The sequence below is a fragment of the Triticum urartu genome, chromosome 7A (assembly GCF_056163025.1).
Source record: "Triticum urartu cultivar PI428250 chromosome 7A, HENAU_Tu73, whole genome shotgun sequence".
NCBI lineage: Eukaryota > Viridiplantae > Streptophyta > Magnoliopsida > Poales > Poaceae > Triticum > Triticum urartu.
The window spans coordinates 370,548,432-370,620,520 of NC_141879.1; the positions used below are offsets into that span (position 1 = coordinate 370,548,432).

The 72,089-nt window shown below is 43.6% G+C and overlaps 1 pseudogene; it reads left to right on the top strand.

Moving 5' to 3' along the window:
• Positions 1–15,108: 15,108 nt before the first annotated feature.
• LOC147959634 (uncharacterized) lies at positions 15,109–16,023 on the top strand (annotated as a pseudogene).
• The last annotated feature ends 56,066 nt before the right edge of the window (positions 16,024–72,089 follow it).

A 72,089-nucleotide genomic window follows, 5' to 3' on the forward strand; every position in this document is an offset into this window, starting at 1 on the left:
CCTATGGGTTCGAGAACTATGTAGACATGACCGAGACTCATCTCCGATCAATAACCAATAGCGGAACCTGGATGCTCATATTGGTTCCTACATATTCTATGAAGATCTTTATCGGTCAAACCGCACAACAACATACATTGTTCCCTTTGTCATCGGTATGTTACTTGCCCGAGATTCGATCGTCGATATCATCATACCTAGTTCAATCTCGTTACCGACAAGTCTCTTTAGTCGTTCCGTAATGCAACATCCCGCAACTAACTCATTAGTCACATTGCTTGCAAGGCTTATAGTGATGTGCACTACCGAGAGGGCCCAGAGATACCTCTCCGACAATCGGAGTGACAAATCCTAATCTCGATCTATGCCAACTCAACAAACACCATCAGAGGCACCTGTAGAGCATCTTTATAATCACCCAGTTACTTTGTGATGTTTGATAGCACACTAAGTGTTCCTCCGGTATTCGGGAGTTACATAATGTCATAGTCATAGGAACCTGTATAAGTTATGAAGAAAGCAATAGCAATAAACTAAACGATCATAGTGCTAAGCTAACGGATGGATCATGTCAATCACATCATTTTCTAATGATTTGATCCCGTTCATCAAATGACAACTCATATCTATGGCTAGGAAACTTAACCATCTTTGATTAACGAGCTAGTCAAGTAGAGGCATACTAGTGACACTCTGTTTGTCTATGTATTCACACATGTACTAAGTTTCCAGTTAATACAATTCTAGCATGAATAATAAACATTCATCATGATATAAGGAAATATAAATAACAACTTTATTATTGCCTCTAGGGAATATTTCCTTCAGTCTCCCACTTGCACTAGAGTCAATAATCTAGATTATGTAGTAATGATTCTAACACCCATGGAGTCTTGGTGCTGATCATGTTTTGCTTGTGAGAGCGACTTAGTCAACAGGTCCGCAACATTCAGATCCTATGTCTCTTGCAAATCTCTATGTCTCCTTCCTTGACTTGATCATGGATGGAATTGAAGCGTCTCTTGATGTGCTTGGTTCTCTTGTGAAATCTGGATTCCTTTGCCAAGGCAATTGCACCAGTATTGTCACAAAAGATTTTCATTAGACCCGATGCACTAGGTATGACACCTAGATCGGATATGAACTCCTTCATCCAGATTCCTTCATTTGCTGCTTCTGAAGTAGCTATGTATTCCGCTTCGCACGTAGATCCCGCCATGACGCTTTGCTTAGAACTGCACCAACTGACAGCTCCACCATTCAATAAAAATACGTATCCGGTTTGTGACTTAGAGTCATCCGGATCTGTGCCAAAGCTTGCATAGACGCAACCGTTTACGACGAGCTCTTTGTCACCTCCATAAACGAGAAACATATCCTTTATCCTTTTTCAGATATTTCAGGATGTTCTTGACCGCTGTCTACTGATCCACTCCTGGATTACTTTGGTACCTCCCTGCTAAACTAATAGCAAGGCACACATCAGGTCTGGTACACAGCATTGCATACATGATAGAACCTATGGCCGAAGCATAGGGAATGACTTTCATTTTCTCTCTATCTTCTGTAGTGGTCGGGCATTGAGTCTGACTCAACTTCACACCTTGTAACACAGGCAAGAACCCTTACTTTGCTTGATCCATTTTGAACTTCTTCAAAACTTTATCAAGGTATGTGCTTTGTGAAAGTCCAATTAAGGGTCTTGAAATCCAGTATCATTTCCGATCAACAATATGTCATCCACATATAATGTCAGAAATGCTATAGAGCTCCCACTCACTTGTAAATACAGGCTTTTCCAAAAGTTTGTATAAAACCATATGCTTTGATCACACTATCAAAGCGTATATTCCAACTCCGAGATGCTTGCACCAGTCCATAAATGGATCGCTGGAGCTTACACACTTTATATCCATTAAGGAATGCAGTTTTGACATCCATTTGCCAAATTTGATAATCATAAAATGCGGCAATTGCTAACATGATTCGGACAGACTTAAGCATCACTACGGGTGAGAAGGTCTCATCGTAGTCAACTCCTTGAACTTGTCGAAAACCTTTTGCAACAAGTCGAGCTTTGTAGACAGTAACATTACCGTTAGCGTCAATCTTCTTCTTGAAGATCCATTTATTCTCTATGCCTTGCCGATCATCGGGCAAGTCAACCAAAGTCCATACTTTGTTCTCATATATGGATCCCATCTCAAATTTCATGGCCTTAAGCCATTTCGCGGAATATGGGCTCATCATCGCTTCCTCATAGTTCGTAGGTTCATCATGGTCAAGTAACATGACCTCCAGAACAGGATTACCATACCACTCTGGTGCGGATCTTACTCTGGTTGACCTACGAGGTTTGGTAGTAACTTGATCAGAAGTTTCATGATCATCATCATTAGCTTCCTCACTAATTGGTGTAGGGATCACAGGAACTGATTTCTGTGATGAACTACTTTCCAATAAGGGAGCAGATACAATTACCTTATCAAGTTCTACTTTCCTCCCACTCACTTCTTTCGAGAGAAACTCCTTCTCTAGAAAGGATCCACTATTAGAAATGAATATCTTGCCTTCGGATCTGTGATAGAAGGTGTACCCAACAGTCTCCTTTGGGTATCCTATTTAGAAACATTTCTCTGATTTGGGTTCGAGCTTATCAGGTTGAAGCTTTTTCACATAAGCATCATGATGGAGGGTGGAACCCTAGATGGCCGATCTTTCATGAAAGGAGCGGATCCCGTGAAGAACACGAAGAACGCGAGGGGAACCACGAGGAGAAACACGAGGGAACATGAGAGAATCACTCAAACCAATAAGAACGATCACACATATGCTAGATCCAAGTACACATAGAGATCACACGATCCAAAGTCAACAAGGGATGATACAAGGGGTAACCGGTTCTTCTCCAAAGGAGGTCTTGGTGGTCTTCTCCACGAGGAGGTCTTGAATCCAACGTGGATCTTCTCCGAAGAGGGGCCGCGGTCTCTCTCAAGGAATAGATCCGTATGGATGAGCAAAGCTCTATCTCTAATGAGCTAAACCAATGATGACCATAGAAAGTGGCAGGAGGAGGAGTATATATAGTCTAGGTGGGCGAAGGGGTACATGGGCCTCGGCCCTTTACTATGCGCAAATAGACGGGGCCGAATGTCCGGGCTTCGGGCCGGATGTCCGGGCTGGAGGGGCTGGCCTTGTCGCTCTTTGGTTGGAGGGTGCCAGATTTCCGGGGGTGAGGCCAGATGTCCGGGGTTGACGCCGGATGTCCGGGGCCTGTAGCACTTGGCGGCTAGGCAGCTGCTGCTGTAGTGAATGTCTCCAGCGGCCGGATGTTCGGGGCTGAGGCCGGATGTCCGGGTCCTGGAGCTGCCTTCTTTTCCTTTCGGCGTTCCTCTTGATCCGTGAATGTGGCGGCTTGTTCGTCTTCACAAGCATCTTCGGGGGAGTCCTCTTGAGACCTAATCATGCACAACATCTCGAACTTAGGTAGTTGCCATGTCTCGAATGGATCATATGTGATATCACTAAGGAAGGAGAAGTCACCTCGTTCTCGAGAGCTCTAGCTCATGTCATGGGTCCTCTTGGCACTTAGTGAGACGATGGTGGGTTCATGGGGGTGACCGTAGGATGCTCCGCATCATCTCCCCTCCCTTGGGAAAGATCCGACCTCGGATCGAAATCTTCATCAGCATGGTAGGGAGAGAGATCTTTGACGTTGAAGATGTTGCTCACAGAGTACTTGCCACGTGGAATGTCGATCTTGTCGGTGTTGTTGTTGTAGCGTGCAAGCACCCTGAAGGGTCCATCTGCTCATGGTCGAAGTTTGGACTTGCGTTCGTGGGGAAGCGGTCCTTGCGAAGGTGTAGCCACACAAGATCTCCAATGTTGAACACCATGGGGTGCTTGTTGAGGTTGAGCTTGGTCGTGAGTCGTTGTACTTGGCGCTCAATGGTGTGCCTTGTATCTTCATGCATCTTCTTGAGATAGTTGACTCAGGCACTTGCGTCCATATTTGTGTGCTCTTGTAGTGGTAGAGGGATAATGTCCAATGGGGACAATGGGTTCAAACCGTAGACGACCTCGAAGGGGGACTTGCCAGTAGTTGAGTGTCTTGCTCGGTTGTAGGCGTACTCGGCGATAGGTAGACACTCCTCCCACTCCTTGATGTTCTTCTTGATTAGCACGCGAAGTAGAGCGGAGAGTGTGCGGTTGGTCACCTCCGTTTGTCCGTTGGTTTGTGGATGGTATGCCGTGGAGAAGAGTAGCTTGATTCCGAGCTTGGCACATAAGGTTTTCCAAAAGTAGCTTAGGAACTTGACGTCGCGCTCTGAGACTATCGTCTTTGGTTCTCCATGGAGGTGTAATATTTCTCTACAAAAGAGATTGGCAACATGTGAAGCATCGTCTATCTTGTTGCAAGGAATGAAATGAGCCATCTTAGAGAATCGGTCCACAACAACAAATACAGAATCCTTTCCATTTCTAGTTCTAGGCAAACCAAGCACAAAATCCATGCTAATATCTTCCCATGGTTGATACGGAATTGGAAGAGGCATATAGAGACCATGGGATTGAGCTTTAGACTTAGCTTTGCGACATGTAGAGCATCGGTTGGTGAAGCGGTTGACGTCGCGGAACATCTTGGGCCAATAATAGTTCTTGGAGAGCGTAGCGAATGTCTTGTTGCGTCCAAAGTGTCCCATTAGTCCTCCGCCATGAGATTCTTGCAAAAGTAGCAAACGAAGAGAAGACTCGGGGATGCAAAGTTTGTTAGCTCTCATAAGATAATCATCTTTGATGTAATAGCGTTCCCAAGATGTATGCGTCAAACATTTGGCATAAGGAGTAGCAAAAGTAGGATCATGCACATACAAGTCTTTTATGTGCTCAAATCCAATGGCATCCAATTCAAGTTTAGTAACAAGCATGCATATGCGAGAAAGTGCATTCGCCACAACATTTTCCTTACCTTTATTGTACTTGATGACATAAGGAAAAGACTCAATGGACTCACTCCATTTAGCATGACGCTTGTTCAACTTAGTTTGACCCTTAAGGTATTTAAGTGTTTCATGGTCGGTATGGATGATAAATTCATGTGGGCGAAGATAATGTTCCCATTCATGCAAAACTCACACTAAAGCATATAACTCTTTGTCATAGATGGGGTAATTGAGTTGCGCTCCAGAAAGTTTCTCACTAAAGTAAGCTATGGGGCGCTTCTCTTGCGTTAACACACCTCCTATGCCATTACCACTAGCATCACAATGAATCTCAAAAGGTTTGTCAAAGTTGGGTAAAGCAAGCATGGGAGCATGAGTAAGCAAATTCTTAAGCTCATTGAAGGTGGTATCTTGGGATGGTCCCCAAACAAGAGGCACATTCTTCTTACTCAAAGCATGCAAAGGTGAAGCAATGGTGCTAAACTCCTTCACAAATCTATGACAGAAATCGGCTAAACCAAGGAAGCTACGCACTTGTTGCAAGTTGGTTGGCTGTGGCCAAGTTTTAATAGCATTGATCTTAGATTCATCAACATGAATACCCTTAGAATATAGAACAAAACCCAAGAAAACAAGCTTGTCAACACCAAAAAGGCATTTGTCCATATTAGCAAAAAGGTGCTCTTTTCTAAGAGTTTGAAGCACGGTCCTAAGGTGTGTGACATGATCTTTGAGAGATTTGCTAAACACAAGGATATCATCAAAGTAGACCACAACAAATACACCAATATAGGGTCGAAAAACAAAATGCATGAGGCGCATGAAGGTACCGGGTGCTTCGGATAAACCCATTGGCATAACAAGCCATTCATATAAGCCAAACTTGGTCTTAAATGCGGTTTTCCATTCATCACCTTCTTGGATGCGTATTTGATAGTAGCCACTTTTAAGGTCAATTTCAGAGAAAACTGTGGCTCCGCTAAACTCATCAAGCATATCATCTACGCGTGGAAGAGGGTACCGATAACGAACGGTAATAGAATTGATGAGGACATGAATACCTTGGATACGACCAAAAATATTGCATACATGCATATTTGTCAGGTGATTTCTAATGCAAACTATTCAATAATCTATTTATGTTATCCAGAACAAAAATACTTCACACACTTTTGTGTTTTGTCTAATTGCAGGTTTATGGGACATTTGTACAATCCACATATGAAGATAAGGGAAAAGGAGAAGTTTAGGTTGTGTTCAAAAAGTCCTCTCACGTCACTTTTGGGGCAAGAGAAGATAGAGTCCAAGTCTCTCACGTTCTGGATTCAGATTCGGACTGCACAGACATACCTGACTCAAAACGCCAACAACTTTTTCATACGGACTCCGAATTGGGTGATTCTTTTTTTGTTGGAAACTAGATTTCGTGCTCTTTCCAACCCAATTGGACTCACATTCAAATTCGTCCGGAGCGTTGAGTTACGGACGAAACAATCTGACGTTGCAGCAGAATCCGAGTCAAACTACAAGCCCAAAGGTGTTGCGTCACCTCCACTTGGGCCCATGAGCCTTGTACGACCTAGGGTTAGTTTTAGGCTGCCTTGGGACGTCCTCCCACCTCCTTGGCCGCCACCCCTTGCTCCTATATAAGTAGATCCATCTAGTAGCTTTTTGCTTGGGATTTGTTTAGTTAAAAGTTAGCCATTGCAACTTCATGTACTTCGTTTGTGTCCAACGACCAGACCAAGACCGCTTCCGGATCCCCACCATTATCAATACTTCATATTTATTTGCAATATTCAGATTGCTTTATCATATTCTTGCTCGTTCTTCGATTGCTTGCAGGAATAGACCTTCGTGGTCAGGCTGACCGTGCTTCCAGCATCGTCAGTAACCTCAGGAGATTGGTTTAGCGATTGCTAAGGCGCAACGTCGTGCACGTTTGTAGTCGGATCGTCAAAGTCGTCTCCACCAAATCGATAGTTATCATCTCATCGAAAGATCGGGACCCTCGCCTTTATCAAGTGGTATCAGTTTTCAGGTTGCTTGGTGAGAATTTCCAGTTTTCCTAGATTAGATTTATTTTCTTACCTATTGTCCAAGAAAAAGCCACAAAAAAGAGTTAGATCTATTCATCCTTGGTCCAAGCCAGTCTGAGCCTTTGCAATGTTCTTTTCATTGCTTGCATAGTTGAATTATCGGTTGGATCGTCGTGTCGAGTTGCTGGTCTTAGTTTCTAGGTCGTTTAGAGTTTCGAGTTCTGTTCACATTAGTCACGTCGCCGCTGCATCGTTATCCCTTCCGCTGTCCACCACCCATCCATCAATTTCCTCCACGTGCTACCCACCGTTCATTGTCATAATCATAGTTGAGATCGTTCCCATCTTCGCTTGATCCAATCTACATCTTATCTAGTTTGTTTTGGAAAGAGGGAGAGAGAAAAAAAGACAGAAAAAAAAACGAGAGAAAAAAAGGAGAAAAAAAAGTCATAGAAAAAAAAAGGAGAGAAAGAAAAAAAAGTGTGAGGAAAAAAAGAGAGAAGAAAAAAAACAAAAAAATCGGCACAAACTTTTTCAGAGGAAAGTTGGAGACAAAGTTGTTGATATATCCTGCTTGGCTGTTGTTTCACTTCATTATCTTTACTGCCGTTGTGATCTTCACTTATATCTTGCTGTCCAGAGCTACTTAGTATCCTTCATTGATGCTAGTTGTGCTACGACGTGACCTCATTAGTGTTCTAGGCTCGCGTCTCTAGTTTGGTCTAGCCTAGGACTAGCACAGTACCGTCGTTGAGCGTTTATTCAACATCGCCTCTCTGAATTGATTATTGCTAATCTTTTGCTACCATATATAGCCAACCCAGCTCCACATATTTCTACACCGTGTATACGTACGTTCCCCTGGCAATCGCTTTACACAATCTTCAGAGTTATTTGACACCGCTGGTTGCCTGTCACCACCTGCTGCTTGGTAAGAACTTGTAAGATATTGATATTTGCTTTACTGTGAGCGCTTTACCACCACACCCTAGTAGTTCATAGGAACATTATTCTTGAATTTTGTTTCTTGTTTCTACTAATCATGACAGGTTCCGAAGATAGAAGTTCTTGGACGACGGACACATCTTCACCATCACGAGAGTTGGGACAACACACACAAGCACATGGTCAGGTTATCTTTTTACCGTCATTTGAGGGTAGATTTAATCCTACTACTTATCTAGCTTGGGAGCTTGAAGTAGAACAAGTTTTTAGTCACCATGACTTTTCTGAACTTGAGCGAGTGCGAGCAGCCACTAGAGCATTTACTGATTTTGCTTCTGTTTGGTGGAGTGTACATTGTAAGAAAAACATTGATAACCAACCCACAACTTGGAAAGTTTTGAAAGCTATAATGAGACAACAATTTTTCCCTCCTTATTATCGTCGTGAATTGCTTCGCAAATTTGAACAATTTAAACAAGGCAACAAAACTGTTCATGCTTACTACCAAGAGTTCAAATCTTATATGCATCATTGTGACATAGAAGAATCTGAGAATGATACAATGAATAGATTTTTTGGTGGTTTGAACCATGATATTCAGGCAAGATTTCAGTATATTCCTCGTTGCATTACTGGTATGTATGTCCGTGCTTGTACCTTTGAAAGACAGATACAGGAGGATGCATTGGGTGACTACAACAACTACTATTCCAGTTCATGCTCACCACCGCCGGTGGGTTCCTCCATCATTGCACCTCGGATTATGAGCGCGGCATCATCTCAAGGGTATGGTACATTGTCAACGTCCGTACCTACATCAGCTATATCTTTGCCACAAGGTAACAGTAAAGATATTGATGATATAACTTCACATGAGAAAGATGCATGCCTAGTTAACTTGAATGCGTCATGTATTGAGTTACCTGTTGATTTGAGCACACCACCTATTTTAGAGAGTGATCAAACAACTGAAATATCAACAATTTTGAGTGCACCCATTGAATTAACTGTTGATGCAAAAGAACTAATGTTTAATCATTTTGATATGGCCTCCAATCTTGGTGATGATTCTGTGTCCAATGACTTATTGCATGTTTGCTTATTTAAGCATGTTGTAGCATGTAAATTTGATGCAAGTAAGGTTTATTCACCAAAGTTGGGATGGTTTAAGGATGAACATTGCGAATCTTTTGAAATGAATAAGAGCTTCACTTATATGTGCAAACTGAGTTCTAATATTTTCATGCCTTCTACTTCTTGTGATAATTTTTTGGCTTTAGTTTTTATGAACTATGAAAGTTACTCATGTATACATGTGTCATACGTGCAAAAATCAAGGGAAGTTAAACTGGATGACATATACATATACAACATGTACACCTTGTCTCTTTTGTTAGCCACATTTCAGATTAAGCAACGCCGAGGACGGCTTTGTTTTCAAAAAGGGGAGGATGATGAGGACACGAATACCTTGGATACGACCAAAAATATTGCATACATGCATATTTGTCAGGTGATTTCTAATGCAAACTATTCAATAATCTATTTATGTTATCCAGAACAAAAATACTTCACACACTTTTGTGTTTTGTCTAATTGCAGGTGTATGGGACATTTGTACAATCCACATATGAAGATAAGGGAAAAGGAGAAGTTTATGTTGTGTTCAAAAAGTCCTCTCACGTCACTTTTGCGCCAAGAGAAGATAGAGTCCAAGTCTCTCACGTTCTGGATTCAGATTCGGACTGCACAGACATACCTGACTCAAAACGCCAACAACTTTTTCATACGGACTCCGAATTGGGTGATTCTTTTTTTGTTGGAAACTAGATTTCGTGCTATTTCCAACCCAATTGGATTCACCTTCAAATTCGTCCAGAGCGTTGAGTTACGGACGAAACAATCTGACGTTGCAGCAGAATCCGAGTCAAACTACAAGCCCAAAGGTGTTGCATCACCTCCACTTGGGCCCATGAGCCTTGTACGACCTAGGGTTAGTTTTAGGCTGCCTTGGGACGTCCTCCCACCTCCTTGGCCGCCACCCCTTGCTCCTATATAAGTAGATCCATCTAGTAGCTTTTTCCTGGGGATTTGTTTAGTTAAAAGTTAGCCATTGCAACTTCGTGTACTTCGTTTGTGTCCAACGACCAGACCAAGACCGCTTCCGGATCCCCACCATTATCAATACTTCATATTTATTTGCAATATTCAGATTGCTTTATCATATTCTTGCTCGTTCTTCGATTGCTTGCAGGAATAGACCTTCGTGGTCAGGCTGACCGTGCTTCCAGCATCGTCAGTAACCTCAGGAGATTGGTTTAGCGATTGCTAAGGCGCAACGTCGTGCACGTTTGTAGTCGGATCGTCAAAGTCGTCTCCACCAAATCGATAGTTATCATCTCATAGAAAGATCGGGACACCCTCGCCTCTATCAAGAATTGATAGGGCGGCAATCGGAACACATTCGAATTGTACCATCTTTCTTGGGAACAAGGATTACCGGGATGACACAAGGGCTCAAACTTTCTCGTATGTGGCCGTTGTCGATGAGTTGTTGTACTTGTCGTTGGATCTCCTTAGTTTCCTCGGGGTAGATGCGGTAGGGAGCCTTGTGAGGAAGAGGTGCTCCAGGGATGAGGTCGATTCGATGCTCGATGCCTTGTAGAGGAGGTAGACCCAGAGGTAGCTCGTCGGGGAAAACATCTTGGAATTCCTGCAATAGAGAAGATAGCACTAAAGGTAGATTGTGAGAAGTGTTAGCTTTTGGTGCCTCATCCTTGCACAAAAGGACATAGTGCATGACACTAGATGGGTTCTCACACACTTCTGTTATCTCACTTTTGGTGGCAAATAGAACAAAGTTCTTCTTGTCGCTCATCGTGGAGGCACTCATTTTGGGCTTGTGGCGCTCACTCTCTTTTGGGTGGTTCGCTCTCTCACTATTCTCTCCATGATGGGTGGTTTGCTTGTCGACGATCACTTGGCTTGGAGACATAGGACGAAGGACGTACTCCTTTCCTTTCATCTTGAAGTTATAGTGATTCGTTCGGCCGTTGTGGATGACACCTCGATCAAATTGCCATGGTCTTCCGAGAAGAAGGTGGCAAATGGCCATTGGAACGACATCACACTCCAAAGTGTCTTCGTAAGCTCCGATTTTGAAGGAGACTCGCACTCTATGCCCGACTTGGATAGTGATGGAGTCGCTAAGCCATTGAACTTTGTAGGGATGTGGGTGCTTCATCTTGACCAATTGGATCTTGGAGCATAGTTCTTCACTTGCTAAGTTATGGCAACTCCCTCCATCGATGATGACCTTGACGGACCTTCCATTGATGCCGGGCTTGGTATGAAAGATATGGCATCTTTGGTCTTCTTCTTGTTGATGTTGAAGAGTCAAGACCTTGGAGACAACGAGAGCGGGGATTGAATCTTCATCACAAAAGACTAGATCCGCTTCATCTTTGTTCACTTGCCGGTGCATTGCCACGTGCTCAAGTGCTTCCATTTATCCTTCACTCATGGAGTCGTATGTACCATCGTTGTTGAGGATCATGGTCCGCTTGTTGGTACATTCAAATGACTTATGGCCTCGGCCTCCGCATGTGAAGCATTTTAATGAACTTGTCTTGATGGTCTCATCGGTTGGGGTAGATGATGAAGCTCTCGGCTTGAAGTTGCTAGTTGTAGGAGGATGACTTGAGGTTGTCGAAGCTTTCTCGTAACTCGACTTGTCGACATTGCTTGTAGAAGGATTGGTTGAGGTAGACGGTGTTGGAGTCGTTGAAGCTTGGGTGTTGGAGAAGCCATAGGACTTGGATGAGAACTTGTCATAACTGAAGTCATCTTGCACTTGACATTCCGCTTTCGTAGCTTGATGCACTAGCTCGATGAGGTTCGAGTATGGTTGGAAATCGGCAATCTTCTTGATAGGATGATTGAGTCCATTCAAGAAACGTGCCATAGTTTGCTCATCATCTTCCGTGACATTGGCTCGTATCATTGCAATCTCCATTTCCTTGTAGTATTCTACAACGCTCTTGGTTCCTTGCTTGAGGAGTTGGAGTTTCTTGAAGAGGTCGCGGTTGTAGTAGGTAGGTACGAAGTGTGCTGTCATGACATCCTTCATTTGCGCCCAAGTAGTGATGGGTGGTTCACCTCTTGCCCCTCGACGCTCAATGACTTGTTCCCACCAAATGAGGACGTAATCTTGGAACTCAAGGGATGCCATCACGATCTTCTTCTCTTCTTCATAGTTGTGCAAGCGGAAGATTTTGTCGACCTTCAATACCCATGAAAGGTACTCTTCTGGATCATTGCTTCCATTGAACTTGGGCATGGTGAACTTAAGCTTGCCTTATTGTTGCTCTTCATTGTGTTGGGGTCGAGGATGATGACGTCCTTGACGAGGAGGATCGTCTCTCGCAACTTGCTCTTGTCATGGAGGATTTCCAATGTCTTCTTGCTCTTGTTGAACTTGAGGTTCTTGGCGTGGTTGTGGACGAGCTTGAGGAACTTGACGATGCACACGTGATTGGTAAATCCGTTCTTGAACTTCATCGCGAAGTGCTTCTTCTTGTTCGCGCCTATGGCGGTTGCGTTGGGCAACGACGTGATTCATGTCGTAGAGTGCACGTTGCGCCTCAAGTGCTCTATCTTCTCGCAATTGTTGTTCTTGGCGTTGTGCCTCGGCATCTTGTGCATCTTGGTGTAGACGCGCTTGCTCTTCCTCTTCTCGTTGGCGTTGTCGTCGTCGTTCTTGTGCTTTCTAGAGAGTAGCTTGGTTTTGACGATGTCAATGTTCTTGCACACGAGCTTGCTCTTGAGAGTCGATGTCATGTAGAGGGTTGCGGTTTGCGTGATGATCTTGACGCGCGGCACAATGAAGAGTGTTCGATGTCGGTGTACTTGAGCCGGCGATGGTGTAGTCGGAGTGTCGACTTGAGCGGCTCCGTCTTGATGAGGATGAAGTGGAAGAAGAGCGGTTGAGCAACAAAGCACGAATCTCGTCCATTCTTGTGTCATTCTCTTGCTTGTGGTCGTCGAGCTTGTTGTCTAAATAGTCTCTTGTACGTTGCTCGGAGAGTGGCAAGTCGGCGGCGAGGTTGTCAATGCGTTCACTTATTGCTTGTTGCTCTTGATGCAAAGCACCTTGTGCACCAAAGAGGTGGCTCTTTGTGACGTAGGAAGACATGTCGTTGTCTTGCTCGATGAAGAGTGGGTTTGATAGAGGCGAGGGTCCCGATCTTTCGATGAGATGATAACTATCGATTTGGTGGAGACGACTTTGATGATCCGACTACAAACGTGCACGACGTTGCGCCTTAGCAATCGCTAAACCAATCTCCTGAGGTTACTGACGATGCTGGAAGCACGGTCAGCCTGACCACGAAGGTCTATTCCTGCAAGCAATCGAAGAACGAGCAAGAATATGATAAAGCAATCTGAATATTGCAAATAAATATGAAGTATTGATAATGGTGGGGATCCGGAAGCGGTCTTGGTCTGGTCGTTGGACACAAACGAAGTACACGAAGTTGCAATGGCTAACTTTTAACTAAACAAATCCCAAGGAAAAAGCTACTAGATGGATCTACTTACATAGGAGGAAGGGGTGGCGGCCAAGGAGGTGGGAGGACGTCCCAAGGCAGCTTAAAACTAACCCTAGGTTGTACAAGGCTCATGGGCCCAAGTGGAGATGATGCAACACCTTTGGGCTTGTAGTTTGACTCAGATTCTGCTGCAACATCAGATTGTTTCGTCCGTAACTCAACGCTCCGGACGAATTTGAAGGTGAATCCAATTGGGTTGGAAAGAGCACGAAATCTAGTTTCCAACAAAAAAATAATCACCCAATTCGGAGTCCGTATGAAAAAGTTGTTGGCGTTTTGAGTCAGGTATGTCTGTGCAGTCCGAATCTGAATCCAGAACGTGAGAGACTTGGACTCTATCTTCTCTTGCCCCAAAAGTGACGTGAGAGGACTTTTTGAACACAACCTAAACTTCTCCTTTTCCCTTATCTTCATATGTGGATTGTACAAATGTCCCATACACCTGCAATTAGACAAAACACAAAAGTGTGTGAAGTATTTTTGTTCTGGATAACATAAATAGATTATTGAATAGTTTGCATTAGAAATCACCTGACAAATATGCATGTATGCAATATTTTTGGTCGTATCCAAGGTAGTCATGTCCTCATCAGGGTTGGTAGAAGTACTTGGTCTATCCATCATTCCAAACAATTTTGTGAGTGGTAGAAGGAGAAGAACAATACCAAATGTACCTTGACCAAAGTTGAAGATGGATCAATGATCACTCCAATGTGGGACAAGGAAATAACACAATTGGTACCAATTCTTCTCGGTTTCTCACACCTACACAAGTAAAAGCTTATGGTGAAGCTCTGTTAGGATGGTGGCACAAAATTTGATGCAATTGTTAGTGAGCTTCAATAATGTTGGAAAAGATTCGCAAGTTTGCAATGCAACAAGTAGACCAATAGCAAAGTATGGTACACGGAAACACACACGCAAAGAGATAAGTGGGGTCGTGCAATCAAGGATGAGCCAAAATGTGGAATCCACGAAAATGCTCTTGTTGCACAACACTAGAGAGACACTAGCACGATTGCACAATAGGCGGATATGAAGACTTGTGCACAACCTACTAAGCAAAAATGCAATGGCTTCTATCCCAAGGATGCTCTATGTATGGTATTCCGATGATATGATCCAAGATGATCTAGTATGACAATCTTAATGTTGTATGATGCTATGGTTCTTGCTTAAAAGCTCTTTGTTTATCTTTCCCTTTTGCTTAAAAGCTTGTTTGGCTCTTTCTCTTTTGAGCTCTTTTCTCATGCAATGTTTCACGAACCAAGATACCAATTGTGTATGCGATGACAACTTTGTGACACAAAAGATGATACCAAGATATGCACCAATGATATGATATGTATGCAATGGGAAGTATGATCACTAATGTGCACAAGTGACATTGCAGGCAATACTCAAAGGCTAGTCTCGATGGGTGAGATACGCAAAATTGGGCTATGATGGCTATCAATGTAATGGCAAGAATGTTGTATCACGATACCAAGATGAGGTTACCATTTCTTGCTTACGGTATGGTGTCAAAATGGTGGAGTGGTTGTTGCCGATGACGAATCCGTGGCGAAGATGAGCGGCGGTGATGTTGATGTCAAACCATACCTAAATAGGCGAAACACAACAGGACACAGAACCGCAACTAAATCTGGGAGTGGTTTTAGAAAAACTGGTTTAAATGGGTTGGTTTTTGTTATGGGCTTGATTCGTTTCGGTCTTATTGGGCAGAGGCTTTCTTAAGTTTGGTTTGGTTTTGGTTTTGAGAGGAACCGGTTTGGGTATAGTTGGTTATGGGATGAAACCATTTGATGTATTATGGGCTACAAACTGTGGGTACAACCCGGTTCGCTGCCTCCAGTTTCTCGTTCGTTGCCTCTCAGGCTCCTGCACGCTGCCCCTGTCTCTTCCCCCGTGCCGCCCCGCACCATCCCCTGTCTCTTCCCCTCGCCGCCCCTTCCTTGCGCCGCCGCCTCGCTGTCACCCTTCGGCGCCGCGCCCTCCTTGGCGCAGAATATCCGACCATGAGCTACCTCGAACTGGCCCTCCCATCGGTGTCGCCGCCCCTTCCCGTCTGCTAGGGTTGAGGTGCCGGGCCATCTCCGCCGCGCCACCTTCCCTCCACTGGCAGGTACCCCCCATCTCTCTCTCTCTCTCTCTCTCTCTCTCTCTGACCGGCTCCTCCTATTGACCAGGTCCGGTGGCAACGCTGGCAAGGTGCCCCTGCTGGTCCCCCCCTCGTCCACAACAACAACATCAACAACCAGGTCGATTCCACAGCTCCTCAATAAAGAACCACTTCGATTTGTTCTCTGTATGACTGTACATTTTCGGTTCAGTTTCAGTTTGCGAGAGGCAAGTGATGCTTTGTTGTTTGGCTTTGTCGTGGATGTGGAGCGGTGCTCATGCCAAGCGCCGGTTATGAATGTTGCCATCGGTAGTTGCATCAGTGGAGCTTGGGCATTAGTTGAATTCACACCTTACAGCTAGCTGTTCATAGCTACAGAATTGCAGAAAGTTCCATCCAACAGTTTGCAAACTACTGGAAACAATATCGCATGGAAAATTATGACTAGTTAAAGAGCAAACTTACTATTCCATAATACATGGATGGCACTCATCCTCGAAGCCTCTTTACATCGACGATTTTGCGCATTCAGCACCTCTGCTGGTTTACTGCCTTCTCATAAGTTGTCATGGTCAATTTCTAGCATGATGTGTGTTCTGAATCTCTGATGCATAACTTTTCTCATTGCTGTACAAACTGTAGGGAGTGGTATTCTGTATTCAAGTTTTTCTTTATATACTAAGGAGTACTAAGATAAGTCAATAGTAATATCCTGCTCCCATTTTTTGCTAATAGCTTCTCAATTGGCCAATGTTTTCTTTCCTTTCTGAAGTGATTTATAAGCGCTTTTTAATGAGTTATTGAACATGGTACTAAGATCATTTAAAAATAGAACCACTTTATCAGTCACTCCATTGATGTGGTTGAAAACTGTTATTCCTTCACAAAATAAGCAGTGCAAACTGATCATGGCAGCAACAATTGTATGATGATTTGCTGTGTAATTCATTTGTTCTGCACATGTTCGTCATTTACATCACATACTGGGCTGGAAAGCAAACTGTTTACCACTGATTCTTACTATTTTATACTCACATTATAGCTTCATCATGGTTACTTTGCCATAATAAGATTGGGATGATTGTTTAGATATGAGGCGTGAACTTCTTTATGTAGACTATACTCTATAGCATTTTAATGTCGGCATACGTATGTTGTACTAAACCCAACATCTTTTTATCCTGTCGGCAGAGGAACTAAAATAAAATAAAATGTTCTTAGCACTCCTATGACTTCTTTTTATGCTATGGACCGTTATACAGGGTTTCCTAATTTTGATTGTTGAGATAAGAAGGAAGTACTTAGTTAGTGGACCTTATCAACCAAGAAAAAAATATTTTGCATGTTCAGAGTTTGGGACTGAAAATTTTAAGTCAATTTTTTGCCATGTAGATTATCGAACCTTGATGTTGATTGGTCTACTTTGAGATTTGAAATCCAAAACATTTATTCCTAGTGATTTTTTTGTTTATTTTATTTTGCATGCATTAACTTTTACTGCTACTAGTACTAGTATTAACCTACTTGCACCTTGCATTTGCATTCACAAGTGATAGAGGCTAAGGTGTCCCGATGTTTCGATGAGATGGTGGCTATCATTTTCTGTGGGAGTCGACATTGACGATCCGACTACGAACGTGCGAGACGTCGCGCCTTAGCAATCGCTAAACCAACTTCCGAGGGTTATTGACCACGCCGGAGCACGATCAACCTGACCACGAGGGTCTGTTTCCTGCGAGCAAACGAAGAACAAGCAAGAAACTGAGATTGCAATCGGGATATTGCGAATATAAGATGAAAGCTTTATTGATCAAGGTGGGGTTCTGTGACGTCTTGGTCTGGTCATTGGACACAAACGAAGTACGCGAAGTTGCAGCTATGGCGAACTTTTAATCTAAACAAAACCCAAAGTCTAAACGACGCCCTAAGGGCGGTATATATGGAGGAAGAGGGGGGAATTTCGTGGCCCTTGAGGGTGGGGTCCGAAACCAACCCTAACTCTTGTTTCCCTACACATACGGACTCTAAAAATAGCCTATACTTAAGTATTTCGAAATTACATGGGCCTGGCCCATTAATAAGGTGACGCAGCACCTAGAATAGCCTATGGACGAATATTATGAAGTGGCATCTTGTATATTTCGTCCAAGGCTTCATGCACTCCTTATGGCGGCTTCAAAGTCCTGAAATCATCACTTGTAACTCCGTTCTTGATCCCCTTGCGCATGCCATCAACTCCATGCGTGTTCTTGCTCCAATGTTCATCCTTCTCCAAGCTAGGCCCTTCATTTGTAAGCAAAACAAATGTATCCAATTTAGGCAGCATCATAATCTCATGAACATTAGAATCATTACCAAGAAACGAAAGTACCTGGTAATTTAATTGGCGTGCGCGAGCTCTAGTAATTGGTCCAGTATATGTAACAGTAGGGGCTGTGGATGTAACAATGGTATTGATGTCCTCATCATCCTCCCCTTCTTGAAATGAAGTCGTCCTCGACGGAAGCGCATCTTCCTCACCCAAATAAGGCTTCAAATCTGCAATGTTAAAAGTGGGACTAACCCCAAAATCTACAGGTAGCTCAAGTTTATATGCATTATCATTTATTTTCTCTAACACCTTAAAAGGACCATCACCACGTGGCATTAGCTTTGATTTGCGCAAATTAGGAAATCTATCTTTACGCAAATGTAACCAAACAAGATCTCCAGGCGCAAACACAACATGTTTTCTACCCTTATCTCCAGCAAGTTTATATTTAGCATTCATACGCTCAATGTTTTCTTTAGTTAACTCATGCATTTTTAAAATCAATTCAGAACGTTCTTTAGCATCAAAATTAACCTTCTCTGAAGATGGAAGAGGCAACAAATCAATAGGTGCACGAGGTAGGAAATCATACACAATTTCAAAAGGGCACATCTTAGTAGTAGAATGCAATGAGCGATTATAAGGAAATTCAATATGAGGCAAGCATTCTTCCCACATTTTCTTGTTATTCTTCAAAACAGCCCTAAGCATAGTAGACAATGTTCTATTGACTACTTCAGTTTGGGGGTGACAAGTAGTACTAAAAAGCAGCTTAGTCCCCAACTTAGCCCATAAACATCTCCAAAAGTGGCTAAGAAATTTAGTATCACGATCTGAAACAATAGTATTTGGCACACCATGTAAGCGAATAATTTCACGAAAGAACAAATCAGCAACATTAACAGCATCATCGCTTTTATGACATGGTATAAAGTGTGCCATTTTCGAGAACCTATCCACGACAACAAATATGCTATCCCTACCCTTCTTTGTTCGAGGTAAACCTAAAACAAAGTCCATAGATATATCCTCCCAAGGAACACTAGGTACGGGCAAAGGCATATATAAACCATGAGGATTGAGTCGTGACTTAGCTCTTTGACATGTAGTGCAGCGAGCAACAAAACGCTCAACATCTCGTCTCATCTTTGGCCAAAAGAAATGTGTAGCAAGTATATCCTCCGTCTTCTTGACGCCAAAGTGTCCCATTAATCCTCCTCCATGCGCCTCCTGCAACAACAAAAGACGAACGGAGCTAGCTGGAATGCATAGCTTGTTAGCACGAAACACAAATCCATCGTTAAGAACGAACTTGTTCCAAGTTCTCCCTTCCTTAAAATTCTGCAATACATCTTTAAATTCAGCATCATGAACATATTGATCTTTGATGGTCTCCAAACCAAATATTTTAAAGTCAAGTTGTGAAAGCATAGTATAACGACGAGACAAGGCATCAGCAATAACATTTTCTTTACCCTTCTTGTGTTTAATGACATAAGGGAAAGTCTCAATGAATTCAACCCATTTAGCATGTCTACGGTTCAGTTTTGCTTGACTTTTAATGTGTTTCAAAGATTCATGATCAGAATGTATAACAAATTCCTTGGGCCATAAATAATGTTGCCATGTTTCTAAGGTCCGAACAAGAGCATATAATTCTTTATCATAAGTAGAATAGTTCAGACTAGGCCCACTCAATTTTCCAGAAAAGTATGCAACAGGTTTTCCATCTTGTAATAACACACCTCCTAATCCAATTCCACTAGCATCACATTCAAGCTCAAAAGTCTTACTGAAATTAGGAAGTTGGAGTAAAGGAGCATGTGTCAACTTATCTTTCAATACCGTGAAGGCTTCTTCCTGTGCAGTACCCCAAACAAAAGGCACATCCTTCTTTGTAAGCTCATTGAGAGGTGCAGCAATGGTGCTGAAATCTCTCACAAAACGCCTATAGAAACCAGCAAGGCCAAGGAAACTCCTCACTTGTGTGACCGTTTTGGGCTGCGGCCAACTCTCAATAGCTTCAATCTTGGCTTTATCAACTTCAATTCCCTATGGAGTAACAACATAGCCAAGAAAAGATACTCGGTCGGTGCAAAAGGTGCACTTTCCAAGGTTTCCAAACAAACGTGCATCACGTAGAGCAATAAAAACAGCACGTAAATGTTCCAAATGTTCCTCCAAAGATTTGCTATAAATCAATATGTCATCAAAGTAAACTACCACAAATCGTCCAATGAAAGCACGTAAAACTTCGTTCATTAACCTCATGAAAGTACTAGGTGCATTAGTTAACCCAAAAGGCATGACTAACCACTCATATAATCCAAACTTAGTTTTAAATGCTGTTTTCCATTCATCACCCAATTTCATACGAATTTGATGGTATCCACTACGCAAATCAACTTTGGAGAATATTGTAGAGCCACTCAATTCATCAAGCATATCATCTAGCCTAGGAATAGGATGACGATAACGAATAGTAATATTATTAATGCCTCTACAATCAACGCACATACGCGACGTACCATCCTTTTTCGGCACTAAAATGATAGGAACAGCACAAGGACTAAGGGATTCACGTATATAACCTTTGTCGAGCAGTTCTTGTACTTGACGCATAATCTCCTTTGTCTCCTTTGGATTGGTACGGTATGGTGCACGGTTGGGTAGCGAAGCACCGGGAATTAAGTCAATTTGATGCTCAATCCCTCGAATAGGTGGTAATCCCGGTGGCACGTCTTGTGGAAAGACGTCAGCGAACTCCTGCAAAATGTTAGTGACAGCAGGGGGCAAAGAGGAAGGCACGTCCTCGAATGAAAATAATGCCTCTTTGCACACAAAAGCATAGCAAACAGATTTGCTGAAATCTAGCTCATCAATATCAGATTTGGTGGCAAGTAAACATGCACTTTTCAATTTAATTTCAGAAACAACAGTAGATGGTTTATTATTAGGCTTCATTTGGTGCTCAAATTCTTTTGCCACAATCTGATTTTCACTCTTATTTGTCTCCTGTTTTGCTTTATTAGCTCTATTAATATCATCTTTCAAAATGGAATCAGGAGTCATAGGAAGCAAAGTAATATTTTTATCGTTATGAACAAGAGTATACTGATTGTTTCTACCATGGTGTACAGAATTTTTATCAAATTGCCATGGTCTACCAAGTAATAAGGAACATGCTTGCATAGGTACCACATCACAATCAACATAATCAGCATATGTAGAGATACTAAAATGCACACGAACAGTACGTGTTACCTTAACCTTGCCGCTGTTGTTGAACCATTGGATGTAGTAAGGATGTGGATGTGGTCTTGTGGTGAGAGATAGCTTCTCCACCATCTCCATGCTAGCCAAGTTATTGCAGCTACCTCCATCTATGATCACGCGAACAGAATGTTCCTTCAATACTCCCTTTGTATGGAACAAATTATGCCTCTGATTTTGCTCAGCTTGTGTAACTTGCACACTCAAAACACGTTGAGCAACTAAACATTCATACCTGTCAGCATCTTCAGGAGCCATGTATTGCGTCTCATGATCAGAATCGTCTCCACCGTGTTCGTCACGTGTAATAAGAGCCAAAATCTCCTCATCATAGTCACTAGCGGACTCATACCCACCATCCTCAGTAACAATCATCACACGCTTAGATGGGCATTCTCTCGCATAATGACCTCCACCCTTGCAACGTCGACAAATAATATCATGTGTTTGCCCTGTTGATGCCATGGATGAAGAAGAGCTCTTTGCAGGCCCAGAAGGTGTGCTCTTGGCAGATAGTGGTGATTGTGCCTGCTTTATTGTATCACGGTTGGAGGTGGTAGCCGACGGAGGCGCCGGTGTAGCAGAACGTGTGGAAGTAGATGATGCACGTGGTGTCCATGATGAAGGTCGACCTGCAGAAAAGTTAGTCCGCGCCAATGCCTGTCGATCTTGCACTTCACGTTCAGCTTTACAAGCAAGATGGAATAAACGAGTGATATTAGTATACTCCTTATACTCTAGAATCGTCTGAATCTCTCTATTTAATCCACCCATAAAACGTGCAAGCATAGCTTCATTCTCCTCAACAATACCACATCTAATCATGCCAGTTTGTAATTCCTGATAATAGTCTTCTACAGAATTTTTTCCCTGTCTTAAGCGCTGCAATTTTTGAAGTAATTCACGTTGATAATATGGTGGAACCCAACGAGTACGCATAGCAGTTTTCAAAGCAGCCCAAGTAGCCGGAATAGGATATAATCTACAATGCTCAGACCACCAAACACATGCAAAACTAGTGAAAGCACAAACAGCAGCAGGAACACGTCTCTCCTCGGGATATTGTAAACATGTAAATCGTTGTTTAGTTTCTAACTCCCAAGTAAGATATATATCAGGAACATATCTACCCTCAAATGGTGGAATATTCAATTTTAGTTTAGGGAGATGGTCATGATCTCGTACTTGAGGGTGAGCCCTACCATTGCCATTATTTGCATGTGGACGACCTGGTGGTTGCTGTGCTGTTGGTGGCACGCAGTTCTGATTTTGATCAACCTCATCCTCATAATCTCCCACATAAGCATCCTCCTCCACATCAGCAGTAGGAGCCACAGAAGTATCAACAGCAGCACCAGCAGTTTGGCCCGACTGAAGAGGGACACGGCTCGCTCGGCGGAGGGCTGTTTCCCGACGTGGAGGTAGTCGGTGTTGTTGCTGTTGTTGCAGAGGTGCGGCAGGAGCAGCCGGTGGTGGTGGTGGAAAACGCGAAAGCAATTCAGCAAACTTGTTATCGAGCTTTGTTTCAAACGTCTTCTCCATGCCATCTATCTTCTCAATGGCCTGTTCAAATCTGTTTATCACATCTTGCACCTGTCCATTCATCATTTGCTGAAACGTATCATGAAGCTCCTTGTTCGTCAAGTTCTCCCAGTCAGTCTCATCGGCTTGTGATCCTGGCATGGTTAGCAGCAATAGAAACACACAAGAATATGATCCTACAGACTACTGACAAGTGGTGGTGGTGGCGGGTGTCACAAATCCGTCAAGCAAATCTCAAATTCTTACCAGTTCTTACCCAGCAGCAGGCGGTGATCGGCAATCATTGTAGTCAAAAACTCTCAAAAGCTTGGATAGAGCGATTGCCAGGGAGAGTCAAACGCACGACGTAGATGTATGTGGAGCCGGGAAGGCTTATAGTATGGTAGCAAAAAGGGTCAGCAATAATCAATTCAGAGATGCAAAGTTGAATAAACGCTCAACAACGGTACTGTGCTGGTCCTAGGCTAGACCGTGCTAGAGACGCGAGCCTAGAACACTAACAAAATCACGGCGCTGCACGTAAATAAGGGAAAAGCACACTCTGGAACTTTTTTTTTCGCTCTTTTTTTTTGCGCTCCTTTTTTTTGCGCTCCTCTTTTTTTTCCAAGACCTACGCAGGCAAGGAAACACGACTCGGAATTTAGATTGATCTCAAGAACAAACCTAATATGAGAAGAACTCGGATTGGTGGTGGATAGATAGTTGTGGTATATGGCAGCGGTGGTGGTATATGGTAGTGGTGGTGGTATATGGATACGGATTGGTGGTGGTATATGGATATGGATTCAGAGCGATGGCGGATAAGCAAAAGTGGTAGATGGGCGATGATGATGGTGCGGCGGCGGCGTGACAACTTATGACCAGAACTCGAAACTCTAAAAGACTAGACTCTAAGACCAGCAACTTGACACGACGATGCAACCGCAAATTCAACAAAGCAAAAACCCTAAAAAGATTATGCAAAGGCTCAGATTGGTTCGGATATGATGAACTAACCCTAATTTTTTTGTGTGGCTTTTTTTTCGTGGACTGTAGGTATGAAGAACAGACTCGATCTAATCTACGAAAAACTGTAAAAATCTCACCGAGCAACCTGGAAATCTGATACCACTTGATAGAGGCTAAGGTGTCCCGATGTTTCGATGAGATGGTGGCTATCGTTTTCTGTGGGAGTCGACCTTGACGATCCGACTACGAACGTGCGAGACGTCGCGCCTTAGCAATCGCTAAACCAACTTCCGAGGGTTATTGACCACGCCGGAGCACGATCAACCTGACCACGAGGGTCTGTTTCCTGCGAGCAAACGAAGAACAAGCAAGAAACTGAGATTGCAATCGGGATATTGCGAATATAAGATGAAAGCTTTATTGATCAAGGTGGGGTTCTGTGACGTCTTGGTCTAGTCGTTGGACACAAACGAAGTACGCGAAGTTGCAGCTATGGCGAACTTTTAATCTAAACAAAACCCAAAGTCTAAACGACGCCCTAAGGGCTGTATATATGGAGGAAGAGGGGGGAATTTCGTGGCCCTTGAGGGTGGGGTCCGAAACCAACCCTAACTCTTGTTTCCCCACACATACGGACTCTAAAAATAGCCTATACTTAAGTATTTCGAAATTACATGGGCCTGGCCCATTAATAAGGTGACGCAGCACCTAGAATAGCCTATGGACGAATATTATGAAGTGGCATCTTGTATATTTCGTCCAAGGCTTCATGCACTCCTTATGGCGGCTTCAAAGTCCTGAAATCATCACTTGTAACTCCGTTCTTGATCCCCTTGCGCATGCCATCAACTCCATGCGTGTTCTTGCTCCAATGTTCATCCTTCTCCAAGCTAGGCCCTTCATTTGTAAGCAAAACAAATGTATCCAATTTAGGCAGCATCATAATCTCATGAACATTAGAATCATTACCAAGAAACGAAAGTACCTGGTAATTTAATTGGCGTGCGCGAGCTCTAGTAATTGGTCCAGTATATGTAACAGTAGGGGCTGTGGATGTAACAATGGTATTGATGTCCTCATCAACAAGCCATGCACCAAGGACGGGAAAAACACACCAACCCAGACCACTCGACTGGTCGATCAGTCACTGTAGTAATTACTCACTAGTAATTTGAGGCATGTCAACATCAGAGGGTTCGGAGAGTGCTGATTCCATGGATGAGAATACGAGTCAAGTACCACATGTTAGAAGGTCCACGGTATGGGAGCATTATGAAGTAGATCTGGTTCTCATAGATGGTGATCTCAAGGCTGTGTGCAAATACTGTGGAGCGCAACTTCACACCAAGTTTGGGACTAGCAGTTTGAGGACCCATATTGCAGAGGCTTGCCGATCAATTCAGGAGGCTTGCAGGAAGAGGTTTTTGTTGACCATGAAAAGAAAACCATCCGAAGGTCTGTTTGTGTTTGATGAAAAAGTTTGTCGTGAACTCATGGTCAAGTATTGCGTCCATGCTGAGATCCCCTTTCTTAAGTTTGAAGATCGCCACCTTCAGCCACGGATTGACTCAATGCAGCCAACGTTTCAAATCAAGGGTCGTCACACAATTCGTGATGATGTAGTGAAGATGTATAAGGGAATGAAGAAAGATATTGAAGTAGAGCTACAAAATTTGGATTCTCGCATTTGCTTAACATTTAACATGTGGACATCATCACAGGACTTGGGCTACATGTGCATCACCGCCCATTATATCAATGTAGAATTCAAGTACAAGAAGAAGACCATAAGTTTTGCAGAAGTGAAGTATCCCCACACAGGCTATGCGATAGAAGAAGAAATAGTTCGTTGCTTAACAGAATGGGGCATAAGGGGCAAATTATTCACTTTGACACTAGATAATGCCAGCAATAATACTAATGCATGTGAGGAGTTAATAAAATATCACAAACATGAGCTGCTCTTTGAAGGTCAACATTTGCATGTCAGTTGTTGCGCGCACATTCTTAATATATTGGTTCAAGATGGAATGAAAATAATCCATGAAGCTATTGGTATGATACGTGAGCTGCTGAAGTATATTGACTCTTCTCCTTCAAGACTACAAGATTTCAATACAATTGCAAGTGGGATGGGTCCACGTGCAAAGAAAGGCATATCTGTTGATACAGCAACCAGATGGAACTCAACCTGGAAAATGCTTGTAGATGCATTGACGTACAAATCTGTCCTCACTAGTTATGCCAATAGAAAGATGATAGAGTTTCCAAGTGAGGAAGAATGGGAGAAGGCAAAAGCAATTTGTGAGTTTCTAAAAGCTTTTGAAGAGCTTACCTTGATTGTTTCAGCTCACAGGAAGCCAACTTCACATAAATTTCTGCCAGATGTGCTTTCTATTCGCCGTGCATTGAAAGATCTGGGTTGGCAGACCTCTGATGTGTTGAAGGAATTGTCGACAGTGATGCAAACGAAGCTTGATAAATATTGGGATCCTGAGGAGAAGGAGAATGCAGATCCTAACCGTCATAGAAAAAGCAAGGGCATTGAGTTTAACCATGCACTTGTCATTGCTACATTCCCAGATCCAAGTAGGAAAGAAGATTACTTGCATTTCTTCTATTGCAAGTTGTCTACCAACGAGGAGCAGATTACAAAACAAGTGGAGATTGCTTTAGAATGGGTGAGAAAGTATGTCAAGGAATATGAGCTACTTGCAACAACAAGCATTGCACACTCGACACCTTCTAGTCAAGGCAATACCACTATTGGATCACCTATTGCAGGGAAAAGGAAGTTGGCAGAAGAGTTTGCCTAGCACAAGTCTCGTCGGAGGTCACGTGTACACAAATCCGAGCTTAATGCATACTTGGAGGAAGCATCCAAGAAGGCCGGTGATGACTTTGATGTCTTGGGTTGGTGGAAGAGGCATGCCAAAAAGTTTCCTATATTGGCATCTATGGCCCGTGACTTTCTTGCATTTCCTTTGAGCACAGTGGCATCTGAATCAGCCTTCAGTTGTGGTAATAGGATACTAGGCGACAAGAGAAGCTCTTTGAACCCTGATATGCTAGAAGTGCTTGTTTGTGCTAAAGATTGGTTGTTCAAACCAAAGGAGGGTGAGATAACCAATTACATTTTGGTTCTACTACGTGTGTAAAATGTGATATATGAAACTTGTAGTATATAAGTGTTCATATGCCTTTAAATTAATGCTTTGTTTCATTTGCACGAGATGGACAGTAAGCACAGGGCTAAAAATGTGAAACCAAGAAAAGGTAAAAATATGATCCTGATCATTGATTTGCCTTTGCCTTGCTCCTTTTTTTCGTTATCGTGATTGGACAAGCAAAACCACTGTCGCTAAGCGAGTAAACATTGCCAAGACTAGTCTTTAGAACTATTGGACTTCGGTTTGATATGACACTCTTGACAGGAAGTGAGTGAGGAAAAAAGGAGTGATGAATCAGCCAGTCCATAGGCACGTCATAAGTTCATTGAATTTGTTGGCTGGAACACAGCCGGGTCTTGTTGCCCTATTTCTTCCTCTGTTCTTGTGGGAATGTGTGTTCATTTCATCTAGCATGTAATAAATCCACCAAAACCTATAATAGGAGTTGCCAGCACTATTTTTCGTTGATATATATTCTAGGCTTCCAGTGATAAGCAAGTCTTTTCTAAGTTAAATGATGTCCATGTTATTTTGCAAGTCATGGCCATTTTCATGTTCTCGGGTGCTTGTGTCGCGGCCATCGTGATGATCTTTTTCATGAAGGATGTGAACTTCTGCACCGAGTACTAGCAGCTGCCGTAGCCATGGCCAAGCTTGTTACATAGATTATCTATTTGATAGTCATCTTTGTTTAGATGATGTGGATTCCTGATGCTCTGGTTACTTGTGTTGTTTCTTTGTTAATTTCATTTCATCAGAGGTTGACTTGATGCTCAATTCTGAATATGAGTCCTTTGTAATGTATATTCAATTTGAGATGTCATTGTTAAAATCCAGTTGGGTGAAGCAGTAAGTTGGTTCAGTGTGCTTGTTGTTTTTTGCTTGACTGTTAAACGGTTCTGAACCCATTTATGTAAACAGTTTCAACCCATGGTTGAAGGCTTGGTTCAGTTTGGTTTGGTTAAAATTCCCATCAAGTTTGGTTTTGGTTGGGTGTCAAGAGAGCTATCGTGGGTTTAGTTTAGGTTCAAGTGTCAAGCTAGCTCACGTGAGTTTGGTTGAGTTATGGTTCAGGTATCAAACTTTTCTCAGATTTAACCGCAACTCAAATTCTCAAAGCAAAACGTGACCAAAATGTTGTAGTTGGTAGTGGTAAGCAATGGTGGTATATGTGGTAAATGGTGGTATATGTGGTAAATGGTGGTGCTATGCGGAAGTGGTGGGGGGTATGCGGAAGTGTATGTGGGCATCAGAACAAAATTTGGCAAAATTTGGACGGAAAACGGGGCGGTGGATGGAAGTGTTGCTGTCAGGGGCCAGATGTCTAGGCTGGATGGCCAGATGTCCGGGGGTTTGGGCTGGATGTCCGGGCTCTAGATCCATGGATGAAATCCATGTGGAAGTGGCAAATCGGGGCAAAATTCGAGGGATTTTGTGGTTGGAAATTGTGGAAAAGATGGTGGAAAGCTAGATCTACCTGCAACACATGAAATCCGCGGATCAAATCCAACAAAACTTCATCACACCAACAAATCACAAAAAAATTGGGGGGCTATTTTTGTAGGGAATTTTTGAATTAGGGACAAAATCAACAAAACTAGGCTAGAAAACACAACGAGGAGGCTCTGAAATCGTGATCAACGTGGCTCTAGATACCAAGATGATGTAGGGTGGAACCCTAGATGGCCGATCTTTCATGAAAGGAGCGGATCCCGTGAAGAACACGAGGGGAAACACGAGAGAATCACTCAAACCAAGAAGAACAATCACACGTATGCTAGATCCAAGTACACATTGATATCACATGATCCAAAGGCAACAAGGGACAATACAAGGGGTAACCGGTTCTTCTCCAAAGGAGGTCTTGGTGGTCTTCTCCGCGAGGAGGTCTTGAATCCAACGTGGATCTTCTCCGAAGAGGGGCTGCGGTCTCTCTCAATGAGTAGATCCATATGGATGAGCAAAGCTCTATCTCTAATGAGCTAAACCAATGCTGACCCTAGAAAGAGGGAGGAGGAGGAGTATATATAGTCTAGGTGGGCGAAGCGGTACATGGGCCTCAGCCCTTTACCGTGCGCAGACAGATGGGGCTGGATGTCCGGGCGTCGGGCCAGATGTCCGGGCTGGGGTGGCCGGATGTCCAGGCTGAAGGGTCTGGCCTTATCGCTCTCTGGTTGGAGGGTGCCGGATTTCCGGGGGCGAGGCCTGATGTCCGGGTGTTGGCGAGGCGTCGGATGTCCTGGGTTGATGCCGGATGTCTGGGGCTTGTAGCACTTGGCGGCTAGGCGGCTGCTGCTGTAGTGGATGTCTCCAGCGGCCAGATGTCCGGGTCCTGGAGCTGCCTTCTTCTCCTTTCGGCGTTCCTCTTCATCCGTGAACGTGGCGGCTTGTCCATCTTCACAAGCATCTTCGGGGGAGTCCTCTTGATACCTAATCATGCACAACATCTCGGACTGAGGTAGTAGCCATGTCTCGAATGGATCATATGTGATATCACTAAGGAAGGAAGTCACCTCGTTCTCGAGAGCTCTAGCTTGTGCTAGTGTCATGGGTCCTCTTGGCGCTTGGTGAGATGATGGTGGGTTCATGGGGGTGACCGTAGGATGCTCCGCATCACATCGCAGCCTCAAACTTTAGGAAATGACAACTTGGGTTTCTTGCCAAACCACAGTTCATATGGTGTCGTCTCAACAGATTTAGATGGTGCCCTATTTAACATGAATGCAGCCGTCTCTAAAGCATAACCCCAAAACGATAGCGGTAAATCAGTAAGAGACATCATAGATCGCACCATATCTAATAAAGTGCAGTTACGACGTTCGGACACACCATTACGATGTGGTGTTCCAGGTGGCGTGAGTTGCGAAACTATTCCACATTGTTTCAAATGATGACCAAACTCGTAACTCAAATATTTTCCTCCATGATCAGATTGTAGAAATTTATTATCTTGTTACGATGATTTTCCACTTCACTCTGAAATTCTTTGAACTTTGAAAATGTTTCAGACTTATGTTTCATCAAGTAGACATACCCATATTTGCTCAAATTATCTGTGAAAGTCAGAAAATAACGATACCCACCACGGGCATCAACACTCATCAGACCGCATACATTAGCATGTATTATTTCCAATAAGTTTGTTGCTCGTTCCATTGTTACGGAGAACGGAGTCTTAGTCATCTTGCCCATGAGGCATGGTTCACAAGCATCAAGTGATTCATAATCAAGTGATTCGAAAAGCCCATCAACATGGAGTTCCTTCATGCGCTTTACACCAATATGACCTAAACGGCAGTGCCACAAATAAGTTGCACTATCATTATTAAACTTATATCTTTTGGCTTCAATACTATGAATATGTGTATCACTACTATCAAGATTTAGTAAAAATATACCACTCATCAAGGGTGCATGACCATAAAGATATTACTCATATAAGTAGAACAACCATTATTCTCTGATTTAAATGAATAACCGTCTCGCATCAAACAAGATCCAGATATAATGTTCATGCTTAACGCTGGCACCAAATAACAATTATTCAGGTCTAAAACTAATCTCGAAGATAGATGTAGAGGTAGCGTGCTGACAGCGATCACATCGAGTTTGGAACCATTTCCCACGCGCATCGTCACCTCGTCCTTAGCCAATATTCGCTTAATCCGTACCCCTGTTTTGAGTTGCAAATATTAGCAACAGAACCAGTATCAAATACCCAGGCGCTACTGCGAGCATTAGTAAGGTACACATCAATAACATGTATATCAAATATACCTTTCACTTTGCCATCCTTCTTATCCGCCAAATACTTGGGGCAGTTCCGCTTCCAGTGACTGGACCCTTTTGCAGTAGAAGCACTTAGTCTCAGGCTTAGGTCCAGACTTGGGCTTCTTCACTTGAGAAACAACTTTCTTGCCATTCTTCTTGAAGTTCCCCTTCTTACCTTTGCCATTCTTCTTGAAACTGGTGGTCTTGTTGACCATCAACACTTGATGCTCCTTCTTGATTTCTACCTCCACAGCATTTAGCATTGCAAAGAGCTCGGGAATTGTATTATCCATCCCTTGCATATTATAGTTCATCCCGAAGCTTTTGTAGCTTGGTGGCAGTGATTGAAGAACTCTGTCAATGACACTATCAACCGGAAGATTAACTCCTAGCTGAGTCAAGTGATTGTGGTACCCAGACATTCTGAGTATGTGCTCACTGACAGAACTGTTCTCCTCCATTTTGCAGCTATAGAACTTATTGGAGACTTCGTATCTCTCAATTCCGGCATTTTCTTGAAATATTAACTTCAACTCCTGGAACATCTCATATGCTCCATGACGTTCAAAACGTCGTTGAAGTCCCGGTTCTAAGCCGTAAAGCATGGCACACTGAACTATCGAGTAGTCATCAGCTTTGCTCTGCTAGGTGTTCATAACAGCTGGAGTTGCTCCTGCAGCGGGTTTGGCACCCAGCGGTGCTTCCAGGACGTAATTCTTTTGTGCAGCAATGAGGATAATCCTCAAGTTATGGACCCAGTCCGTGTAGTTGCTACCGTCATCTTTCAACTTAGCTTTCTCTAGGAACACATTAAAATTCAACAGAACAACAACACAGGCCATTGATCTACAATAACATAGAAATGCAAAATACTATTAGGTACTAAGTTCACGATAAATTAAAGTTCAATTAATCATACTCCCTCTGTTCCTTGATATAAGGTGTATAGTTTTTTTTAAGAAAAAACAAAATATAAGGTGTATTGCGTTGCACCACTCGTTTGGACAATTTTTTTAGGGATTTGATTGCATTTCCTTATATCAAGCAATCTCCTCTATTTCCTCATGTCAATTAGTCAGGTGAAATCTCGCCCAAAACTTAGGAAATTTTCCCTCCATATGCGTTCTTTAATTTCAGTGCCAAAAACTATACACCCTATATTTAGGAACGGAGGGAGTATTACTTAAGAACTCCCACTTAGATAGACATCCCTCTAATCATCTAAGTGATCACGTGATCCATATCAACTAAACCATGTCCGATCATCACGTCAGATGGAGTAGTTTTCAATGGTGAACATCACTATGTTGATCATATCTACTATATGATTCACGCTTGACCTTTCGGTCTCAGTGTTCCAAGGCCATATTTGCATATGCTAGGCTCTTCAAGTTTAACCCGAGTATTCTGCATGTGCAACATTGGCTTGCACCTATTGTATGTGAACGCAGAGCTTATCACACCCGATCATCAGGTGGTGTCTCGACATGACGAACTGTAGAAACGGTGCATACTCAGGGAGAACACTTGTACCTTGAAATTTAGTGAGAGATCATCTTATAATGCTACCGTCGTACTAAGCAAAATAAGATGCATAAAGGATAAACATCACATGCAATAAATATATAAGTGATATGATATGGCCATCATCATCTTGTGCCTTTGATCTCCATCTCGAGAGCACCGTCATGATCACCATCGTCACCGGCTTGACACCTTGATCTCCATCGTAGCATCGTTGCCATCTCGCCAACTATTGCTTCCACGACTATCGCTACCGCTTAGTGATAAAGTAAAGCAATTACATGGCGATTGCATTTCATACAATAAAGCGACAACCATATGGCTCCTACCAGTTGCCGCTAACTGTGTTACAAAATATGATCATCTCATACAACAATTTATATAATCACGTCTTGACCATATCACATCACAACATGCCCTGCAACCACAAGTTAGACGTCCTCTACTTTGTTGTTGCAAGTTTTACATGGTTGCTATGGGCTTTAGCAAGAACCGTTCTTACCTACGCATCAAAAACCACAACGCGGTATAGTGATTGCTTTTTGATCTTCAGAAAGAACCTTGTTCATTGAATCTGATTCAACTCAAGTTGGAGAAACTAACACCCGTCAGCCACCTGTGTGCGAAGCACGTCGGTAGAACTAGTCTCATGAATGCGGTCAAGTAATGTCGGTCCGGGCCGCTTCATCCAACAATACCGTCGAATCAATAAACAACTAGTGATGGCAAGCAATATGTATATACCCACGCCCACAACTCCTTTGTGTTCTACTCGTGTATATAACATCTACGCATAGACCTGGCTCGGATGCCACTATTGGGGAACGCAGTATTTCAAATTTTTTCCTATGATCACGCAAGATCTATGTAGGGATGCATAGCAACGAGAGGGGAGAATGTGCCTACGTACCCTCATAGACCACAAGCGGAAGCGTTGAGTAACGCGGTTGATGTAGTCAAATATCTTCGTGATCCAACCGATCAAGTATCGAACGCACGACACCTCCGCGATCTGCACACGTTCAGCTCGGTGACGTCCCTCGAACTCTAGATCCAGCTGAGGTCGAGGGAGAGTTTCGTCAGCACGACGGCGTGTTACCGGTGATGATGAAGTTATGAACGCAGGGCTTCGCCTAAGCACTATGACAATATGACCGAGGTGGAAATCTGTGGAGGGGGCACCACACACGGCTAAGAGATCAACTTGTGTGTCTATGGGGTGCCCCCTCCCCATATATAAAGGAGTGGAGGAGGGGGCGGGCCGGCCTCCTATGGCGCGCCCCAAATGGGGAATCCTACTCCTACTAGGAGTACGTTCCCCCCATTCCTAGTCCAACTAGAAGGGGGAAGGAAGGGATGAGGGAGAGAAAGGAAAGGGGGCCGCCCCCCCTCCCAATTTGGATTGGGCTGGGGGGCACCTCTTGGATGGCTCCTTCTCTCTTCCACCAAAGCCCATGTAGGCCCATTAAGCCCTCGGGGGGTTTCGGTAACCCCCTGGTACTCCGAAAAATGCCTGAACTTATCCGAAACCTTTCCGGTGTCCAAACATAACCTTCCAATATATCAATCTTCATGTCTCGACCATTTTGAGACTCCTCGTCATGTCCGTGATCACATACGGGACTCCGAACAACCTTCGGTACATCAAATCACATAAACTCATAATACAAATCGTCATCGAACGTTAAGCGTGAGGACCCTACGGGTTCGAGAACTATGTAGACATGACCGAGACTTATCTCCAGTCAATAACCAATAGCAGAACCTGGATGCTCATATTTGTTCCTACATATTCTACGAAGATCTTTATCGGTCAAACCACACAACAATATACGTTGTTCCCTTTGTCATCGGTATGTTACTTGCCCGAGATTCGATCGTCGGTATCATCATACCCAGCCCAATCTCGTTACCGGCAAGTCTCTTTACTCGTTCCGTAATGCAACATCCCGTAACTAACTCATTAGTCACATTGCTTGCAAGGCTTATAGTGATGTGCATTACTGAGAGGGCCTAGAGATACCTCACCGACAATCGGAGTGATAAATCCTAATCTCGATCTATGCCAACTCAACAAACACCATCAGAGACACCTGTAGAGCATCTTTATAATCACCCAATTATGTTGTGATGTTTGATAGCACACTAAGTGTTCCTACGGTATTAGGGAGTTACTTGATTTCATAGTCATAGGAACATGTATAAGTTATGAAGAAAGCAATAGCAATAAACTAAACGATCATAGTGCTAAGCTAATGGATTGGTCATGTCAATCACATCATTCTCTAATGATGTGATCATGTTCATCAAATGACAACTCATGTCTATGGCTAGGAAACTTAACCATCTTTGATTAACGAGCTAGTCAAGTAGAGTCATACTAGTGACACTATGTTTGTGTATGTATTCACACATGTACTAAATTTCCAGTTAATACAATTCTAGCATCAATAATAAACATTTATCATGATATAAGGAAATATAAATAACAACTTTATTATTGCCTCTAGGGCATATTTCCTTCACTTGCCGTTGGATCTCCTTAGTTTCCTCGGGGTTGACACGGTATGGAGCCTTGTTAGGAAGGGGAGTTCCGGGGATGAGGTCGATTCGGTGCTTGATGCCTCGTAGAGGAGGTATACCCGGAGGTAGATCGTCGGGGAAAACATCTTGGAATTCCTGCAAAAGAGAAGATATCACTAAAGGTAGATTGTGAGAGGTGTTAGCTTTTGGTGCCTCGTCCTTGCACAAAAGGACATAGTGCATGACACTAGATGGGTTCTCACACACTTCTCTTATCTCACTTTTGGTGGCAAATAGAACTAAGTTCTTCTTGTTGCTCATCATGGAGGCACTCGATTTGGGCTTGTGGTGCTCACTCTCTTTTTGGTGGTTCGCTCTCCCACTATTCTCTCCACGATGGGTGGCTTGCTTGTCGGCGATCACTTGGCTTGGAGACATAGGGCGAAGTAGACACTCCTTTCCTTTCATCTTGAAGATATAGTGATTCATACGGCCGTAGTGGATGATACCTCGATCAAATTACCATGGTCGCCTAAGAAGAAGGTGGCAAACGGTCATTGGAACGACATCACACTCCAAAGACTCTTCGTAAGCTCCGATTTTGAAGGAGACTTGTACTCTATATTTGACTTGGATGGTGCCGGAGTCGCTAAGCCATTGAACTTTGTAGGGATGTGGGTGCTTCATCTTGACCAATTGGAGCTTGGAGCATAGTTCTTCACTTGCTAAGTTATGGCAACTCCCTCCATCAATGATGGCCTTGACGGACCTTCCATTGATGCCGGCCTTGGTATGAAAGATGTGGCATATTTGGTCTTCTTCTTGTTGATGTTGAAGAGTCAAGACCTTGGAGACAACGAGAGCGGGGCTTGAATCTTCATCACAAAAGACTTGTTCTTCTTCATCTTCGTTCACTTGCTGGTACATGGACACTTGGTCAAGTTGATGAGGACATCAATACCATTGTTACACCCACAGCCCCTACTGTTACATATACTGGACCAATTACTAGAGCTCGTGCACGCCAATTAAATTACCAGGTACTTTCGTTTCTTGGTAATGATTCTAATGTTCATGAGATTATGATGCTGCCTAAATTGGATACATTTGTTTTGCTTTCAAATGAAGGGCCTAGCTTGGAGAAGGATGAACATTGGAGCAAGAACACGCATGGAGTTGATGGCATGCGCAAGGGGATCAAGAACGGAGTTACAAGTGATGATTTCAGGACTTTGAAGCCGCCATAAGGAGTGCATGAAGCCATGGACGAAATATACAAGATGCCACTTCATAATATTCGTCCATAGGCTATTCTAGGTGCTGCGTCACCTTATTAATGGGCCAGGCCCATGTAATTTCGAAATACTTAAGTATAGGCTATTTTTAGAGTCCGTATGTGTGGAGAAACAAGAGTTAGGGTTGGTTTCGGACCCCACCCACAAGGGCCACGAAATTCCCCTCTCTTCCTCCATATATACAGCCCTTAGGGCGTCGTTTAGATTTTGGGTTTTGTTGAGATTAAAAGTTCGCCATAGCTGCAACTTCTCGTACTTCATTTGTGTCCAACGACCAGACCAAGACGACACAGAACCCCACCTTGATCAATAAAGCTTTCATCTTATATTCGCAATATCCAGATTGCAATCTCAGTTTCTTGCTTGTTCTTCGTTTGCTCGCAGGAAACAGGCCCTCGTGGTCAGGTTGATCGTGCTCCGGCGTGGTCAATAACCACTCGGAAGTTGGTTTAGCGATTGCTAAGGCGCGACGTCTCGCACGTTCGGAGTCGGATCGTCAAGGTCGACTCCCACAGAAAACGATAGCCACCATCTCATCGAAACATCGGGACACCTTTGCCTCTATCAAGTGGTATCAGATTTCCAGGTTGCTCGGTGAGATTTTTACAGTTTTTCGTAGATTAGATCGAGTCTGTTCTTCATACCTACAGTCCACGAAAAAGCCACAAAAAAAAATTAGGGTTAGTTCATCATATCCGAACCAATCTGAGCCTTTGCATAATCTTTTTAGGGTTTTTGCTTTGTTGAATTTGCGGTTGCATCGTCGTGTCAAGTTGCTGGTCTTAGAGTCTAGTCTTTTAGAGTTTCGAGTTCTGGTCATAAGTTGTCACGCCGCCGCCGCACCATCATCATCGCCCATCTACCACCATTGCTTATCCGCCACCGTTCTGAATCCGTATCCATATACCACCACCAATCCGTATCCATATACCACCACCAATCTGTATCCATATACCACCACCAATCTGTAACCATATATCCACCACCAATCCGAGTTCTTCTCATATTAGGTTTGTTCTTGAGATCAATCTCAATTCCGATTCGTGTTTCCTTGCCTGCGTAGGTCTCGGAAAAAAAAAGAAAAAAAAAGAGTCTGGAGACCCCCGGGCAGTTTTTAGGCCAAAATTTTCACGGGCAAAAATATTTTTTCCCTATCCTATTTTTAGGCTTTTCTGAGTCTTTTGAGCCACGTGCCATCATAGTGATTTTTTGTCGCACTTTTTCGTCGTCGCTGCCTTGATTTCCGAAAAAAAAAGTGAAAAAAAAAATTTCGTGCCCATCCTATCAGTTTGACGAGGGAAGAGTTTTGAGACACTCGCCATTATAGTAATTTTTCGCAAAAAAAAAGAGGAGCGCAAAAAAAAAGAGGAGCGCAAAAAAAAAGCGAAAAAAAAAGTTCCAGAGTGTGCTTTTCCCTTATTTATGTGCAGCGCCGTGATTTTGTTAGTGTTCTAGGCTCGCGTCTCTAGCACGGTCTAGCCTAGGACCAGCACAGTACCGTCGTTGAGCGTTTATTCAACTTTGCATCTCTGAATTGATTATTGCTGACCCTTTTTGCTACCATACTATAAGCCTTCCCAGCTCCACATACCTCTACGTCGTGCGTTTGACTCTCCCTGGCAATCGCTCTATCCAAGCCTTTGAGAGTTTTGACTACAACGGTTGCCGATCACCGCCTGCTGTTGGGTAAGAACTGGTAAGAATTTGAGATTTGCTTGACGGATTTGTGACACCCGCCACCACCACCTCTTGTTAGTATTCTGTAGGATCATATTCTTGTGTGTTTTCTATTGTTGCTAACCATGGCAGGATCACAAGCCAACGAGACTGACTGGGAGAACATGACGAATCAGGAGTTGCATGATAAATTTCAGCAAATGATGAATGGACAGGTGCAGGATGTGCTAAACAGATTTGAAGAGGCCATGGAGAAGATAGATGACATGGAGAAGACGTTCGAAACAAAGCTCGATAACAGGTTTAATGAATTGCTCGCGCGTCTTCCACCACCACCACCGGCTGCACCTAACGCACCGCTACAACAACAACAACGACGACTACCTACACATCGTGAAACAGCCCTCCGCCGAGCGAGCCGTCTCCCTCTTGCACCTGGCCAAACTGTTGGTGCTGCTGTTGCTACTTCTGTGGCTCCTGCTGCTGATGCGGAGGAGGATGATTTTGCTGGCGATTACGAGGATGAGGTTGATCAAAATCAGAACTACGTGCCACCACCAGCACAGCAACCATCAGGTCGTCCACATGCAAATAATGGCAATGGTAGGGCTCACCCTCAGGTACGAGATCATGACCATCTCCCTAAACTAAAATTGAATATTCCACCATTTGAGGGTAGATATGTTCCTGATATATATCTTACTTGGGAGTTAGAAACTGAACAACGATTTACATGTTTACAATATCCCGAGGAGAGACGTGTTCCTGCTGCTGTTTGTGCATTCACTAGTTTTGCATGTGTTTGGTGGTCTGAGCATTGTAGATTATATCCCATTCCTGCTACTTGGGCTGCTTTGAAAACTGCTATGCGTACTCGTTGGGTTCCACCATATTATCAACGTGAATTACTTCAAAAATTGCAGCGCTTAAGACAGGGAAAAAATTCTGTAGAAGAATATTATCAGGAATTACAAACTGGCATGATTAGATGTGGTATTGTTGAGGAGAATGAAGCTATGCTTGCACGTTTTATGGGTGGATTAAATAGAGAGATTCAGACGATTCTAGAGTATAAGGAGTATACTAATATCACTCGTTTATTCCATCTTGCTTGTAAAGCTGAACGTGAAGTGCAGGATCGACAGGCATTGGCGCGGACTAACTTTTCTGCAGGTCGACCTTCTTCATGGACACCACGTGCATCATCTACTTCCACACGTTCTACTACACCGGTGCCTCCTTCGGCTGCCACCTCCAACCGTGATACAATAAAGCAGGCACAATCACCACTATCTGCCAAGAGCACACCTTCTGGGCCTGCAAAGAGCTCTTCTTCATCCATGGCATCAACAGGGCAAACACATGATATTATTTGTCGACGTTGCAAGGGTGGAGGTCATTATGCGAGAGAATGCCCATCTAAGCGTGTGATGATTGTTACTGAGGATGGTGGGTATGAGTCCGCTAGTGACTATGATGAGGAGACTTTGGCTCTTATTACACGTGACGAACACGGTGGAGACGATTCTAATCATGAGACGCAATACATGGCTCCTGAAGATGCTGACAGGTATGAATGTTTAGTTGCTCAACGTGTTTTGAGTGTGCAGGTTACACAAGCTGAGCAAAATCAGAGGCATAATTTGTTCCATACAAAGGGAGTTGTGAAGGAACGTTCTGTTCGCGTGATCATAGATGGAGGGAGTTGCAACAACTTGGCTAGCATCGAGATGGTGGAGAATCTATCTCTCACCACAAGACCACATCCACATCCTTACTACATCCAATGGTTCAACAACAGCGGCAAGGTTAAGGTAACACGTACTGTTCGTGTGCATTTTAGTATCTCTACATATGCTGATTATGTTGATTGTGATGTGGTACCTATGCAAGCATGTTCCTTATTACTTGGTAGACCATGGCAATTTGATAAAAATTCTATTCACCATGGTAGAAACAATCAGTATACTCTTGTTCATAAGGATAAAAATATTACTTTGCTTCCTATGACTCCGAATTCCATTTTGAAAGATGATATTAATAGAGCTAATAAAGCAAAACAGGAGAAAACTAAGAGTGAAAATCAGATTGTGGCAAAAGAATTTGAGCAACAAATGCAGCCTAATAATAATAAACAATCTAGTGTTGCTTCTGAAATTAAATTGAAAAGTGCATGTTTACTTGCCACCAAATCTGATATTGATGATCTAGATTTTAGCAAATCTGTTTGCTATGCTTTTGTGTGCAAAGAGGCATTATTTTCATTCGAGGACGTGCCTTCCTCTTTGCCTCCTGCTGTCACTAACATTTTGCAGGAGTTCGCCGACGTCTTTCCACAAGACATGCCACCGGGATTACCACCTATTCGCGGGATTGAGCATCAAATTGACTTAATTCCCGGTGCATCATTACCCAACCGTGCACCATACCGTACCAATCCAGAGGAGACGAAGGAGATTATGCATCAAGTACAAGAACTGCTCGACAAAGGTTATATACGCGAATCCCTTAGTCCTTGTGCTGTTCCTATCATTTTAGTGCCGAAAAAGGATGGTACGTCGCGTATGTGCGTTGATTGTAGAGGCATTAATAATATTACTATTCGTTATCATCATCCTATTCCTAGGCTAGATGATATGCTTGATGAATTGAGTGGCTCTACAATATTCTCCAAAGTTGATTTGCGTAGTGGTTACCATCAAATTTGTATGAAATTGGGAGATGAATGGAAAACAGCATTTAAGACTAAGTTTGGATTATATGAGTGGTTAGTCATGCCTTTTGGGTTAACTAATGCACCTAGTACTTTCATGAGGTTAATGAATGAAGTTTTACGTGCTTTCATTGGACGATTTGTGGTAGTTTACTTTGATGACATATTGATTTATAGCAAATCTTTGGAGGAACATTTGGAACATTTACGTGCTGTTTTTATTGCTCTACGTGATGCACGTTTGTTTGGTAACCTTGGAAAGTGCACCTTTTGCACCGACCGAGTATCTTTTCTTGGCTATGTTGTTACTCCACAGGGAATTGAAGTTGATAAAGCCAAGATTGAAGCTATTGAGAGTTGGCCGCAGCCCAAAACGGTCACACAAGTGAGGAGTTTCCTTGGCCTCGCTGGTTTCTATAGGCGTTTTGTGAGAGATTTCAGCACCATTGCTGCACCTCTCAACGAGCTTACAAAGAAGGATGTACCTTTTGTTTGGGGTACCGCACAGGAAGAAGCTTTCACGGTATTGAAAGATAAGTTGACACATGCTCCTTTACTCCAACTTCCTAATTTCAATAAGACTTTTGAGCTTGAATGTGATGCTAGTGGAATTGGATTAGGAGGTGTGTTATTACAAGATGGAAAACCTGTTGCATACTTTTCTGAAAAATTGAGTGGGCCTAGTCTGAACTATTCTGCTTATGATAAAGAATTATATGCTCTTGTTCGGACCTTAGAAACATGGCAACATTATTTATGGCCCAAGGAATTTGTTATACATTCTGATCATGAATCTTTGAAACACATTAAAAGTCAAGCAAAACTGAACCGTCGACATGCTAAATGGGTTGAATTCATTGAGACTTTCCCTTATGTGATTAAACACAAGAAGGGTAAAGAAAATGTTATTGCTGATGCCTTGTCTCGTTGTTATACTATGCTTTCACAACTTGACTTTAAAATATTTGGTTTGGAGACCATCAAGGATCAATATGTTAATGATGCTGAATTTAAAGATGTATTGCAGAATTGTAAGGAAGGGAGAACTTGGAACAAGTTCGTTCTTAACGATGGATTTGTGTTTCGTGCTAACAAGCTATGCATTCCAGCTAGCTCCGTTCGTCTTTTGTTGTTGCAGGAGGCGCATGGAGGAGGATTAATGGGACACTTTGGCGTCAAGAAGACGGAGGATATACTTGCTACACATTTCTTTTGGCCAAAGATGAGACGGGATGTCGAGCGTTTTGTTGCTCGCTGCACTACATGTCAAAGAGCTAAGTCACGACTCAATCCTCATGGTTTATATATGCCTTTGCCTGTACCTAGTGTTCCTTGGGAGGATATATCTATGGACTTTGTTTTAGGTTTACTTAGAACAAAGAAGGGGAGGGATAGCATATTTGTTGTCGTGGATAGTGATAGAGGCAAAGGTGTCCCGATGTTTCGATGAGATGGTGGCTATCGTTTTCTGTGGGAGTCGACCTTGACGATCCGACTACGAACGTGCGAGACGTCGCGCCTTAGCAATCGCTAAACCAACTTCCGAGGGGTTATTGACCACGCCGGAGCACGATCAACCTGACCACGAGGGCCTGTTTCCTGCGAGCAAACGAAGAACAAGCAAGAAACTGAGATTGCAATCTGGATATTGCGAATATAAGATGAAAGCTTTATTGATCAAGGTGGGGTTCTGTGACGTCTTGGTCTGGTCGTTGGACACAAACGAAGTACGCGAAGTTGCAGCTATGGCGAACTTTTAATCTAAACAAAACCCAAAGTCTAAACGACGCCCTAAGGGCTGTATATATGGAGGAAGAGAGGGGAATTTCGTGGCCCTTGAGGGTGGGGTCCGAAACCAAGCCTAACTCTTGTTTCCCCACACATACGGACTCTAAAAATAGCCTATACTTAAGTATTTCGAAATTACATGGGCCTGGCCCATTAATAAGGTGACGCAGCACCTAGAATAGCCTATGGACGAATATTATGAAGTGGCATCTTGTATATTTCGTCCATGGCTTCATGCACTCCTTATGGCGGCTTCAAAGTCCTGAAATCATCACTTGTAACTCCGTTCTTGATCCCCTTGCGCATGCCATCAACTTCATGCGTGTTCTTGCTCCAATGTTCATCCTTCTCCAAGCTAGGCCCTTCATTTGAAAGCAAAACAAATGTATCCAATTTAGGCAGCATCATAATCTCATGAACATTAGAATCATTACCAAGAAACGAAAGTACCTGGTAATTTAATTGGCGTGCGCGAGCTCTAGTAATTGGTCCAGTATATGTAACAGTAGGGGCTGTGGGTGTAACAATGGTATTGATGTCCTCATCAGATAGGTTCTCGAAAATGGCACACTTTATACCATGTCATAAAAGCGATGATGTTGTTAATGTTGCTGATTTGTTCTTTCGTGAAATTATTCGCTTACATGGTGTGCCAAATACTATTGTTTCAGATCGTGATACTAAATTTCTTAGCCACTTTTGGAGATGTTTATGGGCTAAGTTGGGGACTAAGATGCTTTTTAGTACTACTTGTCACCCCAAACTGATGGACAAACTGAAGTAGTCAATAGAACATTGTCTACTATGCTTAGGGCTGGTTTGAAGAATAACAAGAAAATGTGGGAAGAATGCTTGCCTCATTGAATTTGCTTATAATCGTTCATTGCATTCTACTACTAAGATGTGCCCTTTTGAAATTGTGTATGGTTTCCTACCTCGTGCACCTATTGATTTGTTGCCTCTTCCATCTTCGGAGAAGGTTAATTTTGATGCTAAAGAACGTTCTGAATTGATTTTAAAAATGCATGAGTTAACTAAGGAAAACATTGAGCGTATGAATGCTAAATATAAACTTGCTGGAGATAAGGGTAGAAAACATGTTGTGTTTGCACCTGGAGATCTTGTTTGGTTACATTTGCGTAAAGATAGATTTCCTAATCTGCGCAAATCAAAGCTAATGCCACGTGCTGATGGTCCTTTTAAGGTTTTAGAGAAAATAAATGATAATGCATATAAACTTGAGCTACCTGCAGATTTTGGGGTTAGTCCCACTTTTAACATTGCAGATTTGAAGCCTTATTTGGGTGAGGAAGATGAGCTTCCGTCGAGGACGACTTCATTTCAAGAAGGGGAGGATGATGAGGACATCAATACCATTGTTACACCCACAGCCCCTACTGTTACATATACTGGACCAATTACTAGAGCTCGCGCACGCCAATTAAATTACCAGGTACTTTCATTTCTTGGTAATGATTCTAATGTTCATGAGATTATGATGCTGCCTAAATTGGATACATTTGTTTTGCTTTCAAATGAAGGGCCTAGCTTGGAGAAGGATGAACATTGGAGCAAGAACACGCATGGAGTTGATGGCATGCGTAAGGGGATCAAGAACGGAGTTACAAGTGATGATTTCAGGACTTTGAAGCCGCCATAAGGAGTGCATGAAGCCATGGACGAAATATACAAGATGCCACTTCATAATATTCGTCCATAGGCTATTCTAGGTCCTGCGTCACCTTATTAATGGGCCAGGCCCATGTAATTTCGAAATACTTAAGTATAGGCTATTTTTAGAGTCCGTATGTGTGGGGAAACAAGAGTTAGGGTTGGTTTCGGACCCCACCCTCAAGGGCCATGAAATTCCCCTCTCTTCCTCCATATATACAGCCCTTAGGGCGTCGTTTAGATTTTGGGTTTTGTTGAGATTAAAAGTTCGCCATAGCTGCAACTTCTCATACTTCGTTTGTGTCCAACGACTAGACCAAGATGACATAGAACCCCACCTTGATCAATAAAGCTTTCATCTTATATTCGCAATATCCAGATTGCAATCTCAGTTTCTTGCTTGTTCTTCGTTTGCTCGCAGGAAACAGGCCCTCGTGGTCAGGTTGATCGTGCTCCGGCGTGGTCAATAACCCCTCGGAAGTTGGTTTAGCGATTGCTAAGGCGCGACGTCTCGCACGTTCATAGTCGGATCGTCAAGGTCGACTCCCACAGAAAACGATAGCCACCATCTCATCGAAAAATTGGGACACCTTTGCCTCTATCACAAGTGCTTCCATTTCTCCTTCACTCATGGAGTCGTATGTACCACCGTCGTTGAGGATCATGGTGCGCTTGTTGGTACACTCAAAGGACTTGTGGCCTCGGCCTCCGCATGTGAAGCATTTGAAGGTACTTGTATTGATGGTCTCATCGGTTGGGGTAGATGATGATGAAGCTCGCGGCTTGAAGTTGCTTGTAGTAGGAGGATGACTTGAGGTTGTCGAAGTTTTGTTGTAACTCGACTTGTCGGCGTTGCTTGTAGATGGCTTTGTTGAGGTAGAAGGTGTTGGAGTCATTGAGGCTTAGCTGTTGGAGAAGCCATAGGACTTGGATGACAACTTGGCATACTTGAAGTCATCTTGCACTAGACGTTCCACCTTAGTAGCTTGATGCACTAGCTCGATGAGGTTCGAGTATGGTTGGAAGTCGGCGATCTTCTTAATAGTGATAGAGGCTAAGGTGTCCCGATGTTTCGATGAGATGGTGGCTATCGTTTTCTGTGGGAGTCGACCTTGACGATCCGACTACGAACGTGCGAGACGTCGCGCCTTAGCAATCGCTAAACCAACTTCCGAGGGTTATTGACCACGCCGGAGCACGATCAACCTGACCACGAGGGTCTTTTTCCTCCGAGCAAACGAAGAACAAGCAAGAAACTGAGATTGCAATCTGGATATTGCGAATATAAGATGAAAGCTTTATTGATCAAGGTGGGGTTCTGTGACGTCTTGGTCTGGTCGTTGGACACAAACGAAGTACGCGAAGTTGCAGCTATGGCGAACTTTTAATCTAAACAAAACCCAAAGTCTAAACGACGCCCTAAGGGCTGTATATATGGAGGAAGAGGGGGGAATTTCGTGGCCCTTGAGGGTGGGGTCCGAAACCAACCCTAACTCTTGTTTCCCCACACATACGGACTCTAAAAATAGCCTATACTTAAGTATTTCGAAATTACATGGGCCTGGCCCATTAATAAGGTGACGCAGCACCTAGAATAGCCTATGGACGAATATTATGAAGTGGCATCTTGTATATTTCGTCCAAGGCTTCATGCACTCCTTATGGCGGCTTCAAAGTCCTGAAATCATCACTTATAACTCCGTTCTTGATCCCCTTGCGCATGCCATCAACTCCATGCGTGTTCTTACTCCAATGTTCATCCTTCTCCAAGCTAGGCCCTTCATTTGTAAGCAAAACAAATGTATCCAATTTAGGCAGCATCATAATCTCATGAACATTAGAATCATTACCAAGAAACGAAAGTACCTGGTAATTTAATTGGCGTGCGCGAGCTCTAGTAATTGGTCCAGTATATGTAACAGTAGGGGCTGTGGGTGTAACAATGGTATTGATGTCCTCATCATCCTCCCCTTCTTGAAATGAAGTCGTCCTCGACGGAAGCGCATCTTCCTCACCCAAATAAGGCTTCAAATCTGCAATGTTGGAAGTGGGACTAACCCCAAAATCTACAGGTAGCTCATGTTTATATGCATTATCATTTATTTTCTCTAACACCTTAAAAGGACCATCAGCACGTGGCATTAGCTTTGATTTGCGCAGATTAGGAAATCTATCTTTACGCAAATGTAACCAAACAAGATCTCCAGGCGCAAACACAACATGTTTTCTACGCTTATCTCCAGCAAGTTTATATTTAGCATTCATACGCTCAATGTTTTCCTTAGTTAACTCATGCATTTTTACAATCAATTCAGAACGTTCTTTAGCATCAAAATTAACCTTCTCTGAAGATGGAAGAGGCAACAAATCAATAGGTGCACGAGGTAGGAAACCATACACAATTTCAAAAGGGCACATCTTAGTAGTAGAGTGCAATGAACGATTATAAGCAAATTCAATATGAGGCAAGCATTCTTCCCACATTTTCTTGTTATTCTTCAAAACAGCCGTAAGCATAGTAGACAATGTTCTATTGACTACCTCAGTTTGTCCATCAGTTTGGGGGTGACAAGTAGTACTAAAAAGCAGCTTAGTCCCCAACTTAGCCCATAAACATCTCCAAAAGTGGCTAAGAAATTTAGTATCACGATCTGAAACAATAGTATTTGGCACACCATGTAAGCGAATAATTTCACGAAAGAACAAATCAGCAACATTAACAGCATCATCGCTTTTATGACATGGTATAAAGTGTGCCATTTTCGAGAACCTATCCGCGACAACAAATATGCTATCCCTCCCCTTCTTTGTTCGAGGTAAACCTAAAACAAAGTCCATAGATATATCCTCCCAAGGAACACTAGGTACGGGCAAAGGCATATATAAACCATGAGGATTGAGTCGTGACTTAGCTCTTTGACATGTAGTGCAGCGAGCAACAAAACGCTCAACATCCCGTCTCATCTTTGGCCAAAAGAAATGTGTAGCAAGTATATCCTCCGTCTTCTTGACGCCAAAGTGTCCCATTAATCCTCCTCCATGCGCCTCCTGCAACAACAAAAGACGAACGGAGCTAGCTGGAATGCATAGCTTGTTAGCACGAAACACAAATCCATCGTTAAGAACGAACTTGTTCCAAGTTCTCCCTTCCTTACAATTCTGCAATACATCTTTAAATTCAGCATCATGAACATATTGATCTTTGATGGTCTCCAAACCAAATATTTTAAAGTCAAGTTGTGAAAGCATAGTATAACGACGAGACAAGGCATCAGCAATAACATTTTCTTTACCCTTCTTGTGTTTAATGACATAAGGGAAAGTCTCAATGAATTCAACCCATTTAGCATGTCTACGGTTCAGTTTTGCTTGACTTTTAATGTGTTTCAAAGATTCATGATCAGAATGTATAACAAATTCCTTGGGCCATAAATAATGTTGCCATGTTTCTAAGGTTCGAACAAGAGCATATTATTCTTTATCATAAGTAGAATAGTTCAGACTAGGCCCACTCAATTTTTCAGAAAAGTATGCAACAGGTTTTCCATCTTGTAATAACACACCTCCTAATCCAATTCCACTAGCATCACATTCAAGCTCAAAAGTCTTATTGAAGTTAGGAAGTTGGAGTAAAGGAGCACGTGTCAACTTATCTTTCAATACCGTGAAAGCTTCTTCCTGTGCGGTACCCCAAACAAAAGGCACATCCTTCTTTGTAAGCTCGTTGAGAGGTGCAGCAATGGTGCTGAAATCTCTCACAAAACGCCTATAGAAACCAGCGAGGCCAAGGAAACTCCTCACTTGTGTGACCGTTTTGGGCTGCGGCCAACTCTCAATAGCTTCAATCTTGGCTTTATCAACTTCAATTCCCTGTGGAGTAACAACATAGCCAAGAAAAGATACTCGGTCGGTGCAAAAGGTGCACTTTCCAAGGTTTCGAAACAAACGTGCATCACTTAGAGCAATAAAAACAGCACGTAAATGTTCCAAATGTTCCTCCAAAGATTTGCTATAAATCAATATGTCATCAAAGTAAACTACCACAAATCGTCCAATGAAAGCACGTAAAACTTCGTCATTAACCTCATGAAAGTACTAGGTGCATTAGTTAACCCAAAAGGCATGACTAACCACTCATATAATCCAAACTTAGTTTTAAATGCTGTTTTCCATTCATCACCCAATTTCATACGAATTTGATGGTATCCACTACGCAAATCAACTTTGGAGAATATTGTAGAGCCACTCAATTCATCAAGCATATCATCTAGCCTAGGAATAGGATGACGATAACGAATATTAATATTATTAATGCCTCTACAATCAATGCACATACGCGACGTACCATCCTTTTTCGGCACTAAAATGATAGGAACAGCACAAGGACTAAGGGATTCGCGTATATAACCTTTGTCGAGCAGTTCTTGTACTGGATGCATAATCTCCTTCGTCTCCTCTGGATTGGTACGGTATGGTGCACGGTTGGGTAGCGAAGCACCGGGAATTAAGTCAATTTGATGCTCAATCCCTCGAATAGGTGGTAATCCCGGTGGCACGTCTTGTGGAAAGACGTCGGCGAACTCCTGAAAAATGTTAGTGACAGCAGGGGGCAAAGAGGAAGGCACGTCCTCGAATGAAAATAATGCCTCTTTGCACACAAAAGCATAGCAAACAGATTTGCTAAAATCTAGCTCATCAATATCAGATTTGGTGGCAAGTAAACATGCACTTTTCAATTTAATTTCAGAAACAACAGTAGATGGTTTATTATTAGGCTTCATTTGGTGCTCAAATTCTTTTGCCACAATCTGATTTTCACTCTTATTTGTCTCCTGTTTTGCTTTATTAGCTCTATTAATATCATCTTTCAAAATGGAATCAGGAGTCATAGGAAGCAAAGTAATATTTTTATCGTTATGAACAAGAGTATACTGATTGTTTCTACCATGGTGTATAGAATTTTTATCAAATTGCCATGGTCTACCAAGTAATAAGGAACATGCTTGCATAGGTACCACATCACAATCAACATAATCAGCATATGTAAAGATACTAAAATGCACATGAACAGTACGTGTTACCTTAACCTTGCCGCTGTTGTTGAACCATTGGATGTAGTAAGGATGTGGATGTGGTCTTGTGGTGAGAGATAGCTTCTCCACCATCTCCATGCTAGCCAAGTTATTGCAGCTCCCTCCATCTATGATCACGCGAACAGAACGTTCCTTCACAACTCCCTTTGTATGGAACAAATTATGCCTCTGATTTTGCTCAGCTTGTGTAACCTGCACACTCAAAACACGTTGAGCAACTAAACATTCATACCTGTCAGCATCTTCAGGAGCCATGTATTGCGTCTCATGATCAGAATCGTCTCCACCGTGTTCTTCACGTGTAATAAGAGCCAAAGTCTCCTCATCATAGTCACTAGCGGACTCATACCCACCATCCTCAGTAACAATCATCACACGCTTAGATGGGCATTCTCTCGCATAATGACCTCCACCCTTGCAACGTCGACAAATAATATCATGTGTTTGCCCTGTTGATGCCATGGATGAAGAAGAGCTCTTTGCAGGCCCAGAAGGTGTGCTCTTGGCAGATAGTGGTGATTGTGCCTGCTTTATTGTATCACGGTTGGAGGTGGCAGCCGACGGAGGCGCCGGTGTAGCAGAACGTGTGGAAGTAGATGATGCACGTGGTGTCCATGATGAAGGTCGACCTGCAGAAAAGTTAGTCTGCGCCAATGCCTGTCGATCCTGCACTTCACGTTCAGCTCTACAAGCAAGATGGAATAAACGAGTGATATTAGTATACTCCTTATACTCTAGAATCGTCTGAATCTCTCTATTTAATCCACCCATAAAACGTGCAAGCATAGCTTCATTCTCCTCAACAATACCACATCTAATCATGCCAGTTTGTAATTCCTGATAATATTCTTCTACAGAATTTTTTCCCTGTCTTAAGCGCTGCAATTTTTGAAGTAATTCACGTTGATAATATGGTGGAACCCAACGAGTACGCATAGCAGTTTTCAAAGCAGCCCAAGTAGCCGGAATAGGATATAATCGACAATGCTCAGACCACCAAACACATGCAAAACTAGTGAATGCACAAACAGCAGGAACACGTCTCTCCTCGGGATATTGTAAACATGTAAATCGTTGTTCAGTTTCTAACTCCCAAGTAAGATATATATCAGGAACATATCTACCCTCAAATGGTGGAATATTCAATTTTAGTTTAGGGAGATGGTCATGATCTCGTACCTGAGGGTGAGCCCTACCATTGCCATTATTTGCATGTGGACGACCTGGTGGTTGCTGTGCTGGTGGTGGCACGTAGTTCTGATTTTGATCAACCTCATCCTCATAATCTCCCACATAATCATCCTCCTCCACATCAGCAGTAGGAGCCACAGAAGTATCAACAGCAGCACCAGCAGTTTGGCCCGACTGAAGAGGGACACGGCTCGCTCGGCGGAGGGCTGTTTCCCGACGTGGAGGTAGTCGATGTTGTTGCTGTTGTTGCAGAGGTGCGGCAGGAGCAGCCGGTGGTGGTGGTGGAAAACGCGAAAGCAATTCAGCAAACTTGTTATCGAGCTTTGTTTCAAACGTCTTCTCCATGCCATCTATCTTCTCCATGGCCTCTTCAAATCTGTTTATCACATCTTGCACCTGTCCACTCATCATTTGCTGAAACGTATCATGAAGCTCCTTGTTCGTCAAGTTCTCCCAGTCAGTCTCGTCGACTTGTGATCCTGGCATGGTTAGTAGCAATAGAAACACACAAGAAGATGATCCTACAGACTACTAACAAGTGGTGGTGGTGGTGGGTGTCACAAATCCGTTAAGCAAATCTCAAATTCTTACTAGTTCTTACCCAGCAGCAGGCGGTGATCGGCAACCGTTGTAGTCAAAACTCTCAAAAGCTTGGATAGAGCGATTGCCAGGGAGAGTCAAACGGACGACGTAGATGTATGTGGAGCTGGGAAGGCTTATAGTATGGTAGCAAAAAGGGTCAGCAATAATCAATTCAGAGATGCAAAGTTGAATAAACGCTCAACGACGGTACTGTGCTGGTCCTAGGCTAGACCGTGCTAGAGACGCGAGCCTAGAACACTAACAAAATCACGGCGCTGCACGTAAATAAGGGAAAAGCACACTCTGGAACTCTTTTTTTTGCGCTCCTCTTTTTTTTCGCTCTTTTTTTGCGGTCCTTTTTTTTGCGCTCCTCTTTTTTTTGCGAAAAATCACTATAATGGCGAGTGTCTCAAAACTCTTCCCTCGTCAAACTGATAGGATGGGACGGAATTTTTTTTTTCACTTTTTTTTCGGAAATCAGGGCAGCGACGACCAAAAAGTGCGACAAAAAATCACTATAATGGCACGTGGCTCAAAAGACTCAGAAAAGCCTAAAAATAGGATAGGGGAAAAAATTTTGCCCGTGAGAATTTTGGCCTAAAAACTGCCCGGGGGTCTCCAGACTCTTTTTTTTTCGAGACCTACGCAGGCAAGGAAACACGAAACGGAATTTAGATTGATCTCAAGAACAAACCTAATATGAGAAGAACTCGGATTGGTGGTGGATATATGGTTGTGGTATATGGCAGCGGTGGTGGTATATGGTAGCGGTGGTGGTATATGGATACAGATTGGTGGTGGTATATGGATACAGATTGGTGGTGGTATATGGATATGGATTCAGAGCGGTGGCGGATAAGCAAAAGTGGTAGATGGGCGATGATGATGGTGCGGCGGCGGCGTGACAACTTATGACAAGAACTCGAAACTCTAAAAGACTAGACTCTAAGACCAGCAACTTGACACGACGATGCAACCGCAAATTCAACAAAGCAAAAACCCTAAAAAGATTATGCAAAGGCTCAGATTGGTTCGGATATGATGAACTAACCCTAATTTTTTTTCTGGCTTTTTCGTGGACTGTAGGTATGAAGAACAGACTCGATCTAATCTATGAAAAACTGTAAAATCTCACCGAGCAACCTGGAAATCTGATACCACTTGATAGAGGCTAAGGTGTCCCGATGTTTCGATGAGATGGTGGCTATCGTTTTCTGTGGGAGTCGACCTTGACGATCCGACTACGAACGTGCGAGACGTCGCGCCTTAGCAATCGCTAAACCAACTTCCGAGGGTTATTGACCACGCCGGAGCACGATCAACCTGACCATGAGGGTCTGTTTCCTGCGAGCAAACGAAGAACAAGCAAGAAACTGAGATTGCAATCGGGATATTGCGAATATAAGATGAAAGCTTTATTGATCAAGGTGGGGTTCTGTGAAGTCTTGGTCTGGTCGTTGGACACAAACGAAGTACACGAAGTTGCAGCTATGGCGAACTTTTAATCTAAACAAAACCCAAAGTCTAAACGACGCCCTAAGGGCTGTATATATGGAGGAAGAGGGGGGAATTTCGTGGCCCTTGAGGGTGGGGTCCGAAACCAACCCTAACTCTTGTTTCCCCACACATACGGACTCTAAAAATAGCCTATACTTAAGTATTTCGCAATTACATGGGCCTGGCCCATTAATAAGGTGACGCAGCACCTAGAATAGCCTATGGACGAATATTATGAAGTGGCATCTTGTATATTTCATCCAAGGCTTCATGCACTCCTTATGGCGGCTTCAAAGTCCTGAAATCATCACTTATAACTCCGTTCTTGATCCCCTTGCGCATGCCATCAACTCCATGCGTGTTCTTGCTCTAATGTTCATCCTTCTCCAAGCTAGGCCCTTCATTTGTAAGCAAAACAAATGTATCCAATTTAGGCAGCATCATAATCTCATGAACATTAGAATCATTACCAAGAAACGAAAGTACCTGGTAATTTAATTGGCGTGCGCGAGCTCTAGTAATTGGTCCAGTTTATGTAACAGTAGGGGCTGTGGGTGTAACAATGGTATTGATGTCCTCATCAAATAGGATGGTTGAGTCCATTCAAGAAACGTGCCATAGTTTGCTCATTATCTTCTGTGACATTAGCTCGTATCATGGCAATCTCCATTTCCTTGTAGTATTATTCAACGCTCTTGGTTCCTTGCTTGAGGAGTTGGAGTTTCTTGAAGATGTCGCGGTTGTAGTAAGTTGGCACGAAGCGTGCTCTCATGACATCCTTCATTTGCGCCCAAGTAGTGATGGGTGGTTCACCTCTTGCCGCTCGGTGCTCAATGACTTGTTCCCAACAAATGAGGACACAGTCTTGGAACTCAAGGGATGCCATCGCGATCTTCTTCTCTTCCTCATAGTTGTGCAAGCGGAAGATTTTGTCAACCTTTAATGCCCATGATAGGTACTCTTCGGGATCATTGCTTCCATTGAACTTGGGCATGGTGAACTTTAGCTTGCCGTATCTTTGCTCTTCATTGTGTTGGGGTCGAGGATGATGACGTCCTTGATGAGGAGGATCGTCTCTCTCAACTTGTTCTTGTCTTGGATGATTTCCATTGTCTTCTTGCTCTTGTTGAACTTGGGGTTCTTGTCGAGCTTGTGGATGAGCTTGAGGAACTTGACGATGCACTCTAGATTGATAAATCCTCTCTTGAACTTCTTTGCGAAGCGCTTCTTGATGCTCACGATTTTGGCGGTTGTGCCTGGCTACGGGTTGACTTGAACGTCGGAGGGCATGTTGCGCCTCAAGTGCTTGAGCTTCTCGCAATTGTTGTTCTTGACGTTGTGCCTCGGCATCTTGTGCATCTTGGTGTAGTCGTGCTCTCTCTTACTCTTCTTGTTGGCGTTGGTGTTGTCGTTCTTGTGCTTGTGCAAAAGTAGCTTGGTTTTGACGATGTCGTTGTTCTTGAGAGTTGTTGTCGTGTAGATGGTTGCGGTTTGCTTGACGATCTTGGCATGCGGCACGTCGAAGAATATTCGATGTCTGTGTACTTGAGCCAGAGATGGTGTAGTCGGAGTGTCGACTTGAGCGGCTCCGTCTTGAAGAGGACGAAGTGGAAGAAGAGCGGTTGAGCAACAAAGCATGAATCTCGTCCATTCTTGCATCATTCTCTTGCTTGTGGTCATCGAGCTTGTTGTCAAAATAATCTCTTGTACGTTGCTCAGAGAGTCGCAAGTCGGTGGAAAGGTTTTCGATGCATTCACTCATTGCTTGTTGCTCTTGATGCAAAGCACATTGTGCACCAAAGAGGTGGCTCTTTGTGACGTAGGAGGTCATGTCGTCATCTAGCTCGATGAAGAGTGGGTTGGTAGAAGTACTTGGCCTATCCATCATTCCAAGAAAATATGTGAGTGGGAGAAAGAGAAGAACTTATACCAAATGTACCTTGACCGAAGTTGAAGATGGATCAATGATCACTCGAATGTGGAACAAGGAAATAGAAAAATTGGTACCAATTCTTGTCGGTTTCTCACACCTACACAATTAAAAGCTTATGGTGGAGCCCGGTTAGGATGGTGGCACAAAATTTGATGCAATTGTTAGTGAGCTTCAATAATGTTGGAAAATATTCGCAAATTTGCAATGCAACAAGTAGACCAATAGCAAAATATGGTACACGGAAACTCACACGCGGAGAGATAAATGGGGTCGTGTAACCAATGATGAGCCAAAATGTGGAATCCACGAAAATGCTCTTGTTGCACAACACTAGAGATACGCTGGCACGATTGCACAATAGGTGGATACGAAGACTTGTGCACAACCTACTAAGCAAAAATGCAACGACTTCTATCCCAAGTATGCTCTATGTATGGTGTTCCAATGATATGATCCAAGATGATCTAGTATGAAAATCTTAATTTAGTATTATGCTATGGTTCTTGCTTAAAAGCTCTTTGCTTATATTTCCTTTTGCTTGAAAGCTTGTTTGGCTCTTTCTCTTTTGATCTCTTTTCTCATGCAATGCTTTACGAACCAAGATAGCAATTGTGTATGCGATGACAACTTTGTGACACAAGAGATGATACGAAGATATGCACCAATGATTTGGTATGTATGCTATGGGAAGTATGACCACTAATGTGCACAAGTGACGTTGCCGGCAATACTCAAAGGCTAGTCTCGATGGGTAAGATACGCAAAATTGGGCTATGATGGCTATCAATGCAATGGCAAGAATGATATATCACGATATCAAGATGAGGTTACCGATTCTTGCTTACGGTATGGTGTCAAAATGGTGTACTGATTGTTGTCGATGTCGTAGTGCACGGTCTTCAGTACGTTGGCGAAGATGCCGTTGCACCGTAGTCGGAGTTGTCGAAGTAGCGGAAGTCGTCGAAGATGCGCAGACGTTCTGTCTAGGCCATAAGGTCCGGGCGGGGCTGGAAGTTCTGGGGGTCGTGATTCTACCAAGAACAAAGAATTGGGGATCAGAGATTTGGGCGGGAAAACTTCTGGAAAATCCTAGATCCGGAGGGGAAAAGAAAAATTTTAGGGTGAAGGGAAGGTGTGGAAGCTAGATCTACTTGAGACACAAGGAATCCACGAATCAAATCCAACAAAACTTCATCACACCAACAAATCACAAAAAATTTGCGGGCTATTTTTGTGGGAAATTTTTGGATTTAGGACGAAATCAACAAAACAAGGCTTGAAAACACAACGGGGAGGCTCCGAAATCGTGATCAACGTGGCTCTAGATACCAAGATAATGTAGGGTGGAACCCTAGATGGCCGATCTTTCACGAAAGGAGCGGATCCCGCGAAGGACACGAGGATCACAAGGGGTAATCACAAAGAGAAGCACACGAGGAAACATGAGAGAATCACTCAAACCAACAAGAATAATCACACATATGCTAGATCCGAGTACACATAGAGATCACATGATCCAAAGTCAACACGGGACGATACATAGGGTAACCGGTTCTTCTCCGTGAGAAGGTCTTGAAGGGGCCACCCGAGAGGGGGTCTTGAATCCAACATGGATCTTCTCCGAAGAGGGGCCACGGTCTCTCTTGAGGAGTAGATCCGTATGTATGAGCAAGGCTCTATCTCACAAATGAGCTATCACAACGCTAACCCTAAAACATAGGTAGGAGAAGAATATATATAGTCTCGGGGGCGAAAGGGTACATGGCCCTTGGCCCAAGTCACTGCACGCAGGCAGGGCCGGAAGTTCCGGACGCCGAAGGTTCCGGGCCAGGTTTCGGGCCAGGTTCCTGGGGGGGGGGGTCCGGCCTAACCATAGAGTTGGCACGGGAGGAGCTGGGCTGGCGTCCAGGGGCCGGAAGGTTCCGGGGAGGGGGGGAGGAAGGTCCGGGCCTGGTTCCGGGCAAGTTCCGAGCTAACCATAAAGTGGGCACGCCTGGGCTGGTCGATGTTGTCGGAGGCTGGAAGTTCCGGTTCAGCCGGAGGTTGCGGGGGCCAGATGTTCTGGGCTCTGGCCGGAGGTTCCGGGCTGGACAGAGAGTTGACGCCTGCCTCTTCATCTTTAGCTCTTGGCTCTGTGGATTGTGCGTTGTACCTGACCACACATAGCGTCTCGGACTTAGGCAGTAGCCATGTCTCACTCGAAGGAGGGGAAAACTCAAGTAGGAGTGATGTCACCTCGGATTGAATAGCACGAGCTCTTGCTCTTGTCATGGGCCCACTTGGAGCTTGGATAGCCGAGGTAATATCCATGGGGATGGCCATAGGATGCTCCACATCAGAATCAAGGGTTTCCCCGAGAGCTTCCTCATCCAGGTGGAGCGAGCGAAATGCCTCAACGATGCCTTCGAGAAGGAAGCGGCGCCCACAGGCGTCACCATCGCCTACCCCGACCCATGACCGGCATCAAGGTCTTCACTCGGCACTGCACCCCCAACCACCTAACTAGACCAAACCACCACCGCGGCCACACGCCCAGCGTCCTTCGGCCCCATGCGCCCAACATCCACTGACGATGCAGGAAACTGTCAGATCCCTTGGTAGGGGTCCTGGTGTAGCTGCAAGTCTTAGATCGAAGGTCACACTAGGCATTTACCAGGTTCGGGCCTTCATAGAGTAATACCCTACACCCGGCTCATGTTTGTTATTTATGGTGGAGGGATACCTTGTGCGAGATGTTACAATGGTGTAGTTAAGATGACTACCAAGAGTTGGTCTATATGAGAATAGATGGTAATGAGAACTCCCTAGCATCCCCTTATATACACGGCGGAGGCTAGAGTTTTACAAAGGAAGATGCGATCTAGGGCGGCCGCCCCCACCAGCTTGGATGTCAAGATGATCACCATGTGTCACGGTTAAATCCGACAGATCTTGGGTAGGGGGTCCCGAGCTAGTGATCTCAGCTAGATGGTAACAGGACGAACAAGAGACACAATGTCTATCCAAGTTCGGGCCCTCTCGAATAGGTAAAACTCTATGTCCTGCTTTTGTTGTATTGATTGTGATGGAGTATAAAGTACAACATGATCTACCTTGAGATTGTATGAATGTGTCCGTCCTCTACCTACGAGCTAAACCCCTTGACTTACATGGGGGCCAGGGATACCTAGAGCTACAATAAGTCGGTTACATCTAGGGATAAGCTTGATGATGATTTGAACATATCTTGAAGTGTGCGCCAAGACTTTGAAGGGTTCCACATTGAGTACACTAGGAGTCATCGTGATCATGGCACATTCTTCGGTTGTCTACGGGTCCTCGGCCGACCCATGACTGGCAGGCTGACGTGCCTAGCACCCCCTAGTCTAGGACACCTTCAGTAGCCCCCGAACTGGTCTTCAAGCTTAGGACATCGATCAACTCATTGGAGCAGCTTCATGTTCGGTCTTCAGCTTCGCAGGCGAGTTCAAATATCTTGATGCTATGTTCATTTCATATCCGAGGACATCTTTGATCCGAAGTCTTCTGCAAATCGTTTGATCCACCTCTTCAGCTACTCCCCTAATACATCTCTATGATTTTTCATTGTCTCATTTATTGTATTATCAATCTTAGATAGTTTATGTGCAATTTTATATCATTTTTGGGAACTAACCTATTAACTCAGTGCCCAATGCCAATTCTTGTTTTTGCCTATTATTTTGTTTCGTAGAAAATCAATACCAAACGAAGTACAAACGCGATGAAAATTTACGGTGATCTTTTTGGACCAGAACGGACCCTAGAAGCTTCCGGAGGATGCCAGGAAATGTATGAGAGAGCCACCAGAAACAATTTTTCCGCTGTCGCAAGCTTCTATTCTTCCGTGATCCCATTTGGAGGCCTTTTCCGGTACTCTGTTGAAGGGGGAATTGATACGGCTTAAAGCTACGTCGATATTTCCCCAAAGAGGAAGGGATGATGCAGCACAACGGCGGTAGGTACTTCTCTTAGATGTGAAACCAAGGTTATCGAACCAGTATGAGAACCAAGCAACACAACGTAAACAACACCTGCACACAAATAACAACTTCTCGCAACCCGACGTATAAAAGGGGTTGTCAATCCCTTTCGGGTAGCGACGCCCAAAGATGGGCAAACATATGTGAATAAAATTGTAGTAAATTGATAGATCGAACGCCAAATAAAATAAATGAGAATAAATTGCAGGAAGGTATTTTTGGTTTAATAGATCTGAAACTAAAAGCAAAGGAAAATAGATCGCAAAGGCAAATAATATGAAAAAGAGACCCGGGGGCCGTAGGTTTCACTAGTGGCTTCTCTCGAGAAAAATAGCAAATGGTGGGTGAACAAATTACTGTTGGGCAATTGATAGAACTTCAAATAATCATGACGATATCCAGGCAATGATCATTACATAGGCATCACGTCCAAGATTAGTAGACCGACTCCTGCGTGCATCTATGATAGGGGCGAGGGTCCCGATCTTCCGATGAGATGATAACTATCGATTTGGTGGAGACGACTTTTACGATCCGACTACAAACGTGAATCTAAAAGACTTGGACTCTATCTTCTCTTGGCCCAAAAGTGACGTGAGAGGACTTTTTGAACACAACATAAACTTCTCCTTTTCCCTTATCTTCATATGTGGATTGTACAAATGTCCCATACACCTGCAATTAGACAAAACACAAAAGTGTGTGAAGTATTTTTGTTCTGGATAACATAAATAGATTATTGAATAGTTTGCATTAGAAATCACCTGACAAATATGCATGTATGCAATATTTTTGGTCGTATCCAAGGTAGTCATGTCCTCATCAATCTACTACTATTGCTTCACACATCGTCCGCTATCCAGCATGCATCTAGTGTATTAAGTTCATGGAGAAACGGAGTAATGCAATAAGATTGATGACATGATGTAGACAAGATCTATCTATGTGGAGATAGATCCCATCGTTTTATCCTTAGTAGCAACGATACATACGTGTCGGTTCCCCTTCTGTCACTAGGATCAAGCACCATAAGATCGAACCCACTACAAAGCACCTCTTCACATTGCAAGATAAATAGATCAAGTTGGCCAAACAAAACCCAAATATCAGAGAAGAAATACGAGGCTATAAGCAATCATGCATAAAAAGAGATCAAAGAAACTCAAATACATTCATGGATATAAAAACATAGATATGATCATAAACTCAAAGTTCATCGATCCCGACAAACACACCGCAAAAAGAGTTACATCATATGGATCTCCAAGAGACCATTCTATTGAGAATTCAACCAAAGAGAGGAAGCCATCTAGCTACTAACTACAGAACCAGAGGTATACAAAGAACTACTCACGCATCATCGGAGAGGCACCAATGGAGGTGGTGAACCCCATCCGAGATAGTGTCTAGACTGGATCTGGTGGTTCTGGATTCTGCGGCGACTGGAATTGATTTTCATCGATGCCTCTAGGGTTTCTAGAATATTGGGGTATTTATAGAGCAAAGAGGCGGTCCGGGGGCACCCGAGGTGGGCACAACCCGCCACGGCGTGCCTGGGCCTCCTAGCGCGCCCTGGTGGGTTGTGCTCTCCTCGGAGCACCCCCAGGCGCAGCTAGGGCCCATTAGGTGTCTTCTGGTCCAAAAAAATCTCCGCAAAGTTTCGTTGAATTTGGACTCCGTTTGGTATTGATTTCCTGCGATGTAAAAAACATGCAGAAAACATCAACTGACAGTTGGCACTATGTCAATAGGTTGGTACCAAAAAATGATATAAAATGATTATAAAACATCCAAGATTGATAGTATAACAACATGGAACAATCAAAAATTATAGATACGTTGGAGACGTATCAGCATCCCCAAGCTTAACTCCTACTTGTCCTCGAGTAGGTAAGTGATAAAAACAGAATTTTTTATGTGGAATGCTGCCTATCATGTCATATCATACACTGGTGCGCGTTTGTCCTAAACAAACGGTTTTTAACCCCTTTCCGCGACGGCATTTGGAACTATCGCCAAGTGAGTGTGGGCGATAGGGGGGGGGGTTCCTTCTCACACGACCTAGAAACCGTCGGGGATAGGGATCCTTCATGCATACAGTTGTCCCTATATAACTGTTTCTGATATCTCGAATATCCCAAATGCTTCGTCCTTGCTACTCATTTGTGCTCGCATTGCCATCAAAGTCGGAGTTTTGTGGTTCTGCCTAAAACCAGGCAGATTCCAGGCACGGGAGTTTTCCAGGCAGATTCTAGGCACGGGAGTTTTACGATGCCTGGCACATCACAAACAGTTCATGATTATAAACCTTGTATGATAGGTAGACAATCACACACATTTAGTTTTCCCGCACCATATGTGATAGTGTCTGACATCACACACACTTTGCAAACGGCAACTGTGTGCATGCTTGCACACGTTTCCTCTCTGTGAACCGTCTCGGATTATGGTGTATATTGCAAACGTTTGTGTTTTACCAACCGTGTGTGCCGTAATGACCCGCACAATGTAATTTCGCCCTAATTTAGTTGCTACTATTTAAAATTGTACCTAATTTAAACTTGAAAGTAGGCAATAGCTTTATTCATATCCATCAGGTTCAAACAACCAATGCATTATTCGATTCATAGGTACATATGTTTAAGAATTACAGAAGCACCAAATAAAGAATGATGTACCAGGGTTCTGTACTTGTACTATTACAAATGGTAAAGAAAGAGGCGACAGACATTCCAGTTGCTGAATAAGGTGAAACGGAATGGCCCTATTGTGCTCTCCTGGATGCAGAAGGCATGCAGGACTCTAGTCCAACCCCTTGAGATGGATGTCCACCAATCATGTAGTTTGAGAGGTAATCTTGAGTAAACTAATTCAGGATCCACTGCAAAAGAAAAAAGATTCAGATATTTTCATCTAACACAACTCATTACGGGCAGTAAAAAGAAGGCTACAAGGTTCTTACTTACCATCCTGCAGTTCACTGTTGTCTTGCATAAAGTGTAAACAAATAGTTCGATTGACATCTTTTGACCCATTTTAGTAACAATCTTTATTAGTTTCCTCACTTGATGCTGGTTCATGAATATCTCATTGCCCCATACGCGGAAAGGGTCGAAGTGTGGATCTTTGGCAATGATATATGTACCTAGAAGCACCAAGTTAATATTAGAAGCTAAACAACAATTAAAAATGATGTAGTACAACACTCCATCCATCCCATTATATTAGATTTTATTACATGTATATCTAGACATCATCAGAACATTAAGGTAACACTCTTGCGTGTTGCTATGTAGCCTGGGATTGCATATTTAGTCATTTAGTACAATGCATGTTGTTAAACAACAATTGAAAACGAAAAGGCATGTTAACTGCAATATCCTTAACAGCAACCAAACATCGTAATTCATAGTGGTATTGTTGAAACTATTATTGATGAAATTGAACTGCACGGCAAATGGTTGCACATATAGAGCATCACATTGTGAAGAACTGAAATAAACAAGTCATAAGGACATCTCTAGGCGATCCTTAAAAAGTTAAAGGACTAAAACCCTTAGTGGATATATATATATACTCCAGCAATTTTTGGCCTTTTCTAGTCGATCCCCTAAACTTAAGGTTGTAAACTTCAATTTAATCAAGTTCAAAGCAGGTTCAACCGAAAGTAGCATGCATTCAAACATAAACATAGATAGTTTTGCATAACCGAACATTAAACATAAATTTAAACTAAGTTAAACTACTTTCGGTCGAAGTAGAGGTCGAGCCAATCCTTTCTCGTCATGTACAGTGTGCCGCGAGCCGGGTCCGGGCCAGTACCGTCGTCGGGGTCGTTGGGGAAGGCTCTCCTCCACTCGTCGACGTCAATCTCCTCGTCCTCGGGGCCCACCTCAACGCCCTCCGCGCCGCCGCCTTCGAACTCATCATCGGAGGAGAGAGCGATAACCTCGCCGCCCTCTACGCCGGCAAAGATCGCCTGCTCTGCCTCCATGAGCTCCGGGTGTTGCTGGCAGAGCTCTTGCATGTAGGCCTCGTCGACGGCCTCGGCCTCGAGACGCTCCCATGCCTCGCGGTCCTCCCACACCATAGCCGAGCTCAACACCCCTGTCTCCGGCAGAACAAGGTGGACCGGATGTGTGCCGAAGGGGAAATTGAGCCTAGCTGCCGCGCCATGGTAGCAGACCTGCCAGCGGTCGTACTCCATGGCCGCGAGCTCGGACGTGTGGAAGCTACCGAGCCACCGGCGGGTGTGGGTCTCTCGGTCTGTAATCTCGGCAACCCATGTCCCCCACTGCCGCTGCTGGACCCCGAGGTAGGACTTCGTCGGCTGTCGGGTCCGGGGGAGGACGGGGAAGTCCTCGAACCAGCGTAGGGGTGCGGCGGCGGGCGGATTGGGGGACCGGCAACGGTGAATCGGGCCCGCTAAGGACGACGGTGACACCTTGGCGGCCACCTCGCCGGTGTCGGGTGAAAAGGCCACGATAAACCTCTTTTTGGCCATTGGCTACTCGAGCTCCCTGGCACACAGGCAGAGGTTGAGGATGGAGGCGCCGGTGATGGCGCCGACCTACCAATGGTTTCGAGGGTTGTGTGTGTCTGTGCGAGCGGAGGTTGTGTTTGAGGAAATACTGCGGCAACTGAAAATTTTACTAGGCAGGAGTAACAAGGCGGGGCTACTGAAAATTGGGATCAAGGGCGAGTAGTTAGTTTTGAGATTGCGAGGGATGCAGAGGCGGGAGTAAAATGCCGGGGCTACTGAAAATTTGAATCAAGGGAATGAAGCAGAGTGGGAGTAACAGACATCGCACATAGTCCGCACATACTAATCATGTGCTATCAAACATTAAAACCTTCCAGTCGGTAGATATTTTCGAGATTGCGAGGGATGCAGAGGCGAGAGTTTTGGGGGAGCGAGCTAGTGTGCTTGACACGCCGGCTGTCTACTGTAGCCGATGCACCTTCTCACGTAAGCCATAGGCGTACTATACACTGATGTTTCTCCAAGATATTCTGTACTACATCTCACACGGTTGGTGAGAATAAACTGTGTGGGATCTACTTGATTTGAATTACAAAATGGGGTCATAGCGGCAATGGACGCTGTTTGAATTGCTAGACCTTTTATCTGCAGTGAACATGCAACTATATGTGTGTCCTAAAAGAATTGGAATTATTCAGGGTTCGTTTGGACATTTCATACATTAAACTGGTTTTCTAGCCATTTAAGGTGCACAATTCAAAATTAAACTACATGCACATGCTACGGTGCATACAAATGGGCTGAAAATCAAATCTGTGTCCTTCAGTGCATGCTTAGGTCCCATGGAAGAAATGGGAATGAATTTATCGGGGTTCGTTTGGCCTTTTTTATACATTAACTGGGATTTAGGCATTTTATGTGCATAATTCAAATTTGAACTACAAGCACATGCTCCAATGCACTAAAGTTGGTTGAAAAGTCACATGTGTGTCCTTGGGTGAATTTCTAGGTCCCATGCAAGAGATGGGAATGAATTTCAAACACCAGGGCACTGTTGATTGCCGGCAAAACGTTGAGATGCATGGTTCTTAAATTCTAGTAAATCCAAAACTCGTCTGAAATTCATGAAACTTGGCATGCTATCATGGAGCGGCATCAACATGCCGTGCTGAAAATTTTGTCCCATTTGGGGCAGGTTCGGGTATAAGCTTCTCACAAACCAGAGCTTCTCACAACAAGCATGATGGTTTCAATAGGGAACGTCCCACCTTTGGGGATGACGCGATATCCATTGCCTCTTATCGCTTTCAAAAATTTTCTAGTGTCAACATAGAACGAGTGTTGTGTCAATTTTGTGATTTTTCGGGGTTCATTTGGACATTTTTATGCATTAACTGGGTTTTCTAAGCATTTTATGTGCATAATTCAAATTTGAACTACAAGCACATGCTCCAATGCACTAAGGTTGGTTGAAAAATCTAATCTATGTCCTTGGGTAAATTTCTAGGTCCCATGCAAGAGATGGGAATGAAATTCAAACACCAGTGCACTGTTGATTGGCGGCAAAACGTTGAGATGCCTGGTTTTTAAATTCTAGTAGATCCAAAACTCGTATGAAATTCATGAAACTTGGCATGCTATCATGGAGTGGCATCAACATGCCGTGGTGATAAATTTGACCCATTTGGGGCAGGTTCAGGTATAAGCTTCTCACAAACCAGTGCTTCTCACAACAAGCATGATGGTTTCGATAGGGAACGTACCACCTTTGGGGATGAAACAATATCCATTGCCTCTTATCGTTTCAAAATTTTTCTAGTGTCAACATAGAACGGGTGTTGTGCAATTTTTGTGATTTTTGGGGTCCGTTTGGACATTTTTATGCATTAACTAGGTTTTCTCGGCATTTTATGTGCATAATTCAAATTTGAACTACAAGCACATGCTCCAATGCACTAAGGTTGGTTGAAAAAATCTAATCTATGTGCTTGGGCGAATTTCTAAGTCCCATGCAAGAGATGGGAATGAAATTCAAACACCAGGGCACCGTTGATTGCCGGCAAAATGTTGAGATGCCTGGTTTTTAAATTCTAGTAAATCCAAAACTTGTCTAAAATTCATGAAACTTGGCATACTATGATGGAGCGGCATCAACATGCCGTGTTAAAAAATTTATCTCATTTGGGGCAGGTTCGGGTATATGCTTCTCACAAACCAAAGCTTCTTACAACAAGCATGATGGTTTTGGTAGGGAACGTCCCACCTTTGGGGACGAAACGATATCCATTGCCTCTTATTGCTTTCAAAAAATTTCTCGTGTCAACATAGAACAACAAGAGTGTTGTGTCAATTTTTGGGATTTTTCATGGTTCGTTCGGACATTTTTATGCATTAACTGAGTTTTTAATGCATTTATGTGCAGAATTCAAATTTGAACTACATGCACATGCTCCAGTGCATATAAATTGGTTGAAAAATCAAATCGGTGTCCTTGGGTGCATGCTTAGGTCCCATGCAAGAAATGGGAATGAATTTCAAACACGAGGGCACCATTGATTGCCGGTAAAACATTGAGATGCCTCGTTTTTAAATTCTAGTAAATCCAAAATTCGTCTGAAATTCATGAAACTTGGCATGCTTTTGTGGAGCGGCATCAACATGCTGTGGTAAATTTTCTATCCCGTTTGGGGTAGTTTCGGGTATATGCTTCTCACAAACCAGAGCTTCTCACAACAAGCATCATGGTTTCGGTAGGGAACGTCCCACCTTTGGGGACGAAACGACATCCACTACCTCTTATTGCTTCCAATTTTTTCCTCATGTCAACATTGAACAACAGGAGTGTTGTGTCAATTTTTGTGATTTTTTGGGGTTCTTTTGGACATTTTTATGCATTAACTGAGTTTTCAATGCATTTATGTGCATAATTCAAATTTGAACTACATGCACATGCTCCAGTGCATATAAATTGGTTGAATAATCAATCTGTGTCCTTGGGTGCATGCTTAGGTCCCATGCAAGAAATGGGAATGAATTTCAAACACCAGGGTACCGTTGATTGCCGGCAAAACATTGAGATGCCTGGTTTTTAAATTCTAGTAAATCCAAAACTCGTCTGAAATTCATGAAACTTGGCATGCTATCATGGAATGGCACCCAACATGATGTGGTATTTTTTGTTTCCATTTTGAGAGAAGGCGCACTCGAATAATGACAGCCAACAAAGGCATTTTGAAAAAATAGCTGCCACTTTAATATCTCAATCGTTTGTATAATTCAAACTGTGTGCGTTCTGTTAACCATTCACATGACGCCACATGTCTTGGTTTTAATGGATGTTGGAGGTGCCGTGCGGACAGCTGCTTGACCTTGACTGAACGGGAGGCGCGCGAGCGCAGTCCGGTGCGCAGGCTGACCGAGGGGCGTGCAAGCTGTCCTCCAATGCGTAGGCTCACCGGGAAGCGTGCGAGCTGTACGCTGCGCAGGCTCACTGGGAAGCAAGCCCTTTGACTTCCATGGCCGCCCGCCTTCCTCTCCATTAATGGCGCCCGAGCCGCTGTTTAATACGGGCGGCCTTACTGTTCACCTCCCCCCCGCAGACCTCCACCGCCATGGCGCAGAATGATCATTTGTCACTAGTCTTCAAGTTTGGTGAAGTCAACTCCGAGTCGGAGGAGATAGAAAATAAGGAGGAATGGGGCCTCATGGACATGGCCCAGAACGAGCTGGCCGCGACGGTTGCTGCCTCCGCTCCTGTCCCAGCTCCCATCCCCGTGCCCGTGCCAGCGACCATCCCCGTAGCATTGACGGGCTGGTCGCCGAGCACTATCGCAGAGCAGGAAGCCGCGGGCGTCAGCGAGGTCTCCGCGGACCCGCGCGAGCTCGTGTACATGCCAGCGCCAGCGCCCATGCCCGTGCGCGCCCCTCCACCCACCGTGGCGCGGGCCCCCGTGCGTTTGGCTGCACCCGCCGCGCCCATGCGCGCCCCTCCACCCATCGTGGCGCCGGTCCTCGTGCGTTTGGCTGCACCCGCCGCGCCCGTGCCCGTGCCCGCGCCCCCCTCAGTGGCATGGGACGCTGCCGTGGACCGCTACCTCTCAGCGGCGCCAGTTGCCGTCCTCCCGCGCCCCGCCCGTCGATCGCGTGACGACATGATGTTTGATTTACAAATGAAGACCATTTTGTGCTACCTTGAAGACTTCAACAACGATGTCCCGGAGGACGACAATGACAACGACGGCACGGCACGCCGCCTCCGCCGCTGGAAATAGTTTTTTGGTGTTTAATATCATATCTCGAATTGTCGATCATATAAATATAAATTCTCAATGTGACTGAATGGAATATATGGTTTGAATGAACTTGCATTTTTCTCTCTTAATGTACAGACTTATCAAACGATTTTCTTTGAAAAAACATCAATAGATTTTAAATATAAAACACTCATCACAAACGTTTTAGTTAGAACACCCGTATGCAAACCGGCAGCTTCCCCAGGAAGCCAAGGGAAAATGTACCGAGCAGGATTTCTGCATCCCTTCAACGCAAACGGTTGTTTTGCATGACCCGTGTGCAACCACGTACAAACAATTGGGTAAGATTTGCATATCTGTCATTTTGGGTATGTTTCCATTTCTCAAACTGGAAAGATTGACATTTGTTTTATCTAGTAACATTGCCATTTGTCAACCTTGTAACACTGCGATTTGTCAAAATATGCAGGTACAAATCACTAGCACTATCTAATTTTTGTAACTAAAATTACTGGCACTATTCATATGGACACCACTAGCAGGCGTGAGTTCATGGACGCATATGCAAATGTACCATTGATTACATACAACAAGTCATCAACCCACAACGACAAGGAGGATACATGTTGGATTATAGATCATTTCCAACAAAAAATTCTAGTAAAGTTTTTCTCATACAACAAATAACAAAGCGATGAAATGAACTTCAGCTCAACCACTCGTCGGCGTTGGAAATGCTTGCTTTGAACCAGAAGTGATTCTCTGGGAAGGGCCAGCATTCTCTAGGAAGGGCCAGCTACTGTCAATCTTGAGACCAACGCAGGACTGATCATCAAGGCTGAAACGGCCTATGTTAGGACCCATATTCGGACGGTAGGGAAGCATAGTAATGTCCGAGGTATAGACATAGTTGCTTCTCATAAATGGTAGTAACATTGTCTCAACAGCAGCTGGATCGCCTTCCACCATCATTGGATAGTTTTGTCCATGGAAGACCGAGTTTCCTCCAAGACTTTCAATACTGAACTAGGGAGAAGGTGTTGGCACTAGTACACTAGTATCCATCCCGAATACCCTGCAACTGATGTTGGAATAGGTCCGGAGAGTGCGACCATACGAAACAACACCTGCTTCCTTAGTAACATCAGCAATGCCTTGTATAGAGACAAGAAGAGGTGATCCATCGGAATAAGTTGCTAGGCGCCCTAAGTATATGGGTCATGCTCGTCCTCATGCTCGTGAATAAAATTTTCAAGTATAGGTGGTGGAATGTTCACAGGACCTTGGAAACGCAAGAAGGTTAATTAGTAAAGGAAAACTAGCTAACCCGCATGCATGTGGATGAAACAATTGTCCAAGGATTTTCGAAGTGGAACCCAGTGACGAGTGTACACATTCACAAGTTCCCACTTGCAGTTGTACCCAATATAAACAACCCAATCTCCATTTGCGCCTACCCAAGCCTTGCCCTCAAGTGATGGCATTTTAACATCATGCGTATCATTATCAAGCGGCATCAACTTCCACAAGGCGAGGCTTCCCTCATCCCCACGCTAGTCAGCAGGGTCACGGCAAAGAAGATAGGAGAGATCAAACCGCTCCTGGACCCTTGGGTTCCTTGTAATGATGTTATTAGTTGAGTCGAGAATGGTCTTGAACGAACCTGCCATGCTAGCCAAGGTGATGACATTGCACCGATCAATGAGTTCCTCCATTGCATCATCATTCAGATCGGGGCAAGAATAATGGGGTCGTTTCTAGCTTGTTCCCTCCATGGAGAAGACGATCAAACAATGGCAGAAGGAAGGTTGAAGGCAAATGGAGGAGGGAGGAAGAGCTAGCGTGCGACAGCAGTTCCAAATCTAGAGGGAAAGGCGAAGAGTCGGTGGACGGTTGCCACAGTACACGAAGAGACGCCTGGGGAGCAAACGGTTGCCACAGAGGTCACACACTGATGACAAGGGCCGAGTGAACCGCATGCAATCCCATCGCACAACACACACGTCCTGTTAAGTTGAACCGTTTCTGTTCTCTTGTGTCAACACAAACTGTTCATCCGAGTGAACCGGATGCCGTATATCGCACACACCTTGATCTGGATGACCGTTTCTTTTATGTTTCCTAATCACAAATAGTTCATCCGAGTGAACCGTATGTTGTATATCACACACATCTTCATCTGGCTGCCCGTTTCTTTTGTGTTGCCTAATCACAAACAGTTCATCCGACTGAACTGTATGCTGTGTATCGCAGACGCCTTCATCTGGCTGCCCATTTCTTTTGTTCCTCCTCATCGCAAACAGTTAATTGAACTGAACCGTATGCCCTTCATCACAGACGCAACTAAAATCTGAACCGTGTTTGATGCATCCTCCATCGCAAACGTTTTGCACCTTTTTTGACGGTTTTCATACACCACCGTTTGCAATTATTGCATCGCACATAGTTTCTCAAAGGGTCTCTGATCGTAGTGTCGCGTTAGCAGCATCCCGCAGTAGTGATATTTCTTATCTTTATAGCATGGACATTTGGACTTTTATAATGTTCAAAGCAATAGTCTAGTTTTGACATGATAACATAAATACTCAAGCATATCAACAAGCAACCATGTCTTTCAAAATATCAACACTAAAATAAGTTATCCCTAGCCCATCATGCTCAATCATTGATCCATTCATGAAACACACTCGCATATTAGCTACACCCAGTACTCAAGTACGATCATATTGCCTCCTAGTTGGTGCTGTTATAAGAGAAGATGGTGACTCAAATTCAAAAATAAAAATTGCATAAAGTAAAAGAAAGGCCCTTCGCAGAGGGAAGTAGGGATTTGTAGAGGTGTGATGACCCACAAGTATAGCGGATCAATTGTAGCTCTTTTCGATAAGTAAGAGTGTTGAACCCAACGTGGAGCAGAAGGAAATGATAAGTAGTTTCCAGTAAGGTGATGTCTGCAAGTGCTGAAATTGTAAGTAGCGGGGTAGTTTGATAGTAAGATAATTTGTAATGAGCAAGTAACAATAGTAGTAACAAAAGTGCAGCAAGGTAGCCCAATCCTTTTGAGGCAAAGGACATGCCAAAACGGTCTCTTATAATAGGCAAAACGTTCTTGGGGGTACACGGGAATTTCATCTAGTCACTTTCATCATGTTGGTTCGATTCGTGTTCGCTACTTTGATAATTTGATATGTGCGTGGACTAGTGCTTAGGTGTTGTTCTTACTTGAACAAACATCCTACTTTTGATTAACCCTCCCGCAAGCATCCGCAACTACGAGAAAAGTATTAAGAATAAATTCTAACCACAACATTAAACTTTCGGATACAATCGGTCCCTTACGGAATAGCGCATAAACTGGGGTTTAAGCTTCTGTCACTCTCGCAACCCATCATCTAATTGCTACTCCAAAATGCATTCCCTTAGGCCCAAATATGGTGAAGTGTCATGTAGTTGACGTTCACATGACACCACTAAGGGAATCACAACATACATACTATCAAAATATCGAACACATACCAAATTCACATGATTACTTGCAACATGAGTTCTCCCGTGACCTCAAGAACAAAGGTAACTACTCACAATTGATAAACATGCTCATGATCAGAGGGGTATTAAATAGCATACTGGATCTAAACATGTAATCTTCCACCAAATAAACCATATAGTAATCAACTACAACATGTAATCAACACTACTAGTCACCCACAAGTACCAATCTATAGTTCCGGTAACAAGATTGAACACAAGAGATGAACTAGGGTTTGAGAGGATATGGTGTTGTTGAATATGTTGATGGAGATTTCCCTCCCTAAGATGGGAGAGTTGTTGGTGATGATGATGACGATGATTTCCCCCACTGGGAGGGAAGTTCCCCCGGCGGAATTGCTCCGCCGAAGGGCAAAAGTGCTCCTGCCCAAGTCCCGCCTCGAGGCGGCGGCACTTCGTCCCGAAAGTCCTCTCCATATTTTTTCTAGGTCAAAATGACTTATATACCAAAAGATGGGCACCGGAGGTGGGCCGAGGAGGCCACAACCCCCTAGGGCGCACCATAGGGCCCTAGCGCGCCCAGGTGGGTTGTGCCCACCTGGTGGCCCCCCTCTGGTAGTTATTTGCTCCAATAATTATTATATATTCCATTAAAAAATCCCGTGAAGTTTCAGCTTATTTGGAGTTGTGCAGAATAGGTAGCCTGACGTAGCTTTTCCAGGTCCAGATTTCCAGCTGCAAGAATTCCCCCCTTGGTGTGTACCTTGCGTATTACGAGAGAAAAGGCATTAGAATTACTCCAAAAAGCATTATTATCGAGACAAACATTATAAATAACAGTAAGAAAACATGATGCAAAATGGACGTATCAACTCCCCCAAGCTTAGACCTCGCTTGTCCTCAAGCGAAAACCGAAATCGAAAAACATGTCCACATGCTTCGAGAAAGAGGTGTCGGTAAAAACAAAATACGGACATAGAAGCATCATGTTGATTATTATAACAACAACAAAATTAAACATAGGACTTTTATCATAGAACTTTCATCATATACTTCTCATGAATAAGAATAGTTCATCACACAACGAAGTATAAAGCAAAAACTCTACTAGAAACCAACAAACTATGTTCTCAGTCAACTTTGCATCTACAATTTATCATCTTTTCAGGAAGGGTCACATGTCGGAGCCTTTAGGCAAGTCCACATACTCAACCATCATATAGTCTTCTATGATTGCTAACACTCACCTCATACCCATGAGCAAAACATTTCAACCGGACACATATAAAGATAGGGGCTTATGATTTCGCCTCCCAACATACTCATCTCAAGGGTGATGTCAACAATAATAACTCATGCCACCCATATTCAACTAAACATATGTGCCTAGATCTTTCCTCACCACATGATGCTTGCCAAAGGAGAAAAATTAAAAGAAATAGAGAGAAAAACTTTGACTCTTGCATAAAAGTAAAACATAGGCCCTTTGCAGGGGGAAGCAGAGGTTGCCATGCGCTTATTTGTTTGTATGCTCAATCCCTTAGTGCAAAAGAACGTCATGTTACATTACCCCTTGTGATAGCAACATTTATTATGCAGTCTGTCGCTTTTATTCTTCACCATGACAAGTTCGTGCAATGCTCAATTTTCTCTTACACTAAATGATCTCACACTTTTAGAAGCAATTTTTATTGCCTTTT